The sequence below is a fragment of the Delphinus delphis genome, chromosome 11 (genome assembly GCF_949987515.2).
Source record: "Delphinus delphis chromosome 11, mDelDel1.2, whole genome shotgun sequence".
Lineage (NCBI taxonomy): Eukaryota > Metazoa > Chordata > Mammalia > Artiodactyla > Delphinidae > Delphinus > Delphinus delphis.
In genome coordinates, this window is record NC_082693.1 from 69,046,276 (window position 1) to 69,118,364 (window position 72,089).

Sequence of the window (72,089 nt, forward strand, 5' to 3'; positions counted from 1 at the left end):
TAAACAAATAATTTCTATTTTTCTGAGAGTCATCATTAAAGTATCAAACATAAAATGTTAAAAAAAATAGATTTCTCATGACTGTTCAAGGTTAATCAGTATCTATAGACTATTTCCAAAGAAGACAAAAACCTCCCCTGCTCCCTGTTCCCTAAGACCTGCCACCCATTGCCATGCAGAGATCATCTATAAATTGGTTAATTTTAAAAATATAATGTCACAACTATTACTTTGACATATACTGGTCATTTGCTACTTTCATTGCTCCCGACTACTCCTTGTGTGGAGTGTATATTATTTATAACTGATAAACTCAAATGTGCATAAATGTAAAGTTTTTTATAACTAGATTCATTTTTTATTTTAAGTCACCCATTCTAAGCAAGGTAAGAAATAATATAGTCACTTCCAGGTAAACTTGGTCAAATAAAATTTTTGAATTTTTTCTGCTTCTTTCTTTTCTGACTTAAATATTAATAGCTGGGTGGTTCCAAAGATTTCTGCATCAAACTGTAAACTACTGAATAAAAATTAAGTTACTGTTGCTAAAATAATAACTACTAAAGTAACGACATGGAGGTATATTATTTCTATTTTTTCCCATTCACTTGTCAACTATGAAGTAGAAATATATTTCATATTGATTTTTATTCTTTATGAAGAAACCTGTTTGTTTTTTTCTTCAGCAATTCATTAAAAATAAATGCTGAGTATTGCAACATGCATTATTACTCTGTAAGACATGGTTGCAACTTTCAAAATGCTTAGAATAAATATAGTTAGTAAGATAAGAGATAAGACCGAAAAGTTAATAAATAGTGGCTTAAGTAATAGTGTAGAATATCAATGAAAAAAATCCATATGAACACAGATTACTTACTGTCACAGAGCATGGACTATTAGTGAAGTTCAAAAGCAGGAAAGACCATTTCCTCCCAGAGAATAAAGACTGCTGGAAGCAAAATCTAACTGTACATTGAAATACAGTAAGTAGAGGACAGAAGGTCTTTCTATGTGGATGCATTGTAAAAGTAAAGGGATAGAAAACAGTTCAGAGACAGAAAGTAATCCTCCATAATTTCCAGTGTAAAATTATCTTTTAAAGTGATACCTTTCTAAATTTAGAGGTAGATAATTATGCATAGCTCTCCTTTGAGACACTTAGTGTCAACCTGACTGCTCCAGTCAGGCTAAAGCACAGCGGGTATTTCAAAATCATCTATTAATAGGTATCCAAAATTGCAGTACAGTAAAGTTGCGTTTAGTTTAGGGTGATGCTGTTGTGAGAGAGGTGTAACAGAGTTGTGCTTGAGACTAAATCATAGGAAAATAAATGGACCCCTGCTACTCTACCAACTGACTATGAATTTCAAAGGCTGCATGCACATTGAGTTTTAGACTTTTTGCACTAAAGTTAATGGAATCAACATCTTAAATCCCCAAGTTGAAAACCTCCTACTGAATTTCATATACCAAACAATACTTTTCCAAAAGCGTTTTCCTGATAGAAACATCTTTGGAAAAAATAATGTTTCTTACTTACAATATGTACCATCACGCAGCCTAATTAATAATAAAATGGTAGAGAAAAGAAACAAAAGAATTATGACTATCTAATGCCATTTATATCTCATTTAAAAGATTTAACCATCACACTTCATTGGAATAAAAACAATTAGTGGAAGAGGAGACAAATACTGATGAAAATTTGAATACTAAATATGGGAAATAAAGGACCATGCTTATTGGTGCAGAAATGGAATAGAATGTATGCTTTCGTTGTAACAACAAATTAAAACTTCTTTAATGTTTAAGGGAGATGAAACAGCCAGATATGCAGCAAAGGTGGCACTTGCTACTTCCTAGTTACGTCAAGCACTTCTATTTACCTAACAAATATTATGTTAACCTTCTGTAATAGAAGTTACTAATTACTAATCTGGTTACAAATATAAATGACTAATCTGGTTACAAATTACTAATTTGGTTACAAATATAAAACCACAGAAAAATTGATTTACTTTTGTGAGTAATTTTGGAAGTAATTTAGAAGTAATAACTATTAAAATTAAAAATTAATATATGAAACATTGCAAAAAGCTAATGAGTTCATATTAGGCCATCAAAATGGTTGGAAATGAAGTAGTAATTTCAGTCCTCTGAGTCCATTTATTTGACAAATATTTGAATAGCTGAAGAGAGAGGTCTTTAAGACAGCATTATCTAACCTAAAAAAAACAAATGATCTTCAAAATGGAGAAGGAAGTGACAGATGATAATATGGGTACTTAGTAGTCTTACTCAACACTGATCTATTTTAAAGCAAAATGGTATTTTTTTCACTTTGAAAATCCATTACAATTCTTATAGATTTATTGTTTACCATTTTTTTCTCTAGATTAGTCCTTTAAATTTAATAATACTTAGTATTTTTTCCAAAACATGCAATGGACAAACAGGAAAGTTAGTGCAAATGTGTGAGATTTTTGCATTTGCTTACTCTAGCTAAGAAAGGTAAATCTATATATTGAAACTAATATGTTGATCAAAAGAAGTAAATGTCAATTTTTCAGCTCTTGATATAATCTATATTTATTTTCAGAAGAAGAGCTGCATTTCACGTATATTTAGTACTTCGAAGCACTGGCTTCCTATTGTGCTTAAGGTGTACAAGTTACAGTTGGTATTTTGACTAGCCTTGATAATATACATCAGCTAAAAGGATGAATCCTGTAGTGGGCAGAATGGTGGTCCCAAAGAGATGTCCACATTCTAATCTCTGGAACTTGGGAACATTACTTTATATGGTAAAAGACTGATTAAGTTAAGGATCTTGAAAAGGGAAGTTTATCATGAATTACCAGGTGGGTCCTAAATGCAATCACATGTATTCTTTTAAGAGAGAGGTTGAGTGAGTTTTAAAACAAGCACACAGATGAGAACACAGCACAGACAGAAGAGGAAAAGGCACTGTAACCGCACAGGCAGAGACTGGAGTAATACAACCGCAGTCAAGGAATGCCAACAACTATGGGAAGCTGGAATGGGCAAAGAACGGATTCTCTCCTAGAGTTTCTATAGGAAATGTGACCTCGCTGGTGACTTGATTTTGAACTTCTGGCCTCCAGAACTGTGAGGAGAATAAATTTATATAAATTTCTATTGTTTTTAAGCCACCAAGTTTGTAGTAATTTGTTATAGCAGCCACAGACACTAATTTAGATCTTTTTTTTTTGGTCTATCTAAAATAACATCCCTTTGTGCCCTGTTTTGAATGTGAGCTGCCATCTTCTTATAGACCAAAGATGGGACAAGGAGGCAACACATGACCCAGGCTGTGCCATTAATATCTTTTCCTTCCTCACCCACGTAGCTTTAGTTGATTAGTCAGGCTACAAACCTGCTGAAACCTGAGATAATTAGAATATTTCTCTGAGAGGCTTCTTTTTCCCTTCTTAATTTAGAACATTTTGGTGTCATCCTCTCCTGGTGGCAAATGTTGTAAATGTGAGTCTGGGAGCTTCTGGTGACTATATGTTTAGATTTAATTCATGGATGAGTCCAGGTGAATAGACTACAATAGTGGATACCTGCAGTGCCTGGATCAGAGAGCCTCCAGTACAAATTCTTAAATTATTCATCTTTGATTCATCTCTGCATCTTGAGAACGTAGTCATGTCAATCATATAGTAGGTATTTAATAAATATTTGACGAGCAAACTGTCTGTTTAAATCAGTTTTTCTTCCATGTGAATGCTAACTTTGCCTGATTACTGGAAAGCCTTTAAAAAGACTTGAAAATTCTAGCAGCAGACAGATATTTAGGGCAATCCCAAGTAAAGAGGTCAGACTTTTTTTTCTGGGAACTATTTTTTATCAATTTTTTTGGACAAAGCAGGAGCCACTAATCTAAATTTGGAAGTTGGGATAGGACACATTTCAAAAAATTTTTTTATTATAATTTTTAATATTATTTTCCTAAAAGTCTCAAGTAAGTTGATTTGTGAGGAGCTGGAGATGGTTAAGAGAAGTAAGAAATAACAAGCTAGAAGACAAAGGTAGCTTTTGTTTTCAATCTTAGAACCTCCAGTGTTTAGTTCTCCAATACCCTCACACTTAGATATCCATGTTTACCCTTTTGCAATACTAAATTGTAATGTTTTAGAAAACTGAAATGAGCCATAAGTGTTTGTTGAATGGGAGTTCATATGATAATGAAGTATGTTTTCTGAACTGAAAACAATCCTGCCATTGAGGCAGATTTTTTGTTTTAAAAATATGGACATTGGTTACAAAAATACACAATGTGTTAAATTCAAAATTACCTGGACAACCTGATATTTCTTACAGCTCTTAAGTGTTTCTGGGTTGATCCCAACTTAATGGAAATTATTCTAACCTGACTCAGAGTTAGACAGTGATGTATCCCCTCATCTCATCTATCGTTGCTACTTATATATCATTGACAGAAATAGAAGAATAGAGATGGACTCCATTACCAAGGGTCTTGACATGTTATTTTAATTTACATTCCCTTCTCATGAAAAATTCCTATATAAATGCAGACAAAGTGTGCTGTACTGAAAACATCACATTAAGGCAAATGCTTAAGTAACATCAATCTTGAGGGATAATGGTTTGCACTGACTGGATAATTTTATTTCTAAAATCTGTGTTTTTCCCAAGAATTCCATGTTTGACTTAAAGTAGATTGTTTTATATATTAGATGAGTGATATTTTGTATATTTGGAAAATTTTTTCTTTCTCGAATAAGATTTAACTTTATAAACTCTGGTAGAGTTTTCCTAATAGCAGAGAATATCTTAAAGAACAAAGCATCCCAACAACAAAACCGAAAACAGCAAAGAGCTTCCAAAATCATATTCAGTATATGATTGTATAGGAAAAGCATTATATGCATGATTTTTCAACTTTCACGTAGACCTCATTAGCATACATATTATTGGAAACAATAAATCAATGAGTAACATTTTCTACTCCAAATAACATATATTGACTGAGTCACATACATAATAAAGCATCTATCTGACATTTGCTATTAAGGAGGGAGGAGAAGGAAATCAAGAGAAATACCAGTTAGAGACATATTAGAAAACATACACAGTCCTAACTTTATTTCCTATTAATACAAATAAAAAGAAAGGAAAAATTGTTAGCCACATACAACTCATGTTTTTATCCTCCATATTAGCGACTATTTATTATTTAATTCAATAAGCAAACTTTAGTGAATATTTACTATATATAGTAATAATATATTTCTACTGTGCCAGGAGAATGGTTGGCAGATCATGTAAAATACGGTAGAATATTCTTTCAACATAAGAATCCTGCCCAAACAGTTCACCAAAATAATTAATTGTGTACTTAGTTTGCAAATATGTTTTCTCATTAATTTTAAAAATATTTATTGAGAGCCTATATTGCAGTGGGTTCGGGGAAGTGACAAAAAAAGTACTCTGAATCTAAGTGGAAAATGATAGCTGTAGTCTCTAACATCATTTCCAGAAAACTTTTTTAGTATTACATTCTTTCTAGTTTTTTTTTCAATATGCATTGGCAATTTTTAATGTTTCACTTGTGCAGAGCTGAAATTTGCATTTAAAGGCATGGAAGGAAGGAAAGGCAGTTATCACAGCATGAATTCACAGATAAAAGATGCTGGATAAAATCATAGGACTGTTCCTCTTTAGCCTTAGGAAAATAAATAATGCGGTACTAAACTAGATGTCTATTATTATTATATTTCCATGAAAGACATCACCCAAATATCAGCTGAGCAAAAGACTTTCTGCCCAGATACCAAGCATGCACAGTTGATCCCACTTTGGAATAAATGCCCAGAAGGTACACAGCACCAGTGGGTGGGAGCTCTAGGCACAAAGTTGGGTCTCATTCAGAAAGTGGACAGAGATTTGAATCAGTCAAACATGCAGCTTCAAAAACTGGAAATCTTTCATGACATTTGTTTTGAAAATAAATACAGGCTTTCTGTAGTGAGATTTTTTTTTTAATCCACACCCTCTTTAAGTTTAAAGATACTAAAGATAGTTATTTTTCGTGTATTTGAAATGCAATATTTTTATTTCATTTAAAAATATTAGCATCATAACACTTTGCTTTAAGAAATACAAATTTATTCTATAAATATGATAAAATGTCAGAGTAACTGCTATAATTTTTAAACTATAGAAAGTTACTGTCATTTTAGGGAGACTGATTTTCTCCATGTATGAAAAGGAAACTTTATTATGCAGGTATAAAAATATAATGTATCCGTATACTAACCTAGAAGTTAATGGCATTAGGACTGAAGAAAATGAGGACAGAAATCTTTAGAAAGTCTATCAAACATTTGTCAGGATTCTGTAATCATATAAGAAAGGTTGTTATTTGTGGCTCTGCAATTGAAATCAAATCTCATTCTTCTTGTGTATTTGCAAAATAATATCAGTGTTAATCTGTATATGCAGCACAAGACTCTAGAACAAGAATTTGGCCCTTTACATTTGAAGATATAGAAACTCAGATTTAATTTCTAGATTTTCCACAGAGATGACAAATGCTTTTTAACACTCTTCTATTTAATTATTTTAGAAAGAGGGATTTTCGAAAATCTTTGAACCAAAACAACTGAAGATTACTCTTCCTTCTATATATGTGTCTAATTCCTTTAAGATTAGTGGGAGTTATGTGTGCACATTAAGAAAAGACTATAACCTAAGCCTCAATTTCAGACATTTCCTTAAAACACTTTTTGAGAGCTTAGCTAGAGTGGCTACATATTTTTCACATACACTTATGCGCAAACACTTCCAAAGGAACTGCACTTACTTTAAAAACCTAAAATCACAGAAGCATGTTACATTAACCAAGTTCAATAAAAGACAACCACAAATGGAATGCAAAATATCTTTTCAATCTTTCTGTAATCACTTATAAATGGGAAACAGAGCCACCTGGGGCTGAAAGTGTATTACCAGTCATTTTAGTAATTCAATTATTTGAAAAATACAACTACTGGAAAAATGCTGTAGACACAAAATACCAAATATATATACTGTACAAGTATACATATGCATATAAATAGAATTCACACTTTCAAGCATATTGTCTAAATACAAAAGAATAGATGAAGACTGCAGTGCATATCATCTACATATTATTCACATATGGAAAATCTTGTAATTAGGGCTAAAAGTGTAGTGAGCTTCAGGTTTACAGCAACATTTAGTTCTCTAGCTAAAATCTCTATCACCTTGATAGTGTAGATGACATTTCAGTATTCCCTAAGTGGTGCTATGTAATCTTTCCTCTCCTCGTTCTTCCTAATTTCCAGTGTTTTATTGTTTTTGTTACATTTAAGGCTATTGGTGTACTTAATGTCCTTGTAGAGTCAATTTTTCTCTATAGGAATAGTTAAAAAACACCGTGACCATCTTGAGAAAGGTCAGCAGTGACAGTGCTATCCCTGTCCTTGCGCACATTTGCAGGGAAGAATGAAATTGATTAGTTAGCCAAAACTTATTTCTTAAACATCTATTGATGCCTCCTGCTGTGTTAACCACTGAAGACAATACACACAAAAAGATAGCTTTTATTACATGGTTTCTGCTATATACTGTTTATTCATAGCAAATGAACATACATGAAATAAAGATCAACTAAGGATTAAAGCTGAGTCATAAAGACGATAAAAGCAACAGAAGTTTAACAATTAGGGAGATGACTGTGGGCTATAGTAGCCATTAAATAATTCATGAACTAGATAGGGCTCCCCAAATGGGAGGAAACAGAGTAATGGTGTGAGAAAGCAATGAACACGGCATGTGTGAGTGAAAATAGATGAATCTTTCTGGAACAAAGCATTTATTATGCAACGTCATATGGTGATATATAAAGAAAAAGGTAAAGATAGAAATGATTACGAAGGGGTTTGAAATGCAGAGGTATCGGGGAGGAAATAAGGAGCCAATGGAAACACATTACATTTTGTTTTATAGTCATTCATCCAGGTGTATAAGAACAAATAGAATTGAGTAGGATGAGGCTGGAAACAAGAAAATTAAGACCATTGTAGTAATATGGATGTGATACAGTCAGATCCTGGCCTCGGGTGAAATTAATGGTAATTGCCAAAGTGTGGTAAATATATACCCTTGATTATCTGCTAACCAAATTTTTTACCTACTTATTTAGGTATTATTCAGTAAAATAAACTAATTAAAATTTTTTTAATTTAAATTCAGAAACATGGTAAAGTAAATTCCTAAGAGTTTTCAAAAGAAGTCTCAAGAAAGAACTCTTAAGGGTTATCATTATTCTAGAGTGACTTAAGCAATATTGACGTAGAGGTAACATTGCCACAAACTCTAGGCACTGTGCAATATTTCCTTTGCTGTCTGAGTTGATTACTAATCACAAGTACTCAAAAGAAAGTTGTTCTTTTGACTAGAGGAGACTTGTAGGCTTATAGGCTTTTATTTTCCACCCTAATATTTACACTTGAGGATAGGAACTCTTTAGTTAAGATGGAAGAAATAATATGGAAAAAAAGTATAAAAGTGAAAAAGGGAACTCAAAACTAAAACAATGAGAGTAGAGCAGGAAAGCCAAGAGAGCAATGGAGATTCCACCTAGGTCTGGAGGCTCTGGGTATTGTGAAAAGATAAAGGAGGCAAGAAGATAGATAGAGCAGAAAGAACACTGAACTAGAACTGAAACCAAGTTTCAGGTTTCATCTTGTTTGTGTCCAGAGGTAAAAGCAACTGCTCATCGTAAACTAAGAAACCTAGATTAGCTGATTTCTAATTGTCCTGTTTTTATTAAGATCTATCTATCACACTTCAAGAAACAGAAATGCATCCATGTTATTTCAGATAATGGGTTAAAAAAATGCCCAGGGAAGTAAGAGGCACGTGAACAATCTCAGCAAACTCATAGCTGAATCTCAAGAGAAAATGAAAAAGCATTCCTCCATTCAAAATACAACAGGAATTTTAGTAGTCCAAAGCCTGCTCTTGACTCTTAAACATGCCTGTGGGTTGCTAAGCTTGTGAGTTAGATTTTCCCTATCGGCTCTATGTCTACTTGGTTTTCTCCAAGGCTTTTTTCGAGGTGGGGAGCTCTGCCTAATTACGTCTTCAACTCTCTTTATGGATTCAGTTTCCTCATGATTTATTTTTTACTAATACTTCTTGCTGTGCCTCCCCCTTTCCTGCATCTCAAATTTTTTCAGACACTATGTTAAATGCTTCAAATATATTATCTAGAATTTTCATAGTAATTCCTATCCAGTTTATTTTTGGCATATTAGAAATATAGAAATAATTTGATAATTGTTCTCTTAGGTGCCCAAGGCAGAAGAGCTGTTATTAGACAGAGCTAAGATTTGAACCCCTATCTTTCTGAACTTAAAGGCCTGCTTTTCAATTTCTCTCTCCTTCCCAGCCCACTTCCTTCTTCACCTTCCTTTATCATGGTTTTAAAGACAGTAGTAGAAGTTATGAAGTCTATTATCTACCCTAAGGGAATATTTTGATGTTGCTGACAAGAAAGCTACCGAGATTTATAAGAGTAGCTGGGGATAACCAGACATTATAAATCTCTTTGAGCCCACTCCAGGAGATAGTAGATAACCTCACAGAATTCATCCATCTTAGCGTTTGCTAACGCTCCTGTTCTATGGAGAAAACGGTATAACCAGAAAAAAAATCAGGAATGTCCATGGTAGCAATCTTAAAGACATGGGGAATAAGTGACATTTCAGTAAAATTTTCTGGATACCAGTATTCAATAGAAGGGTGAGATATAAATTTAGCATGTATCTGCCAAATTTCTAAGATAGTTAAAGACAAGGGAGTTAGTGAATTTACCCGAAAATATACCATAATTAAAAGAGGGAAGGCTGAGAATGGCAACTTAGAGACATCTGTATTTAATGGATAATGAAGCGGTACCATGAGATTAAGAATAATGTGATTCAGGAATGGGAAAAGTGAGAGTAGCAAATTTCAAGAAGAATCATTAATCATTACGTCATATACTACAGATATGGGATAAAATGAAGTTTAGTTTAATGATACAAATATGCCTTGCCTCTAGATATTTAGAATAGTAAAATAGGCTAGAAGAATGTTTGTTTTTAAGTTTGTGAAAATGAAGTGTGTGGAAATAAAATGCTAGGGTTTCAATTGATTATAAAGATCACTAACAGTTGTTTTAAAAAAGGTAAACAAAGCTCTAAGTGTTTAATTAATCTAGGTCACTGTAAAAAGAATAGCTCTGATATTCTCAGTGATAGTCAAGGTCAATTTAGAATAATTCATTTTTAAACTATTATTTCAAACAGGAATGTAAACAAGATGCCAAGACTTCTGGATAGAATGACATTAGAAGGAAGATTAAATTGAAGGTATTTATTTACTATTGGGAAGAAGACAAGTGATATGTTAGAAGGACAGAGCAATGATTTCTAACATGGTATTTATTCAACAATTATTTCTTGCGTACCTGAGTGAGAGGATTTAGTGAACAAGACAAAGTCTTACCCTTGAGGATCTTAGAGTGATTCATAAACACATTAACAACAGCAAAAAAAATTTTTTTAAATTTTATTAACATGTTATCAAAGAAACAGGGTAATGAGAAAATGAGTGACTAGGGTATATGGCTACATTGGCTATTGTACTTAAAGTCTTTCTGAGGAGGTGCTATTTGGGATGACACTAAAATAATGAGAAGGTAGCTGCTAGCTTTCTAGGGCTGCCATAACAAAGTAGAAAAGACTGGGTGGCTTAAACCACAAAATTCTATCTCCTCACAGCTCTGGAGGCTGGAAGTTCAAAAGTAAGATGTCAGTAGGGTTGGCTTCTTTTGAGGCCTCTATTGTTGACTTGTAAATGGCTGTCTTTTCCTTGTGTCCTCACATGGTCTTTCCTCTGTGTCTGTGTCCAGATTTCCCCTAAAAAGGACACCGGTCATACTGGATAAGGTCTACCTCATTAACTTCAATTACCCCTTTAAAGGCCCTATCTTCAAATACAGTCACATTCTGTGGTACTGGGGGATAGGGCTTCAACATATGAATTCTGGAGGGACACATTTCAGCCTATAACAATAACCTATGAAAAACTGGGCAACAATATTCCAAGCATTAAAAACATCTCTGAGAAAGGAACATACTTAATATGCCAAAGGAATTTCAAGAAGGCTGTCATGACCAGAGCATAGCAGGAAGAAGGCAGGTGATGGGACTGAATTGGCAGCCAGGGGCCCAATCACATAGGGTCTTAGAGGGCACGATAAAGAGTTTGCATTTTTACCTTATTTACAGTGGAAAGCAAGTGTAGGAGTAGAAGCAGGACATAATCTGAATTATGCATTAATGTGCCCTCTGGGCTTTTCTGTGAACAGTGGAGTATAGGGCAACCAAAAGGAAGGAGATAATTTAGGAGCTGCTATGGTAAGTAGTCGGGATAAAAGAATACGGTGTCTTGGACTAGGCAACTGTAAACTTTGTGAGAAATTGTCATATTATCCATTTAAAAATTTTTTTGGAGGTAAAGCCAATGGAATATTTGACAGATTAGATGTTGGATTGGAAGAAAATGGAGAAATTAAAAGTAGTCATTCAGTTTTGTCTCAGCTTTTAACTTGAAGACAGAAGTGACATTCTGGATTACTGTAAAAAAAATTAATAAGGAGTGTGAAAACTGTATAGAAGTAGATGTAATACAAGTTTAGGAAAATTTTTTTCAACTAGAATTGTCCAACATCACAATGGGTTGTCTTATAGGAAAATAAGTATCTGTCAGTTGAACTGAGCAAGTGACTAGGGTGGGATATAAGAGGAAATCTACTCCTTTCTGATTTTAAGACTGTATGATTGAAATAAATCTAATGTTACTAGAGATAATATTAGAGATGGCTTATAGGCTTATGGATATAAACATTTGTTGTGATTTAACTATCACAAACTATTGATAACAGTGCTTTGGGGAACAAATTACAATGCGTGAATATCATCAATGCAATTATATTTCAGAAGATCAAAATTTTAATTTCTAAAATATATCATGGAAAACTTTCAATTAAGCCACTATTGAGTAAGTGAATTTGTATATTCTTTCAGTGTAAGGAGAGTAAGTTTATTTATCAAAGTAATGTTAATGGTAGATTATTCATTGAGAACTCTGAGGCTCTATCATTGTCTCACTTTATTCACTATTAAATACTTGCACTGTGCCGTGTATCTGATGCCATTAATTAACGAAGTTGGCTGAGAGACTAAAGCTTCATTGTGGCCCAGAGTGGAATGCTAATTTCATTAGTACCGGAAATTCAAGACTAGATGGGGCTGCTTGGAGCAACCATCATAAAACGACTTCGTAGGACCATAGTGGAGTCTCCTTATCAAGCACAATAGAAATATAGGAAACCCTATAGACGACACCAGGGAGTATTTGAACAGTTAACTTCTCCCTGGGGCATAAAAATAGAAACCCGAAATGCATTTTTTTACTACCTTTTGAGATTTCATTATATTTGGCTCATCAGAAGGTCCCTGTGGAACTCATCCCAGTTACCTAGTGTGGCAGTCAACTTAATAAATGTATCTTTGCACTGGCTTTTCCCCCTCTGTTTTGATCTCCCTAGTGATCATATGGTGCTACTTATCTATCAGATATAGGTGGACTTAATTACCCTAATGGGCATCATGGGCAGAATGGCAATCAAAGTGCTTTGAACTACAGGAATCTATGGTGATGGTTAATAGATCATAATGTTCCTAGTGGGGAGAGGGATAAACAGCTATCTAGAGTGATTTTGACTTATATAACTAAAAATTACAAACTGGCAAGCAGAAGGCAAACTACAGCCACCAGAATGGAAAGTTGCAATCCTTCACCAGGGTAAAATTACCAGGTATACAATGAAGGTGCTACCCTGTGGAATATTCTATAATATGAAATAGACATTATAGCGAACAGGAGGGCATTTTAGAAAAACACCCACTTGTTTTCTTTACAGAAAAGAAGTAGATAAGAGACAGTAGACTACATGTTTGTAACAAGAAAAAAATTATTTGTTAAAAGTAGGTCACATTTTAACCTTCTATGTATCTATAAACAACTGATCCCACTTAATTAATAAAGCCACCTATACCTTTGAAACAGAATTTTCCCTCAAGAGTTATGCAAATTATTAATTTTAACAATATTTTACAAATGTGATTATAAACTTCATGTTCAAAAACAAATGAATAATGCATTGAGGCATGTAAGACACTAAAATGAATATATTATTTTTTAATTCTTTGTTGGCAGATTTTATTGAAATTGCTCAGAAATAATTAAAAATTTGGCAAAATAGCTACAATCTTCAAACTGCAGTTGCTATTATAATTATAAAATGTTGAGGTACCATGTCATTATTCATACCTATTAGAAAATCAATACCATGCTTCACAAGAGGCAATATAGTTGTTGTAATAATTTGGAAACTCAAGTTTATAAGTTATGAATCATAAAGAGTTAATTAAATGCATTCATTTTTTAAATGAATACATTTTATTAGCCAAAATACACATTTTACTGTTTATTTTCATGTAAAAATACAGAAAAACTTAGGAATTTAATCAGGAACGATAGAAATACAATCACTTTTTCTCCTGCCATTTTTCTTTCAATATCCTAAGATGTAAAATTTAATATACTTGTGTCATTACTATCATTGTCCACTATTTTCTATTTTTATAATTACAGCTACGCAAGACGTTTTTATAATAGAAGCGTTTAAAATTTTTATGGCACTTTTCATCTTATCTGAGTTATAACTAATTAAATAAGTAATTAATCCATAACATCTCTAAAGTAGTATGCAAGCACCCCATCTAAGTTAATTACATAAATTAAGAAAGTAAACATTACACTACAGAAATATAAACACTGCAAGCTAATCTAGTCAGATGGAAGTGGTTCCATTAAGCTTCCAATTAATCTGCCAGGAGATGCTATAAAGTGTATAAAAGAGGAATAAACAGAACAATAAACAGGAATAAACAAAAACAGTTGACAGTTCTTTTAGAGTGTGTGTGTGTGTGTGCATGCATGTGCATGTTTTGTGTAAATTTGCACAAAATGATAGTACTCGTATTTTGAAATAATTTCTTCATCATAATTGTAGCACTAAAACAGATATATGTGTCCAGTTACTGAGAAAGTAAGTCACCCAATATGTCAATACTTAGCACGACATAGGTAATGCAACACTGAAAAGAAAGTCAGTCTTCAGCTTATATCTCTCAAACAATAATATATACCCAAAAGTATATATTGTCTTTAGCATCCTCTAAACATTATTCTGTTTGAATGAATTTTGGTAATATTTAATAATGAGAAAACCCTGATTTTTCATCACTGATGTCTTAAAGTACCTGAGGAGATGGCAAAATACCCTGGTATTGAACTTATATTCTCACTTTGTCAGGAGGAAAACGTAGTGACTTTCTGCGAAACTTTTAGATAAAATCAGCCCAAGGTATTCAGACACAATACAGCATCAAAAGTTGTATAATTTGTGTCAACACAATTTTTATTTTTACACATTTCAAGCTAATTGCAAAAAGAAAGTGAGATTCATAATGACTTTATAGTTGCATTAAAATATATTTTGGGGAAAAGTACCCAGTAAGATCTCACTGCTCTTTTTTTTTATAAGATGTTGGGGGTAGGAGTTTATTAATTAATTTATTTTATTTTTTCTGTATTGGGTCTTCGTTTCTGTGTGAGGGCTTTCTCTAGTTGTGGCAAGCGGGGGCCACTCTTCATCGCAGTGCGCGGGCCTCTCACTATCGCGGCCTCTCTTGTTGCGGAGCACAGGCTCCAGATGCGCAGTCTCAGTAGTTGTGGCTCACGGGCCTAGTTGCTCCGCGGCATGTGGGATCCTCCCAGACCAGGGCTCGAACCCGTGTCCCCTGCATTAGCAGGCAGACTGCCAACGACTGCACCACCAGGGAAGCCCTGATCTACTTGCTTTTGATGAGTTTAATATGCAGTCGTATTCAAAGTTCTTCACATTCTTTTCTTGCAATCCAGCACAGGCAGTAAACGCTGGGTCATATTTTAAATAAATTTCACTGATTTGTGAAGATTTTTTATTGTTAAGGAAACCAGGAGAATGACCTAACATTTCTTTCACTTCTGATCATTAAATTGATAAACTAATTTTCTCACTTGGTGTTAGGTGTGGCCATGTAATTGAGTGTACATGGCCCATGAAAGTATCTATGGGCTTCCTCAATTTGCTTTTCTCTTCCTCGTCTAGTTTGTGAAGTTTGATAAGGACTGAATGATGACTCATGCAGCCACAAGATAGAAGGAGCTTAGATCCCTAAATAAAGCTCATAGGACAGCCACTCTGCCTATTTTAATAACCAATCAAACTCCAAAATCTTCTGTAATATTGGGCTAGTACATATTTGGATCTATAATTGTTCCAGGTCCTTGGTATATCCTAAATAGCAAATGAGGTAAAAAGAAACAAAATAATATTCTGACTGATAAAACGCATATGAAATAATATCTGTATTTAGGAATACAGAATTTGAAATTGGAAATAAAATACCACTACATTAAATAAGGCACTAAGTAAAACAGTTATGTGCAATCAGCAAGTGGAGTTTATTCCAGGGTTATTTTTGTATCATATATGTAAATATTTAATTGACAACTCCTCTCATATTTCTGAGTCATCTTAAACTAATAATGTCCATAACAAAACTCTTATTTTTCTCCAAATATCTGCTCCTCTTTCAAGTTTTCCCCTTCTTTGTTGGTTAATCTCCATTCCATCAATTGCTCAAGCAAAAATGACGGTATCATCTTTGACTCTTCTAGTTCCCTCACATCTCATATTTATCAAAAGGTCATGTCTGGTCTACTTGCAAAATGCATCTGAATTCTGACCCTTTCTCATAGCTCTTCAATCACCACTCTGTTCCAAGATACTCCCATATCTCACCCCTATTATTTTTTATTAACTGGCCCTCATGCTTCATCCCTTGCCTCTAGAGCGTGTACAATAGTCAGAATAATCTAAATATAGGTTAGATTGTCATTCGTCAGTTCAATGGTTTCTAACTCATTTAGAATAAAAGCAGAAATTCTCCAGTGGCTCACAAGGACCTATGTGACCTGTACCACTCCATTCCATCTCCCAGACCTCTTCTCCTGCCCCACTCCCTTGCTGAGCACGCTACAGTAATTCTGTTCTCACTTCTGTTTCACTAACAAGCCATGCATGTGCCTTTGTTAGGATATTTCAACTTGCTTCTCTCTCTGTCTTGAATTTTCTTGCACCATGTACCCACATTTCTTACTCCTTCTCTTCATTCATATCTCTAGTCACCTTGTATGAAATAGCTACGATTTTCTTTATATTTCTCTTATTATGCCTTGTTTTTCTCCATAGCAATTATCATCTGGCATATTCATTACTTACTTATATGGCCTCTTCACCACTATGTTGTAAGCTCCATGAGGCCAAGTGCTTTAGGTTGTTCACTTGAATAAGTGAATAAGTAAAAAGATAGCTTAATATTAGGAAACCTATTAACATAACTTATCACAACAATGCATGGATCGATCAAAGGAGAAAAGCCTTATGGGAAGTTTAAAAACTGAAAAGATATTAGAATTAAATTCAGTATTACCAATAAAAACTTAATAAGCTAGAACATAAGAATTCTTCCTTTATGTGATAAAGAACATTAATCTTAAAATAAAAACTACTGTACTGAGGAATACTGACACAGAAGAGGCATCCACTTTAATTTCAGAAGCTAGCTAAAGATGTCCCATTTACCATTAAATTTAACATTTGTCTGAAAACTTCAACCAATGCAGTATGGATCAAGAAACATAAATAAGAGAAAGCACAACCACAATTTTTACACGATACGTTAAACTGGGAAAATCCGAAAGAATTAACTGAAAATATATTAGATATTTGGGAAGGCAGTTGGAGATATCTCTACTTTTTTCTTCCTCTTTTCTGCTGATGAAGATTTTGTCACCATAATTACTTAAACTGCTTGTCAGGGTCACCAATGACACTCACTATTCCAGTTAAATGGCAGTAGTGATTTCAGAACTCACAACCACATTTTTGCCATCTAGAGAGAGAAAGCGTCTCTCCAAAATGATTCCAGAAGTTTTCTACAAATATTGCTTCATCAGCAAGCTCATGAGAGGGTTTCTGGACAAATCCTTGTATCAGATCGGATGGAATGTGCTGCGTGGTTTAAGAAAGATGGAGTCTACTGGTAGAACTGAAAGCACACACGCTATGTTGAAAAAGGGTCAAGCGCTCTGGAATCAGAGTACTTTTTTTTTTGTTTTACAAGAAAGGGGATGTTAAACTGAGGGGTTATGAAAATCAGTGATGTATGCTATATTTAAGTTAAAGCCACTAAGTGACTTTAATCAATTACCTGTAATGACACAATTATAGTTCCCCCAAAGCAGAGAGATCATTAAATTTTATTCCTACAGCCCAGGGGATAGCTGATCTCCTATCGTGTATGTTTCCTTAATGAATAATTATTAGCAAACTTTGTCAAGCACTTAAAATTAGTCTTCAATACGATTTATTTCCTTGACTTTGTTCTGGTGAATAAACATTAGAGACTGTAATAACAAAAATAAAGAAGAAATCCCTACATAAATATATGTTGAATATGAAGTATACAAATGTTGAAAATGATAATTTCCAGGCCAAATATAATAAAATGCTTACTATGAAATTTTACAAGGACAAAACTATATTTTATATTCAAAGATTTATTTTGGAACTCTGTGTTTCTCAGGGCAACTATACAAAAAGTAATATCTCTATATTATAAAAATGGGAAATACAAGACAGTGCATTCCTCATTCAATACAAATTGCTTATTTGAAAATAGTTTCCTGAGATAAGGAAATTCAGTTGCCTTCTTTATTAAGAAAGCTGATAGAAATTCATATATTAAAAAAAGTAAATACAAGACTATCATGTTAATTTAGACTCTAGCAGAAGTAATGCTCTTCATTATTTTTTCTTTGAAATAGATACTGAATTTATAATAATACATGCATTAACTAATATTAAAATTTATATTAATATCTGGATATAATGTTCATTTTAAACTTACAAAACTCCAGGAAAATTGGTCAAAATATTCCCCACGTGAATTAAACTTACCACCGAATAAAACTGCATTTTATTTAATCTGAATACATGTTGACGCATTTTATTTAATCTGAATATATGTATTCATATTTAATCTGAATACATATTAATCTGAATACAATCAGTACTACCTATTATGATTATTTTTACCACCACCGCAACCATACATCTTTACTATTATTGCTATTACTAGTACTACTACTGCTATAATAGTCACTACTTATGCTGCAAGTATTAAAATTGTGGTTATTCACTAAATAATTTATATTTTTCATTAGTATTGCAGTGATTTCTCTCAAGCTTTCCAGATCTCACCATTCATCCTTTTATATATATGGGTGTAGAGGAAAAAGCAGTGTTAGAAACACACAGATTTTGGCCGGTTACTACATATTTAGCTTTGTTTTAGTACTAAATTTTCTCTGAGCCTCCATTTGTTCCTACATATTTAGAATGTAATAATAATATTTATCTTTTAGTTTGGTGAAAAATAGTAGGATAATGTATATGGAATACCTAGATCTATGAAGTGATAATGCTTGAAGATCAATAAATACTAATTTATTTTTTTCTTATCCAGGCAGCTGACTCTTATCTTCCTGTCCCTATTTTAAGATGTTCTTGACATGGTGATTTTCCATTTCTTTCATAATTTTGTATACCCACATTTGGGTATTCTCTAGATCCATTAATTTTCTTGAAACAAAGAATCTGAAAATAGCTGATATGATATATATTCATCAATGGTAGGACATTTTGCAACAATTCAAAGTTATAATTAATTTAGCATTTATTCTTTTGTTATATATAAATCCTCTTTCAATAGAAATCGCTTTAAATATTCTCCAGACAAAATGTGCTGAACTATATATTAGTGAATTTTTATTGGCTTCAGGTCACTAGTCAGATTTTGAGGTTTATCTTCCTAGATTCCTAAATTTTAATGATAATTTACTGATAAGCAAGACTGTAGTACTAAAGTAAAGAGGTGATATGTATAATATAATTGTTTTTTCAGTCTTTACAACACAGCTATTAAGAAAACATTCAATTTAATTAAAAAAGAATAAACAATGTGGGCTGTATATTATATACATAAAATTTTGGATACATTAATATTGTAGCTATAGTTAATAGTATCCTTCAAACATCAACTATCATGTACCCTGTTTAATTCAGTTATAAAAATCAAACCATCTAGTATAATTTCAAGTCAGGATAATACTAAAGGCAGTAAAATTGTATGTGGCACAAATGATTAAAAGGAATAATTCTATGACTTATTTTATTATAAGACATTGATCTCTCTCTGGATAGCTTTCAACACCAAACTATTTCAAGAATTGCCAGTCTGTGTAGGTTCATGAATTTTTTACTGAAATGCTGAAGTTTAAAAAAAGATCTTTCTATCCTGAAACTAACGTCAATGTATTTAATGAGTACTCAATAAATACTTTATGACTGACTGGCTGGAACATCTGAAATCGTTGCTTTATTTGGTGGCAAATATAATAGGTAGCTTTTAATTGGATGGAATGAGCAGCTTCATGCTAAGTAGAATATGAACTTTCCTTTTGTCAATATAAATTGATTCTAAAGTTCAATAATGTTTGGACTTTTTTTTTTCCCAGAAGTTTTCTATTGAACTTTTGTCCTAGAATCACTCTTCTTCCCAGTTCTTCCATAATCCAAGGAAATACATCAAACAATTACACTATTTGCAGAAATTGTTTTGTAGGTAAAACACAAATGAAAAGTTGACAGCATTAACTGCTATTATTTCCACTTTCAAAAGAATTCCAAATTGCTATGTCAAATTAAGTAAAATTATGCATTTATCTCTACTTATAGCACCATTCACTTTTTTTATTATCTTGATAGACTCAGTTTCTTTACTCAGTCTACATATTTTCTTAGTTCTGGAACAAAGTGACTCGTTTTCTACAATTCTCTACTTGGGAAAATTATCTGCTGACTCTTTGAGATTTAAGTATTTTTCTAAGTGTGTAAAAGAACTGCCTTTGTTAATTGTTTGCTCATAGCCATGCTTACACAATTTTGTGTAAAAGACATATAGAAAGACATGAATACTAATTGATTTTTGTTCAGTTATACTTGTGGTAGATAATATTAACAGTGATAAGCTGGGAGAAGCTATTAGACAAAGCATGAATGAATACTAGAATATACAAGGTACTTTTGCAACATAATAGAAATGCAATAGCATTTAGGGATAGAAAATGCAATAGCAAAATGGAAGAAAAGTGTTACTTTGAAATTCACTGAAGGAGAAGCCTGAATGGCTAATAAGCATACAAAGGGATATTCAGTCCACCGATAATGAAACAACTGAGAACTAAAACAATAATACTATACTGATCAAATCTCCAATAATTTAAAAAAATCCAGTACTACCAAATTTTGGTAATGTTTGAAACCAGTTAGCTTCATCAACTGCTGGCTGATATGCATACTGATGTAGTTTTTTTGTATAAAATTTGCTGATCTTTAGTAAAATTACGTATACATACACCTCATGACCAAGAAACCTTCTGTGTGTTCTTCAGAAATGCTTGAGCTTAGGCTCCTGAAGAAGTGTTTATGTAGCAATGTGTGGGGTAGAAGGCACTGGATTAGAGGTAGCTTTGGTGTCCATATATAAGATAACTGATAAATGTTATAAATGCATGCATGCTATGTAGCAAAATTGTTCCTTAAAATCATATCACAGAATTTATTTCTATAAAAATCCCCCAATATGTAAACACATAGAGACACAAATTAAATCAGTGGTTGCTGAGGGCTGGGGGTAGAAATGAGGAGTGACTGTAAATAAGCACACTATTTCTTTGAGGTCTGAAAGAAATGTTCTAAAATTAAATTGTGGTAATGGGTGCATAACTCAATTAATACAATAAAATTCACTGAATTGCACAGTGAGAATAGGTTAATTTTATGGCATGTAATAAGGTTGTAAAATATGGAATTTTAAAGACAAATTATAACACAGTACTATTTGTCTTTGCAAATATACATACAAAGGCAAATATGTACATATATACGAGATTCCAACATATCTAACATATTAGCAACTACTTTTAAGTGGATTCTTAGAAAGAGAAGGAAAATAAAGTATTGGGGTTAGCCCAATAGGACAGCACATGTGTAACACAGTATAGAATAAGGAAGCCTTGCACGTACAAATAATGAAGTGCCTTAAACTCACAAAGATTAACCTAACTCTTGTCCCTGGAAAAAAATTAAATACATAAAGCAGCTATCATATATGGTATTTGATGAAAACCCAGGAGAAGACAAAATTTTTTAACATAACTTTTGAGAATGCAAAGTGCTGTGCTGGTTATTGCAATGCCCAGAAAGGTTTGGAGGAGCAGGTAATGATTGTGTATACACTGAAGATTAGAACAACATAATGAGCTAAGTAGATGGGGCAGACAAGTCCTTTATGTGAAAACTATACATTCTTCATTGTTGTTATCATACTTGTGTGCTCTTTCATAGTTATCAAAAGCCAGGAGGACCCGGAGGTTTACAACTATTTAAATGACATGTCTCTCTTTTTATAACCTCTCAGAAAATAGCCTTTAAACATAAGGCTCATAATGACCACTGCTTCTTAAAAAGTATGTTATGATAGGAAATTTATTTTAAACCTTAGGTTATTGGGCATACTGAAAGAAATAAAAGATGATGCAAACAGATGGAGAGATATACCATATTCTTGGATCGGAAGAATCAATATTGTGAAAATGACTATAATACACAAAGCAATCTACAGATTCAATGCAATCCCTATCAAATTACCAATGACATTTTTCACAGAATTAGAATAAAACATTTTACAATTTGTATGGAAACACAAAAGACCATGAATAGCCAAAGCAAGAAAAATGGAGCTGGAGGAATCAGGCTCTCTGACTTCAGACTATACTACAAAGCTACAGTAATCGAAACAGTAAGGTACTTGCACAAAAACAGAAATATAGATCAAAGGAACAGGATAGAAAGTCCAGAGATAAACCCACACACCTTTGGTTACCTAATCTATGACAAAGGAGGCAAGAATATGTTTGGCATAAACATTAAATTTTTTTACATTACCTGTATATACATTCATGGATGTTATGATAGCTATTCTACACTCTACACTCTTTCAAGGAGATTCACATATTTCAACCATTAACCTATTACTCCATACACTGCATATATCCTCTTTGTTTTTTTCCCATGTAAGTCTGCTAATAATAAAATATATCTCCAGTAGGTTATGATACAAACACAATGCAAAATCTCTTCTACAATTATCATCTATTGGAAAAAATAGCAGACAATGTGCATTTAGAAAATACAGATTGATTGATTTGCTCATTTTTATTTGATTAGATTGCTCTTTAATTGTATCTGAGAGAGTTTAGAGCAGAGAGATTTGGGATATATATTTGGTATTATAGTAGTCTGTCACCCATCAAAATCAAGTCACTTTTTAAACCTCTGGATTTCTTATTTGTAAATGAGGACATTCCTACCTGTTCTGTCTTCTAAATTTTGGAGGCATTTGGAAATAAATGAGTTTATGTGATAGAGTATCTGAAGATCTTTCCCTCATTGGAAAAGTGCAATAGTCTAGATGGACAAATCATATGCTTTTGCATTCTCTAAGCATACTCAGGGCTACTCTAATGGAGTCATAAACAGAATTAAGTCAGTGCTTATTACATTGACTTATTACACTTATTATAATGCAGGTCATTCTGTAACTACTTATGTTGCCTTCTCCCCTTGTAAATGGATTTATGATCCTTTTACGTAAAGATCAAAAAAGAAGCTAGAATTCACAATAAACAACAAAATTTGGGTTTTAATAAATCTTCTTTAGTAAACACTCAGGTAAGTAAAGGAGATGAAGTCTACCTGAGTGGAAAAAACCTGAAAGAAAGTTATTAATGGTATTGCTGTGGCTCTTTTGTAAGATTCATATTCAATTAGGAAAAAAAAAAAAAACAAAGTAAAACATCTTACATGGTGGAGAACTTAATGGTATGCAATTTAGCTCTTAAATCTAGATTTTATTCCAAACTAAACAGATTTTATTCTCAGTTTAATTTTACTACAAAAATCTAAGAGAAACACAAAAAAATTTAAGTGTTGTGTTTGAATTTTCTATTTTTCTTAAATTCAAGAAAACAAAGCAACATATAAACAGGTAAAATAATCCTAATTATGTTATATATGACTCTCTATAACTCTCACACTTGTGATCATTTTTGTTTTCAATTATGATAGCCTCTCATTTAGAGTCAGATAATATTTTGTTTCTTAATATTCTTGCTGAAATTATTCACAAATATTCCAAAATTGTTTTTTTGATTAACTAGTAATTTTTATTCCATATTTTTTCTTGGACAATGCTTTGTCAAGAATATTATGAAAATATATAACTTTGTTAATACTTACACTAACTTCAAAATTTTAGCTAAGATAAATTTAAAGTTTTTAATTTCTTGCAGAATCCCCACAAGATTTAGATGGAAAAAAAATCCTTTTTTGATATGGTGTGTTTTTTGTTGTAATTAATGTTTTATAAATTCAATGACCTTCTCACCTCCAAAAAACTGTTTTATATTTTTTTATCAAAGATTCTTATGTCTGATAAGAGTATAGCTCATTTTTCTATTTTTTCCTTTCTTACCCTCACTAATGAAACTGGTAATAGTTTTAGACCCCATGCCATTTTTTCATGTAGTTACATCTTGTCTTTTTATAAAAGAAAATTAAAAAACCGCTAAGTGTTATAGATATTAATGGTTGTTAGAAAAGTATAATAAAAGACTATCTTTCGAGAGCTTTTATGTCATTATTCATGAATTACTAATGCATTCAAAGGAGTAGAGCGCTGATCTCCAAGGCTAGGATGATGGACAGTGGAAAGGGAAAGAGAGGCTAAAGAAAGCTGTTTGTCATATGTGAAGCTCTAATAACAGGCTTGCCTATAATGAAGTATTTTAGCTGAATTTAGAAAAAGAAACTTTTACTACATGTGAGGTTATCATTCATGGCATCTCGAATCACCAAGGGCAAATCTGCTGGATACCTTTGTATAACTGAATATTTTTAAAGCCCATTAACAATACAAATTCCAGAAAGTAATAAATAGGACTTAGGGGGATTTCCTTGGTGGTCCAGTGGGTAATACTCCGTTTTCCCAACACAGGGGGCCCGGGTTCAATCCCTGGTTAGGGAACCAGATCCCGCATGCATGTCACAACTAAGAGTCTACATGCTGCAACTAAGAAGTCCACACACGCAACTAAAAGATCCCGCATACTGCAGTGAAAATTCCGCAAGCCACAATTAAGACGTGACGTAGCCAAAAAAAAAAAAAAAAAAAAAAAATAGGACTTAGGTAATGCCATGAAACTACACTTTTATTTCCTTCCCACTACCAGATCACATACATGTTACTCAAGTTGTGGGCACTAAAAGAATCATAAATAGGGCTTCTGTATTTGTTGTTGTTCTCTGACTATAAGCAAAGGAAACACGACTCTGGGTTAACAAAACATAACATGAGTTTATTACAAGGACATGGAATAGCTTCCAGAATCCCAGGAAAGACTGAAGATCAAGAAGGACAAGATCCCAAAAAGTTTCTGGTATCATGATGGGAGGAACTAATGGGCAATCTCATCAGTATAACCCCATTGTTCCCGATATTTTTGTTTAAATGTTTTTCAGTTCACAATTCAAGTTCTGGAGAGAGATAGCCATGTGATCATCAGAGGAGAGTGTGCGCATGACCTTATTTGTAAGGTTGCATGAAAAGGTTGACAAGTTTAATTACCCAAGGGGGAATATTGAGATAGTATTGTTTTTTAAAAAAAGGAAATGAATGCTGGGAAGATAAAAAGAAAATTATGAACTATACCTGGACTCTTAACATCCTTCAGGTCTATTTGAGTGTGTGTAATAATTACAAAAGCACACTGACTATTTATATATTGTCCCTAAGCTGGGACAATATGTAAAAATATGCCTCAAAGTAAGACTGATTAGAATTTGGCCCTTATAGAATGTCTGTACTGTCTTTGATCTAGCAGCACCTTAATATCATGGAGAAATATACTAATTTACCACAATAGAGTGAATGATTTTCAGATTGAGATGATGTATCAATAAATTAATCCCAAGCATATCATTGCTAAGCTAAAATGAGCATGGAATCTGGACACAGATTAATTACCAAGTAAATGTTTGAGGAATCATGGCTGTGACTAGCTTGGCTTAGGGATACAGTCTAACTAAAGAAAGATTATAGAAGAAAGCAATTTTGTTCATTGGGACTAAAATAGTAGTTCTGGCTTCTTCAGAATAATTCAAGAGTTTGTATTATAATTGGAGAATCAATTTTGCTTAATTTTTTAAATAGATTTGCAATATACAAAGAGAATTAGATTCTGCAAACAGTATTGCTTAAAATGAAAAGAGTGAACGCCCTGGCGGTCTAGTGGTTAGGACTCGTACTTTCACTGCTGAGGGTGTGGGTTTGATCCCTGGTCACAGAATTAGGATCCTGCAAGCCACAGGGTGCAGCCAAAATAATTAATTAACTAAAAAAGAAAACGAAAATAAGAGTCAATAAAATAATCACCCCTTAAGCCTGTTGTATGTATCAGTCATTCATCTATTCATTTAAGAATGAATGAATCTTTTTCATGTTCCAAGTAATGTTCTAAAACCGGGGGAGGGGCTTCCCTGGATGGCGCAGTGGTTATCCGCCTGCCAATGCAGGGGACACGGGTTCGAGCCCTGGTCTGGGAAGATCCCATATACTGCGACGCAACTAAGCCTGTGCGCCACAACTACTGAGCCTCATGCCGCAACTACAGAAGCCTGTGTGCCTAGAGCCTGTGCTCCACAACAAGAGAAGCCACCGCAATGAGAAGCCCGCACACCGCAACGAGGAGTAGCCCTCACTTGCAGCAACTAGAGAAAGCCCGCGTGCAGCAATGAAGACCCAAGGCAGCCAAAAATAAATAAATAAATAAATAAAAACATGGGGTATATTTGGTAGTGGTAGTGGGAGGGGACTCTTTCTTCATGGAACTTTAATTCTACTGGAGAAGATACAAAATAAATATCCCCATGAATTTATGATATAATGCCAGCTAGTTGCATGTACCATGAAATAAAAAGCAGGTAAGGAGACAGAATAAAACAGGGTTGGAGGTAATGTGGAGGAGAGATATTTTAGATGGAGTGATTAAGAAAGGCATCTCTAACTATCATCTGAATAGAGATGACAATAAAGAGACCAGACAAGCAGTTAAATCACAAAGATATTATCTAACCTGAAAGAGTTGGTCAATTAACATCTAATATGGCTTCCTTATTCTTTAAGCATTCCATTACCCAGGATTCCATTGCCTTATTTCTTTTCTTATCCTACAAACTTTCCCCAGAACTTCTTATCCACTCATATTAACTATGATAACAATGTACAAATTCCTATCTGGTATCCTGATGTTCCTTCCAAACTTCAGACTTTTATATTCAACTGCCTGATAGATAGGCTCAGCAGGAATGTTCCAGAGACACCTGTTATACAACCTATTAATGCTGAAAGGGACTGTTTTCAGCATCCTCATATTCCTCTATTAACTCAGTAACCAAATACAGAAACCTGTAGCCATCCATGACAGTTTTTCGTCATGGAACTATAAGTCTCTATTTACTCTTGAATATTTCTTAAATAAAAAAGCAACTTCTGTCAACTACTACTTTCCCTAAGCCTCTATAATCTCTTACTTGAACTTTTGCAACAGCTTTTAAAATGGTTACCTAGGCTTCAGTTGAACATTCTCAAGTCTGTTCTTACACTGCCCTTATTGAGATAATTATCTATAGGACTTTGTTTTGCTCCTTCTCAAAACCATTCAGTGGCTTCATACTGCCCAAAGGATAAAGTCTAAGCTCCTTATATGACATTTTCATATAATCAAGCCTAATTTTAAGCATGGTCTTGTGACTAAATCTAATAAATACTAGTTTTTCAGAGTTTACCTTAAACTCACAAGAGCTTTTAGGAAAATCTACCACGTCTTGAAACTCTCCTTTTGGATTCTATGTTTTCATATTTAGCAAACACATGTAAGTGCTACACCCAGATTCCTTCTTTTTTTTTTTTTTTTTTTTGTGATACGCGGGCCTCTCACTGTTGTGGCCTCTCCAGTTGCAGAGCACAGGCTCTGGACGCGCAGGCTCAGTGGCCATGGATCACAGGCCCAGCCGCTCCGCGGCATGTGGGATCCTCCCGGACCGGGGCACGAACCCGCGTCCCCTGCATCGGCAGGCGGACTCTCAACCACTGTGCCACCAGGGAAGCCCCCAGATTCCTTTTGATGACTTTTATCATTTCTGTTTACCATCTCTCCTTTCCTATTATTCTTGTTTCTAACTTCCTTCACATGCAATTATAATTTGAGGCCACTTGCAGGCAATTAGGGCTCTTTTGCAAAGAACAGGAAGTACCTGGGAGTTAATGACCTCATGGAACAGAGTTTGGCAAATACCCTGTGGAAGTATAAAAGCCCAACTTATTTGCATTGAGTAGGGAATAATTCTGAGGAACAATTCACCTTCAGATCTTTCCTAAGGATTCAGGCTATAGTGAGACTGCCTGAAATTGTACACTTGGCTCCTACTTCCTCACCAGTTTCTCCAGGATCACTTTTCTAATAAATCACTAGAACATCTTAAGGTCAGCTTCTAAAGATATAACCTAAGACACCACCCTCTCCTATTTTCCCTCATACCTTCTGGCTCCTCTTCACTGCCCTCTGTTGCCAGCTTTTCCTTCTCCCTCCAACATATAAATGCTGAGTTCATCAGCACTTAATCTCAGATGCTTTTCTCACTGTCCCCTCCCTATGCAATTTCATCTATTCTGATGGCTAATGCTAGAAGCAATTTTTTCCCTTTCAACTTAGACTTTCCTCTGAGCTTTAGACAATATATCTAATACTCTCCTCAATATTCCCACTTGGATGTCTCACAGGCAAGTCAAACTCAATATACCTCAGAATGAAAAAAATAATCCATCTCAACTCCCATTCCATGTATCGGGTGATCACACTGTGGAAGAAAACCAACCAAGAATTTTTAGCATAAGAATCTATCAACAAAAATGATAGGTAAGAGAAGGCTTCAAAGGGGCATTCAAACTTGGGGGAAGAGGGTGGAAAGTTGTATTGGGCTACTTTCAGGAATAGATAATCTTTTCATAAGGATTAGCAGCCATTGAACAATCTGGTTTGTATCAAGAAGGGTGAAGAGACAGCAGATAGTTTATGTGGAAGAGGACATGGGAGGAAGAGCTGAAAAATCAAGTATATGCAAAGGTCACAATGGAAAATTCTCAGTTTTTCCATGTCTCACAGCATCCTTCTCCTAGGTCTTCATGACATTCCTTTATCTCATTTGCTTCACCCTAGAGCAATTCACTATATTTTTCCTGATTATTCTAATAATCTTAAAATATGGTCTCTATATACTGTGAACCTAATCTATTTTATAATGTTTTATTAAACATTTAGTAATTATAAGATAATATAAAAGGCTATAAAATATATAAAGCTAAAATACTAAATTGCTCATTTCTCCATCAGCTGGTTTAAGAAAACCTCTATATGCTTTTCCCTGATCCTATTCAATTTTGTCTTTACTCGGCCATGACCACTTACCCAACTTTTAGCTTTAACATTTGTTCTCATGCTGTCCTTAAAAGATCATCATTTCGGTCTTTATCTCTAAAATATATTGTTTATTTTTCCTGTGCTTAAATATAAAATAATACTGTAAGTATTATTCTATGACTTGTCTTTTTCAACTGGCATTATATTCCTGATATGCATATATATTATGTAAAACTGTTATATAATATTCCATTGTATATAAATATAACACAAATTATTTAAAAATTTTAATGTTGGCAGACTTTTGGAGGTTGTCGCTTTTTAAAAATTAATAGATTAATGAATTAATATTTATAAATGTCATTTCAATGAACATTTCTATATATGTCTTCTGATGTACACATTATAAGGGTTTCTTCAAATACTTGAGTTGAAGCACTGTGTCTTTGGAGATATAAGTCTTCTGCTTTACTAAAGGGTGCCAAATATTTTTCCGAAGGATTTGTACCAATTTCATATTTATAATCCTAGCAATAGTGTATAAGAAATTCTCATTTTCTTCAAATTTTAGAGTGTGATCTAATCCATTCCTCATCCTGCAGCTACTATGACCTTTTACAAATGCAAATCTGATTTTATGGTTTAATCCTAAAATCCTTTAATGGTTTCTCATTGATTCTAGAATAAATTCTAAAAGTTTAACATTGTCAAAGGATTCTTTTGCTCTGACCACTCCATCATTTAATATTTTATAACCCTCTATCTCCACACTGGCCTTAAGTTTCTTTTTTCTGCCCCAAGACCTTCATACATGACACTTTTTCCTGGAACTCTTTTTTTTTCTACATCTTTTCCTGATTAATTTGCTCCTTTAGTGTCATTTAAATGTCATTTCCCCAGGAAGCTTGTTTTGACTCCTTAGAGTTTATTAGGTCCTTTCATTAACTGTCATTATATTATATACTCTTTTTTCTAAATACAGCATTTATCACAAAAATAATTAAGAAATGTTACATGTATTTTTTAATGTGCCTGCTAATAACCTTCAATTTCAAATGAGCTCAATTACAGTCTCCTGTTCACAAAATTATTTGGAACAACTAACAAATATTTTCAACAGACAGTGCTCATTATATATGTTGAGTGGGAATGGCTAATCCCTATATACACACACACATGCACGCATTATACTTTATATTATTTTTCATTCCAGAAGTGGTAGGTTATTATTCAGCAAATATTCATGTCCTCCCTACGTTCCCAATTTCCCCAGCTTCTAAATGAGGAGGATATTCTTCTGTGCCATTGATATTCATCTTAGCCATGAACCACTTTGACCAATGGAATGTGGAAGGTATGATGAAAGCTGAAACATGGAATGTGCCTACCCTTTTAGGCATGCCGTCTTGCCTTCTACCATCGCCATGAGAAAGATATGCTTTAGCCAGCTTGCCAGTCCCTTCAGAATATGGGAGTCATATGAGGGAGAACTGAGGCAAGTATAGATCGGCAAATGCCATCTGATCCATAGACTGGGATATAAGTGATTCTTTTCGTAAGCTTTTTGAGATTTGGTGGTTAATTGCAGGTAGCAAAAGGTAACAGGCACACTAAATTCTTAAAAGAGATGAAACTATTTTTTTTGCGGTACGCGGGCCTCTCACTGTTGTGGCCTCTCCCATTGCGAAGCACAGGCTCCAGACGTGCAGGCTCAGCGGCCACGGCTCACGGGCCTACCCGCTCCGCGGCATGTGGGATCTTCCCGGACCGGGGCACGAACCCGTGTCCCCTGCATCGGCAGGCAGGCAGACTCTCAACCACTGCGCCACCAGGGAAGCCCAAGAGGTGAATCTTTTAAAAAGACGCTGTATGGTCAGGCCAACCAAGATGGTTGTTCTCTTGTTCTCTGTACATCCTCTGACCAGTGCCTACTTAGCACCTACACGTTACTCACCTGACTGACCTTCTTACATAGTTGCCCCAGGACCCAGCTAATGATTGGTATAACTTTAGCCACCTAGATAGCTTATCACAGGGGCAGTGAGGGATGTGCCCATCTGCTGGTTTCCCCGGTAACCGATGAGCCAACCTGACATCAATTCCCCCTATAACTGGTAACTTTCCCTCCCCCAGCATGAAAACTGCCACCCTGTCCTTCACTGCGGTCAGCCACACACAGTGGGGTGTCCCTCCAGGACCTTGCTGCAGACAAGTAAGCTGCCCCTATCCATTAAACCATTGATGTCTCTCTTGCTGACTCCGGGCTCTTTCTTCAGTCTTGAAGCTGGGCAAGTACGGGCCTTGTAGGCTTGTGAGGTGCAGCCCAACAGACACAAAATTAACAGAGTTAAGTTTTCTCAAATAATTATCAATAACATAAAATGAATCCAATTTAGTTTGAAATATAAATAGCTGCTCAGATACTTTTTCAAAATAACTTAGATGAGAATAAAATATAAATTTAAACACTGGAAACTTTAAGTGGTGGACTTCTTTATTTTAGACTCTGATTATAAGCCTTTTACTTCATAAATCCTTTTATGTGTCTTCAGTAAGGGCCATGGCCATTATGAGCTATCACTGACAATTTCTCTTAACATTTTAAGGGCCAGCTTTAAACTGAACATTTTCCATTAGATGTATAGAAAAGGTTTTATAATCCTTTTCTGTGATGACCCCTACTTTTCAAAGCTGAGATATAAAATACTCTTAACCAATTACCCCGTATTCCTAATGTCCAAGTTTAGCTTTTTCGTCATAAAGAAAAAGAGCCATTTAAGTTTCAGAGGTAGTGAGTATATGATAACTAAAAGCATATTATTTAAGTCATGCAGATAACACAATTCAAGTGCAAGATATATCTGCTAGTTAAAGTAGCTTCTGCAATCTGGAAGTTATCTCCAAACTCCTAGACCAGCGAGAGTGAAACTAGAAAAAAAGTCTTTCTACTATAGCACAATATAAGGTTTATACCAGAATTTGCCTTCTTTATCGTGAGAGTCAGCATCTCCGTTTTACAGGGTGGTGGTCTTGTGCTAGGATCCAAACAACACTCACATGCAGAAGGAGGGATTCTAAGGAAACCTCATAAACGTTATGACCTGTCTCCCTGGCTATAGTCAGTCCTTCTAGGGATAAACTTCTGACTCACGCCAGGCTGATTCTCTCTCTGAAAATTTAGGATTAGAATTCAGGGTTAATAATTAGATCTACTGTCTACACCTAGAAGTCAAATGATATGAACATGAGCACTTTACAGTGGCCACGTGGATGCTGAAGCCAGGAAACAAGGCCATGTGCATAGAAGAAAAGCAAGCCAATACAGCAGATACGCAGAGATTGCAGATGGAGCTTCTCATCTGGTTTCCAAAGAGCTTTTCAGTTCCATTTACCCCTTTATCAAGAGGCCTATGTACACATATTTCTTTTCAAGTACCTGTAAGGAGGAAAGACTCCAATTCTAGGTTGTCCATTTGCCTGTCAAACTTACCTGTGATCGAATGAGATAGTTCACATCAAAATCTAACTTCTGTAATCTCAACAACAGTCTGGTAGAAAATGCCTCCACATATTCCAATTTTGCTTTCTCTTTTCTCCAAGCTGAGGTTCCCATGCAAAATCTAACCTTTCTCAGCTGAATGTATGCTAGGAGACTGTATATATTGATGGTTGTAACTATGTTAGCAGTGATGGAGGGAAACATTGTAGTACACTCTGTTTGTCTGTGTGGGAGCAGGGGGTGTTGAGATTATTAAAATTTAAGTTGTTTTTTTCTTTTTTATAACCAAAGGATATTGCTACGGACTGAATTGTGTCCTTCTACCCACGCAATTCATGTATTGAAGCTCTAACCCCTGAAGTAACTGTGTTTGGAAACAGAGCCTATCGGGAGGTAATCAAGGAGATAGGATCTATAGGAGAACATATGGGCAGGGCACTGATCCCAGAGAATTAGTGTCCTTATAACAAAAGACACCAGAAAGCTCTCTCTCTCTCTCCACATACCCACAGAGGAAAGGCCGTGTGAAGACACAAGCAAGAAGGTGACTGTCTAAAAGCCAGGAAGCCAGCTCTCTCATCAGAAACCAAATTTGCAGTCTCCTTGATTATGGACATTCCAACCGCCAGAATAGTGAGAAAATAAATTTCTGTCGTTTAAGTCACCCAGTCTATGGTATTTCATTGTGGCATTCCAAGCTGACTGATACAGATATTTAACAAATTCCATGTGTTAAGGGGGCCTATGTCTACCTGCGAGTCCCAGAATTCACAGTGAAGCTGGATAACAGAGCAACTTGTAAGTTTCTATAATTTATGGCATCCAGGTGAGACCATTAGGGGAATGTAAATAGGAACAACCTTGCATGTACTTTAGACTTTCTACATAGTATTGATGACCGGGTCCATATTATGCTTAGAATTCAAATTTTTCATTTCAGGTTTAATATACGATCATTGTAGGGCATGCTAATGAATGTTCTTCTACTTCAGCAAGTGAAATATTTCTTTTACCAGGAAAGCTATATGCAGTGAAAATGTTGATAGCTTCCTCTAATTGAAACTACATTGCTGGTTATATACCCTCAAGTACAAGTCTTATATCTACTTTTTTCTACAGTGCTAAGAATCATGACACTATTATTAAATAGAGACAAAATATTCTTCAGGTCAGAAAAAAATTGGCGTATGTGACCAAGAAGGTTATGTATTACATATCATCACAGAGTTGTCACTCTTGTGATATACTGTAGAGTACTAAAAGCTATTGTTCCCATGAATTATAACCCCAAATACCTTCACTCTGAAGATTCATTTTATCAGGGAACTCGGTATTATAGCTCACCACTGTAATGTGTAACATATTTTCAGTGACATATCTTTATGGGATGCTATAGGCTAAAGTAGAGTAATTATCATAGGAAGGTTTTTACAACAGATTTTATGTTTTAATTTCTATGTTCAAAGTTATCTAAGTTGTCTCCGTAACAAGAATGTTAAAAATCCTCTTAGGTTATATTGTAAAGTCAGTCCTTAGGGATTTAAAATTATTTTCAATTTTTAAGAGGTCTTTTATGAGAAAAGAAATCATCAATAAAACAGAAAAAACCTTCAAAGCATGCTCTTCATTTTACATTGCTTCAGCTTGTGACAAGTGGCTGTTTAACAGGAAAACAAAGGAAAGAAAAATCTTATTTTCTCCATTTTGCTCCACTAAGGTAACCATAAGCAAATGCAGAAACAAAGCTGTTTAAATGCAAAAGTCTTGCTAAATCCTCTGTTAGGCCTTACAACATTTAAATGTTGTCTAAATATTTTAAACATAATAAGAAATCGCTATCTATAACTTATATGGATACCCACCTCTAGCTTCTGAGTTAATGTCTGGCCTGGCTAGCCATTAGTGGTTAATTAGAAGTGACATGAGAGATCCAACATTCAACACAGACTTGATTTTTCTGGTTTAAGAGCCTAGTTACTTTATGCAAATTGGCAGGAGACCATTATCAAGCAGCCCTGGCAATCAGTGTTTAATTTGTTGATAGCCTTGACAGTCATGGCCAAAGTATAATTGGCATGGGCCCTGGTGCAAAAAAATAAATAAATTGCATTGTGCACAAAACTAAATAACATAATTATCAACAATTAGACATTAATTAGGGGGTAGCAGATTCCCAAACCCTTCTGAATTTGGCCAAATCTAGACCTAATTATATTTTGATGTTGTGAAAATATCCATGTTGCTGAGATAATCAAGTGTTCAGAAGGTGCTTCCTATAGATTTTGTATTTCATAACGGATTATCATGTCAGGAAATTAAATATGTTTATATTTGGCAATGATCTAATAATTACAGAAAAATTAGTGAGGTGGGATTCATGTTAATTTAGTAGTAATTTATCTACATTACCTATTTTTATTTGATCACAGGAAAAGACTGGTACACAAAGAAATGTATATAAAACAAAGTCTCATTGGTGAATATATTAAAGAGACAGGAACAGCAAGAGACAGGAGAAAAAGTTCAATAAGTACCTTCCACTATAACAAAGAAGCTCCATCTTAGACCGCAGGGGAGAACTGTCACAGCACACTGCCAGCCACAGCCTTGATAATAGGTTTGTGCTATCAGGTGGGGCATGATAAAGTATTCATATGAAAAATATTTTAGCACAAGAAATATTTCATTATAATTATTAATGAAAAAAGTTCACAGCATCACTTTGAGACATGAGAATATGTTACAGATGTTCCTTCTGATCAGAAACATAGCTGAAGAATATATGCAAATTTCAACAGCTTAGCAATATTTGAATAAACATTTCCTTATCCTATTCCTATGATCTGAAGACCTGAGACAGTGATCTCTGGGTTCTCCTACCAGCTAGTCACGGTACAATCCACCTGTTCTACTTGTGTATATTCTAACTACTTGTGACTACAGGTTATTCTGTGCAGAAGACCACAGGTAAAATGAACATCCATGCTTGCTTGAAGGAACCCACCTGTTCTATCTTATTTCTCACTTCAATGCATATCAATTTGTTCAATTACCTAGGGAGTGTGGACTCTATTCTCTGAGGGAAACAAGACACAAATTTTTTGTTGTTGTTTTTACATGAGTCCTCTTGATTTCTACACCTCACCTCACACACACTCTTCTGTATTGATAATTAGAAGTTCTATCTATCTATCATCTATTTGTTTATTTATTGAAACTATTTTTAAAGTATTTTAAGTAGAATATTATTTTAGGACTTCTGCTGCACGTTCTCTTACTCTGTTTAAATGTCTCATAGAACTTGCAAGTTATACAACCTAATGTCACCTTGTGAGTTCTCATCCTAGACAATATAGCATTGGGTATTTGTTAGCATTTCCTATTCCGTGAAAGCTTCTCTTCCCATGAATTCCACAACACTATTTTATTCATTGGATAAAAATTTGGTGGCTTATCAATAGTTATCAGCATAACTTAAACGTTATTATCATTGAGATTCAGAGCCTTTAAATTTGACAACAATCTACCTTACTTGATACTGCCTTTGCACATTCTAATCTTATTTTTTCCAGATTGTAGCATTCGCTTATTTATTTATTTATTTTTTGCGGTACGCGGGCCTCTCACTGTTGTGGCCTCTCCCATTGCGGAGCACAGGCTCCGGACGCGCAGGCTCAGCGGCCATGGCTCGCAGGCCCAGCCGCTCCGCGGCATGTGGGATCCTCCCGGACCGGGGCACGAACCCGCGTCCCCTGTATCGGCAGGCGGACTCTCAACCACTGCGCCACCAGGGAAGCTCAGCATGCACTTTTATATCCATTTGCCTTTATCCCTGCTGTTTCTACACCTGGTGATACCTTAAACTTTACCTGCTCTGTAAAATCTACTACATACCTACTGCACAACACTCAGCAGACAGACTAAGCCATTGGCCCATCTAAACAACAGGGGATGGAATCTTTGTCCTTATTGTGCCTAGGAAAAAAGGTTTTGGCATATTGGGAATTATGAAATGTGTGTGTTTGTGTAATTTTTATTGATTTGTTTTCAACTTGAAGTCCATATGTGTCTTGGATCCAGAGAATGGTGGGTCTAAGTATCGAGGTGTCTGAGGCTAGGTGAAGTGAAGGTGAAGAGAAGAAGCAAGATGGAAGAAATACACAAAAAAATTTTAAATACTACAATTTTTCCTACGGTTTAGGATAGTGTTTTTCTCCTAAATGCCATATACCTGCATTAAGTATGTCTCTCTCTCTCTTTTTTTTTTTTTTTTTTTTTTTTTGTGCGGTACACGGGCCTCTCACTGTTGTGTCCTCTCCCGTTGCGGAGCACAGGCTCCGGACGCGCAGGCTCAGCGGCCATGGCTCACGGGCCCAGCTGCTCCGCGGCGTGTGGAATCTTTCCGGACCGGGGCACGAACCCGTGTCCCCTGCATCGGCAGGCAGACTCAACCACTGTGCCACCAGGGAAGCCCCTACTGTCTTTTTTATTCATCACATTTTTACTGTTACTGTTTTTGTTTATAGTTAAACAACTGTGGCAGAAATTTCCCTCCCAGACTGCTCTCCCTAATCAGAAATGTCTGTTCATTTTCATTGTGGTGATTAGTTAAGACAATTGCTGCCTTTCACTAGATCTGGATCCAGAGAGAAACACACGTAAAACTCTCGTTTCAAAATCATTAATTTAATAATAAGATGCTTACATTAATATTGAGACTAGCTTGTCACTTCTTTGCTAGTTATGTTCTGAGCTCTTTTTTTTTCTTTTTACAGCCAGATTGTCTTGCAACAATGTCTAAGTTATCTGATTCATAGATCCCTATTTATTCCTGACCAATACCAATGAATTCTGCTCTCGCCTTTGTGATCTCACCTCTGTTATGAACCTGCTCTCTGATTTTTCTCCTGAACCCTTAGTCTGACCTGCTTCCTTGTTACTTGCTTTATCCCATCCAGTATTCTTCACAACCTAGGATTATATTTGTTTCTATACTGAAGGCTGCATTGACAGTCCCTTAAAACTTACCCTGGCTCAGCAGCAGTAGCTACCCAATTCTGGCAATGATACTTACATCAATATAAGGTTTGAAGGAGAGATAGAGTTATGGTAATACTTTGTGATGGGGAATGACAATTCTTGGACAAAACAGATAAGCAGTCAATTAGCACATTAGACTACAGTAGTACCCCCTTATCCCTTTTTTTGGTTTCAGTTACCCACGCTCAACCACTGTCTACTTTGACCCTAGACATTGTGTCTTCTTGCCTTCCAACTACAAAGGAAATGTCATTTCTCAGGACTGCAGGCTTGAAGATATTAAAAGTGGGTTATTTATCTAAGTTGCACCTAAGTAAGAATATTTTACACAACTTGAGAATGGGGCATCTCCAGAAATCCCAAGATATTCTTGAATTAGGAGAAAATTACCTTGAAAAATAAAATGGCAATTTGATCTGATGGTTCCCAAATGAGACAACCAGTGCATTCACATCCAAAGTGCACTGCAGTGTGAGATGAGGCATATGCCCTGCTGAGATAAGGACCTGTTGGGCCTTTGCCTGTCTTAAAAGTACATTTCTTCCAGTGAGCAGAGATTGGATTTCTCTTTTCAGCTGCAACTTTTCTGCTAAAGTTATGCTGGAGAAGTATTTTTCAGAGAGAAACATGAAACAACTAAACAGAATGATGATGAGAAATCAATGATTGAAAATTCCAGTGATTTTAGGGGAATGGAGTTTATGTTGGCCACTCAAGCATAGTGATGATTTTCTAGTGGGAAAAAGAGGACTGGAAATTGCATACACTGTGATAGTTTGGTGGCAGAATACAAAAGAAATTCTTTGCAACAGCATTTAAAATTCTCTCGGGAGTATAAACATTATATCTTCCTTGCTTATGGGCAGCAGGGAACATACATACAATATGAGGACATACAATATGAGGACATACATACAATATGGAACATACATACAATATGAGGAAAAACTGCCAAACAGAAGAAACTTGCTTATTTCCTCTTTGTGATCCCAATTCAGTCTATAGATTCTTAGGCACTATTCCCACCCTAGACAAGCTGGAGATAGACCTAGGAGGCACAAACATATGCCTTAGAGGAATACCCCCAGAAAAATCTGAAAGTTCAAAAGAAATAAGAAACTATGTAACCTCTAATTCTACAGAGAAGGAAAACTAATTCTCTCCATAATTTGTTTTAGATACAGCATTTGGGAAGTTTGAAATAATTGGTTTGTGCATTGTAGTTTATAGTTATGTCCTATGGGGAATTAATTAACTAATATAGTTTTAAAATTATAAAAGAGCAAGGGACACCAAAGACTTTACATTCACTTGAATTTACTGAATGAAAAAAAGTCACTAAAACTTCATTATAATGAAATTATTTAATGAATATTGAATATAATAATAGTTATTACATTCTAAATTTTAAATAAATAATATAAATAAGTAAATTTATAAATAAATAGTAGCTTTTAGGTAAATTTTAAAGAATATGATTTAAAAGAAGTTAAGTTAGGGTGATTGGACTGGATTTGATAGGTTTTATGTGGAAATAGACGAATGTATTTTAGAAACCAGTGACTTACTCTTTAAACTTCAGTCCAGTAATGATTCTGGTTTTTCCCCTTTTTGATTAAGAATCATATCCTTCTATTTCTAGAATTAGGGATGATTTTAGCTACCTTTTCTATTTAGAAATTAACACTCCAAAGAGAACTTCCAACTCTTCAACCCATTTTAGAGAGGAGAATAGGTATGGCAAAATTGTTTGGTTTCTCATAAAATTATTTTTTACATTTTGTTACTGTTGGAATCTCATTAAGCACATTTAAAATATAAATAATGTATTAAGTTAACTGAAATTTCCAAGAGTGTAATATATTTATTTCCAGCCTGCAGCTTTTCATATGCAATAATAACATATTACAGTAGCCACCGACCTGAAAAAATATCACAATAAGCTCTACAAAAAGGACAAAGAAAAGTTTGTATTATTGAACAAGGAATATCAGGAAAAACAAGAAATCAAAAGATGCTCAAAAATATTATAATGTATTTTTTTAATTTAAAGATTTTCCTCTTTTTAGCACTTCTTAGCATAGGTAGAAATTAAAGTCACTGATTTCTTGTTAAAAAGTAAGGAGAATAGTCTTTTCTAAGAGCTCCTGCCAAATGAAAAATTTTTTATTTCTTGAAAACTCATCACGCTTCAAAACACCTTCATATGCAAACATGTAAATCCCACATACTTTTAAAATTGAGACATTCTCTCTGTCTTTGGTTTTTAGCAATGTCAGGTTTTATTTGTATATATTCTACTTGAGGTACATAGCTTTTCTTAACTCTGGAGTTTCTCTTTTCATTCATTTGGGGAAATTCTCAGCCATTGTAGCTTTTTCTTGTTTCTTTTCTTCTCTTCTCTTCCCTCATATTGCCTCATTTCACCTCACCTGACCTCATATTTTCTTACCTCCTTTCTCTCAATCTCTCTCCTTTCATTCTGAGGATCTGGAAGATATGCTAAAATTTTTCATTATAAATGCATCTTATATGCTCTTTACTGTATTTTCAATACATCTTTCTCTCTGTGGTTCAGTCTATTTCCTAATGACCTGTCTTCCTACTCACTAACCCCTACTCCAGCTATATCTTAAACGTGTTCTTAATGTTAGTTTTAGAATTACTACAAGATTCATTTTATAAATTCCAATTTTCTGCTGACATTCTCTAACTTAAAATATTTTCTTGTGCATATTAATCATTGTTATTTAAATACCCACATGTAATAATTCCAATGATGATTGCCATTTAACCTCTTGGTTTTCAACATTTAGTTCTGCTTCCTATGAATTTGCTAATTTTTGATAGAATGTTGAACACTGTGTATGCAAAATTATATAATTTGAAGTTCTGCATGTGGTTATTTTCAGTAAGAGAAAATTTTTTTGTTTGTTTTAAATTTCTGGCAGGCAGTACAGTACAGTAAGGGAAGACCAATTTAATCAGTCTGGGATAGAACTGATTCAAAGCTGGTTTCTGCCTTTAGGAGAGGATTTATTTGGGTCTGCTCTGACCCCAACTGAAGCTGAAGTATTTACCAGAGCCCATCTTTTTTGGCAGGTCCTGAACTAAATGCTTGTCTCCCCTGCTGTGAAATTGGCAAACGCTCTCTTCAGCTTCCTCAAATTTTGGCTAAAGTTTAAAAATCAGATGCTTAGGAAGGTGCCAAGTATTAGGCTTCCCTCTCTGTATTTCTCTTTTCTTTCTGTGGTCTTGGGCCTCAAGTTCTCACTGCCCTGGGAGACATCAATCCTGATTTTCACTTTACTAGTCTCAAGAGACTGTACAAAGCTCTGATCAATTTCTCAGCACCTTGATTTTTGCACAAATCATTAAGGAAAAAGTGGCACAGGAATTTGGTCTCTGCTCAGTACAGTTCCCTTTTCTGCAGGATCTTAGTTTAAGTGCTGGCTGCCAACAGAGTTCTCCAATATTTTAAAATATACGTAGAGATTTTATTTAAAAATTAGCTTTCATAGTTGTTCTTTATAATCTGTTCTCATGTAAGATAGTTTTTCCTTATTATATTATAATGATTGTATTAGGATATTTATAAAGCAAAGTGTTTTATAAAGGTAATATTGGACACTATAAATTATAAAAGAAACTCTTGAGTAATCTCTTATGGGTTAATATATTTCAGTTCTTAGCTCAATAATCATCTTATAATATGATAATATGTATTCAAAAAATGAAAATACTAAAATATTTAAGATTTATTGGTTCTATCTTCTGAAAAGATATCTATTCTACCATACATAGATATAAGTATCTATCTTCATTGATATATGAGAAAGTTGACAAAAATAACAGAAAACAAATATCTGAAACTGCCGTAATTTTTGTCTAATGCTTACAGGAATTAGAAAGCTATTTTACTATATCTAGGTGCAAATCTTTTTCTATTTCACCTGCCTTCTATCTCTCACTCATCTCTCTCTGTCTCTCTGTCTATCTATATATATACACATACACACATATACAAATATCCATATATAACAATAGCATGTGTGTGTATACCAACTATACACACACACACAAATACACATACACACATACCAACAAGGAACATATAAAGGATAAAAAAGCAGTTGCTTGCAACAAACTTTTTCATCTGAATAAAGAACATTTTTGTAATGGCTCCTCAAACCAATATTGCCTGTTCTTTTTCTGCTTAATTTGAGGAATTTTTCTTTGAGTGCCTAACGCCAGGTTCTTATACTTTGTGTTTTGATATTGTACATTGATTTTACCTGTATCATAAAGCACCCTAATTTCATTTATTTAAATGGCTTTATTGTTAACTCTATTTCTATGACCTAAAATATTCTATAAGCTAAGGGAAGCCAAAAGATAAAAATGAAATTCTGAGAATATATTTGGAAATAAATAACATTTTCAAATATATGGGCTTTTGGGAAGATACCAAAATAGTTTTAGATGTTTAAATAAATAGTTTTGCCATGCAAATCTGATCATATGTCTTTATTGACCATGATCTTGTCTAACACAGGAATTGGAAGAAATCTGAAGATAACATATTGACTAAGTTATATACATTTCAGTGAAAAGTGCAGTGACAAAGTCTACCAATTATTTTATTAGGCAAGTGGTCTGACAGATTATGGACAGTTTCTGATAAATTAATTGTTCTATCCATGCAATTGTTTCTAATTATTTCAATTCATTGAACATTTGGTTGATTTTTAACATAATGACTCAAGATGTCCAAACTTTAGCACTTTGTACACATGAATGTTTAGTAAAAAGCAAAATAATAAATGAGGATTTGAATAAGCTGTCTAACCAAAAATTCAATAAGGTAGCTTTAAAGAGTTTTGTCAGTACAAACTGCTGTTTAAATTAAGGAAATTGTCAATTACGAATGCTGTCATCATTCAAACAACTGTGAACGGATATAACTTGAAACAAAATCTATTACATAGAAAATCAGTGTGTTTAATTCAGTTATTAAGATGATCTAGGACCTAAAGAGTGAATATTTTGTGGGGTTTTTTCTAAATTTTAAAGTTGTGACTTGTACCTTTCACCAATAGTGACAATAATCTTTCTTCGGTAACTGAAAGTTTTATGTGAAGTCAGCCAAATTATTCTGAGATACAACGTTCTATGTATCACACAAACACACACACACTCATAAAAAGCACCCCGTATTTTTAATTAATTGTACAAAGATGTGTATACTACATATAGATATGTAGATATCTACATATCTACATATAGATATGTAGATAATTGTATTATATTTGTTATTAATTTACAACTCTTTACTTTGCAAAGGGCAAGAGTGGTTTTCTTTCCCAAGATATATAATGTATATATATTCACAATACCTATATAAATATAAAATATACTTTGGATGGGATTTTTATAGTAGTTTATAAACTTTTCTCTTTTTTTAAAGTAGAGGTTACAGTTAGATAGATAGAAAAATAGATGATATTACATTTTTAAGTGGAAATACTGTAATCTATTTTGACTGACAAAAGATGATGGAGTCTTAGAATTACTGTTAAGTGTAGACAGGACACCTTGCTGTATCAACTGAAATGTCTAAGTGTAAGAGTGAAATCTGATAAACATTAAAAATAATTTATTGTTTGAGAAATATACACTTTTTATTGCTTGGCAGTTGACCAGAAACAAAGGCCAAAAATAGGTAAATTTAAATATGTTAGAATAAGTGGTTCAGTAAATGGGAATTGTGAAGCTCAGAGCATGGATCCATGTTTGGCATTTCATTCAAATAGAGTCAGAATTTTATAGGAAACTATATTTCAAATGATGCATATTCAAAACAGTAGCTAATGCAATTAAGTTTAGTAAAATATTTTAAACATGAAGTTCCCAACATATTGTCACCGTGATACATTCAAAACCAATCAACAAGCATTTAATTGGATTATACAGTCTAAGTGGATGTATAAATACATAACCGATCATGAAATTCTGCAACCAAAGTTGCTTCCTTTTGTCAGTAGGGTCTAAAGGCCATTGGGATACTTTTTTTTTCCAATCTCTATTTTATTATAAAACCCCAAATGAATATTTTCCATGATCTAATTTTCTGTTTACAATGATTATGGTGTTTGACATTCTGATCTTTTTCATTATTTTTGTTATAACCTTCTCTACAGTTATAAAGCATTATGTCTTTTTAGATGAGTTTATTATGAAAATTATTTTGATGAGTTTGTATGATGTAGTTTTCTCACATTTTCATTGTTGATGTGCACAGAAGTTTCTTCCTATTCTATCAAGTCTTCTCATTTTACTATGATATTTTAGAGGCAGTTTGAGTAGTAGTTTATAAACTTTTCTTTATATTAATTGTGAAACTCTTGTGGGTAGAATTTATTCTTTTGACTATGAATGGTGGTTCGCAATGGACTGATGCTTTTATGGTGCTCTTATAGTTATGGTTTGAGAGCATTTCTCTGAGTATTAGCTTTAACTCCACCCATTTGTCCCTCTGTAATGCTCAAGCTTCAGCACATCTCCATTCTCAGGCTGAAATTTCCTGTTTCCAAGGCATCATGGGTATACAACAGAGTATGCCACAAAGAATATTGGACTTTTGTAAGCTTGGCTATCACAAATGTGTAGCAAATTCTCTATTCTGTGCCAGAATCTGCTCATTTTACTTCACTGGGACTTTCAAAGAACAAATGCCATCTGTGTGAAATAAAGCACTATTGAAGGATTTAATAGCATAATTCGTAATGGTTATATCTTGATGATCATTCCAAATTGATCTGTTCCAAAATTTACTCAGGCTTAAAACATCCTGATAGACTACTGCTGTTGCTGCATTTCCAGATTTTTCTTCATGTGGCTATTACTTTTGATATGCCAATAGAAACTGTATTGTTAACAGAAGAGTTTGAACGCTCATGAGAACCTCAGGGATAAAGGAGCAGTGAGTAGAAGTTGGAGCATCAAGGCTTATGACAGAGGCAGGAGGTAGTGGAAGCAGAGAGAAAAAGGAAGGATCAGTGGTAGAGATGATGGTGTTAAGAGACAATTTAGGAGAGGAAGTTGGAATTTATGCCTTTTATAAGCTGCATGCTCTGAATTCAGTGCAGAGGTCACTATAATTTTGTAAAAAGGTTTTTTAAAAAATATTTTCCAAGTCATATTTCATCATTCATTCTGTCATTCATTCAGTATATAGTTAACATGTATTTAAATATTATGTTACCTGGGTCTGTTGTAGACATTAGAGATACATTGGTAAAAACAAAATGTATTTAAAACAAATATCTTTCTTTATGGAGTTTGCATTCTGGTCTGTAAATTGGTATGTGATAGATTCAGTTTTGTCATAATTATTAATATGATGCATGCAAAATACTCAGTAAAATGCAAAACATGTAAATGTTTATTTCTAAATAAATGTAACGTTATTTTTGGAGAATGGGTACCATTAGTACTACATCAGAAAGCTACAAACTTAAACACACAACCACCTGATAAAACTTTCCACTTAATATTTTTAAAATTGTTTTAAAATTGAAGTTAAAGTTTACACACAATAGCAAATGTGGAGAAGAAGGAACCCTCATACACTGTTGATGGGAGTGTAAATTGGTGCAGCCATTGTGGAAAACGGCAGAAAGGTTTCTCAAAAAACTGAAAATAGAACTACTATATGACCCAGCAATTCCACTCCTGGGCATATAGCCAAAAAAACCAAAAACACTAATTTGAAAAGATACATGTATCCCAATGTTCATAGCAGCATTAATTACAACTGCCAAGGTATGGAAGCGACCTAAGTGTCCATCAGCTGATGACACTGTATGTCTACACACACACACCCCACCACACACACAGTGGTATACTACTCAGCCATAAAAAAGAACAGAATTTTGCCACTTGCATCAACATGGATGAACTTGGAGAGCATTATGCTAAGTGAAATAAGTCAGAGAAAGACAAATACTGTATGATATCACTTATACGTAGAACCTAAAAATTACAACAAACTATAAATAAAACAGAAAGAAGCAGACTCACAGATATAGAGAACAAACTAGTGATTACCAGTGGGGAGAGGGAAGGGGGGGAGGAACAATATAGGGGTAGGGGGAAAAATGAGTTATTATGGGATTATATGAAATCATGTGTGTCAAACTTTGAAAATTGTAAAGTACTATAGAATTTAAAGAATCATTTAATTTAAAAGTTTATATAAAATAAAATGTATAGCTCTTAAATGTTTATTAAGATGCATTTTGGCACATGTATACACCATGCAACTAATCACCAAATCAGGACACAGAAAATTTCCATCACCAGAGAGTTTCCTTATGACCCCTTCCTATCTAACTCTTCTTTGCATAGGTAATCTACGTTTTTATTTCTGTCTCATAAATCAATCTGGCCTGTTTCTTAACCTCATAAAAATGGTATTATATAGTATATACTCTTTTGTGTCTGGCTTCCTATGCTCACTGTAATATTATTGAGATCCACCCATGTTGTCAATGTATCCATAGTTCATTGCTATATGTACTACGGTGTTAAATTTCATGAATATATTACAATTTATCAATTATCCTGTTAATGGGCATTTGGTAGTTTCCAGTCTTTGGTTGTTAACTATAAAGCTCTCTGAACATCCTTGTACAAGTAAATTTATGCACATCTTTTTCATTTCTCTTTGGTAAAAATCTAGCTACATCATGGTGTAGGTGTATGGCTTACTTTATAAGAAACTACTAAATGCTTTACTAAAATGGTTGAAAATATTTTATGCCACCAATAAATTATGAGAGTTCCTATCTACAGTTTTGCCTGTTGTCAGTCACTTCAATTTTAGACATGCTGGTAGACATAATGTCATATCTCATTGTCAGTTTAATTTTAATTTTCTGGTGACTGAAAAAGTTGAGCATCTTTCCATGTTCTTATTCAATATTTCTGTAGCATTTGCCCATTTTCACCACATTTGACTTTTCTTTATGAATTTTAGATACAATCCTCTTTGTCAGAGAGATGCATATCAAATATTTTCTCCTAGGTGTGGCTTGTATTTTCAAGGAGGTAAAGCTATTTTTTCTATGTGTTTTTCCAACTTTATGATTTTAAAAGCTTTAAACTTACATATAATTCATCTTAAAATAATTTTTGTATGTGAAGTAAGAATTTATGTGTCCCATTAAACTGTGTTGGTGCCTTTGTTGAAAAAAATTGACTAAAAATGTGTGTATCTACTATAGTCTACTATGTGTAGACTTGACTCTGTTCCATTGTTTTATTTGCTAATCCTTATGTCAATAACATGCTGTCTTGATTAATAAAGGCATATAAAAATCATGAAATCAGACAGTGTATGTCATCCAAATTTATGATTGCTTTTAGCATTGTTCTGACTATTCTAGGTCATTTCTAATTCTGGAGTAATTTGAGAATCGGTCAGTCAAATGTATCAAAGTGGCTGTTGGGATTTTTATAAAGGTTGCTTTGAATCTGTAGAATAATTTCAGAAGAACAAACATTTGAACAATATTGATCTTCCAAACCATGAACATGATTTATCTTGCCATAGATTTTCCTTAATTTCTCTCAGAAATGTTTTAATTTTCAGTGCAGATATATTGCATTTATGATTTTAATGTTATTGAAGATGGTATTTTGTTTTAATTTAATATTCTAATTGCTTGTTACTATTATGTACAATTGCTTTGTTATATATTGGCTGTGTATACTGTGAACTTTAAATATTTAATATTTATCATATTTTTTATACATCTTTCAGGATTTTTCACATATCCAATTATGTCATGTGTGAATAAAGAATGTTTTACTCCTTTCTTTTCAGTTATTGTATTGAATTTTCCCTTTATATTCTTGCCTGATTACACTGGAAAGACCTCTAGTACAATGTTAAATACAATCATGAGAGCTCACATCCATGTCGTGTTTCAAATCTTAGAGGAAAAGCATCAATATTTTGTCATTAAGTATGATGTTAGTTATAGGTTTTTCAGAAATATACTTCATCAGATTGAGTTTTTCATCTATTTTCATTTTATTGTGAGTTATTAATATTTATTACATAGGTATTAAAGATTGCTGAGTGATATATTCATAAAGACTGTATTCCTATGATATTTTTCCTATATCAATGTCGCAACTTAGATTAATTACTCTTTAAATAATAAACCAACCCTGCATTCCATGGATAAGATCCAATTAGTCATGATGAATTATGCTTTTTAATTATTACTGAATTCAATTTGCTAACATTTTCTCAGAATTTTTAAAAATCTTTGCTTGTGTTTCACTGAATTTCTAGATATACAGGTTAATATATTTCACAAAAGCTGTCAAATTTTGATCCAGTTTTTTCTTTGAATGTTTTTTGCCCTGTTTTTTTCTCTCCTCTCTTTCAAGACCACAATTACTTAGTTATCTTACTTGATATTTTCCCACATATCACTGAATCTCCATTTAATTTTTTAATTTTTTTTAAAAAGTCTTCAATTTAGATAATTTCTATTGATCTGTCATTAATTTTACTGACTGCTTTTTCTCCCATGTCGAAAATGCCATTTAGCCATCTAATGAATTTTCTTCATATATTGCATTTCTGTTTCAGTATTTGTTTGCTTTTTTAATACCTATTTCTTTGCAGTTTCACCAACTGTTCCTTAATATAGCTATATTTTAACTCCTTAAACATATTGTAATAGTTGTACTAAAATCACTTTTGCTAATTCAAAACCTATCTCATCTAGCAATCTGTTTTTAAACACTGCTTTTGCTGCTAACTATGTAATACAAGTTTCTGTTTTCTTACAGAGCTAGGATTTTTCTTTTTAATGCTCTGTATTGTGAATGTTACTTTGACTGGAGAGATCTTGTTTTTTTTTTTCTTTCAATGGCACTGATTTTTCTTCCCTGATAGGCAGTAACATTTCTGGCAGATCTTCCTAACTTCATTAGGCTTCTTTTTTAAAAACCACTTTATTGAGGTATGATTGACATACAAAAAGCTATACATGTTTAATGTATACAACTTGATGAATTTGGAGATAAATACACATCTATGAAACCATCACCACAATCTATGCTTAGTTAGGATGGGTGTATTTCTGTTGTCTCCTTAATTCAGGGTTATGTTCTGATTAAAGTGATGTCCTTATTCCAACAGAATATTCTGGGTTCTCCAGCGAGTTCCCAAGACTAAGCTGGAACTCCAGTGACATCAGTACTGTATGACCTCTAGTATTTCCTTTCAGATCTGAGCTGACCAGAAGCTACTCTCTTCTAGGTCTAGCAGAGAATCACCATGAACATATGAAGCCCAGTTCTCAGTTGAAGACTCTCAAATACCTCTATGCAGAATTTTGGTGTCCTTTCTTTGCAGAGTTATGTCCCCTCTATTACTCTGATCAAATTCTAGCTGCTTCAGCAGTTCCAAACTCTGATTTCTGCCTCAACATCTCTGCAAACCAGTAGTCAGGCAGAATGCTAGGTTGAATAAGGAACTTGCCTTTAGTTTACTTCTTTCAAGACTATTGTCCAAACTAGAAGGAATACATATAAACAAATTCCTTAATGCATTACAGTTAACCTCTAGACTAACAGAGATAAAGATCATAGAATCAAAAAGACAGAGAGACAAACAATTCAAAGGACCAAGACATAGTAGCATACGTCTGAACAAAAATATATTTCAAGAAATAGATTCAAATAAAAAATATCTTAACAAACAAAAACAGAAATTTTTTTCCACCTGCAGACCCTCACTACAGGAAATTTTGATACAATGAGGTATTTAGTCAGAAGGAAAATTTTACTAGAAAGGCTGAGAGAAAAAAAACGAAAAAAGAATGACAAAAGAGAGTGATATGTGAGTAAATTTAAATAAATATTGATGATACAATATTTATATGGAATTACAAGAAAACCTGTGCATGGTAAGAATAGTATTATTCAAGTTAAAAAAGTATATTCTCAATTGATACCTAAAAAAAAATTGAACTACCTAAAATCAAATCAATGACGCAGTTCATTCTGAGCTTTTCCTACAGATCTTATACTTGACCAAGATGACCGTAATGTTTCCCTCAGTTTGATGAAACTTTTAGAAAGGCTTTTTTTTGTTTCTTACTTGACCTCTCTCTCTCTCTCTCCCACCCTAACAGAATCCATGTGGCTTAAATACAGAGGTCTTCTCTTTTCTTAGGGAATTTACTTTAGAAAATTTGTAGTTAAAAAGTTTTTCTCTGCCCTTTTGAGATGTAAATCTTTTTTAAAAGCCTCTTGCCAAGTTTATACCCTAAGATTGATCTCTCAAGGACCTGGGAGGCATCCCTTTGATATGGAATCAAGAAGATGGGCTCCTAACCAACCCCCAGTCTCTGGGAAGGTAAGAGCTGAATGGACTTCATTGGGCCAGAGCCTCACTCCAAAATGTGAAACTACCTTCTGTCATGAAGATAGGAAAAAGTTTACTTTTCTTTCGGGAAGGGCCAATTAGCAAACACAGTTGGTCTTTATCCCCTGCATCTCTTAAAATTCTCTAGCCTTTTATTTCAGCAGAGTTGAATTCAGACTGCTGTCAGAACTCTATCCCCCATTATAATAGCCTAAAATAAAGTCTTCCTTACCTATTTAACTTTACCAGTGCAATTTTTGCTTTGGCATAATTATAAACCCTCAAACTCTGAAGGTAGTAACATTTTGGAGACTAAACCTCTAGATTCAATTTAATCCAAAATCCAAATTTCAACTATGTAGTTAATGCTCTTGAGTAGCAGATTATCACCAAACTAGGTCTATTCATGTGGCTAAAAAGAGGCTATGCAAATAGAAATAAATTTGGTAAGAACCTATAAATTCACTATTTGCTTCTTTAACAACTTGATGTTTTAACCTCAAAAATTACTTTCCATTTTTCATTTATATATACCTTTTTAATCTAAATCTTGCATTAAAATGACATTACATTATTCCAATGAGAGTACTACTATCAGTATGCCTAAAAACTTTGCATTAATAGATTTTTTAGTAGACCCTACCTATAATTAAAGAAAATAGCTTAACAAAAGCTGATGATATTCGTAATTCTTAGATGAGTTCATATTTCATACCCCCCGATATTGTACAATATTAACAGCATATATATTATTTTTTTCTCTGAATATAGATAACATTTAATGGAAGTTTCAAGAATTATATAATTAAAAATTAAAGTATGTTAAGGTCAGGTATCCTTCAGAAAAAAACAAATCTGTAAAGCTTAATGAAGATAAATCTACATTGTGATTTATTAGTAGAAATGCTATCAAAGCCATAAACTTATCATATTCCTTAGCCATTGGAATTATTTTCTTCTAAGGAAAATATTAAGGGATATTATAACTTCTGACCGTTTTTCATATGACTGTTATATTTAGTTCTAAATTGCAGTAACTGGGCTTCCCTGGTGGCACAGTGGTTGAGATTCCGCCTGCCGATGCAGGGGACACGGGTTCATGCCCCGGTCTGGGAAGATCCCACATGCCGCGGGGCGGCTGGGCCCGTGAGCCATGGCCGCTGAGCCTGTGCGTCCGGAGCCCGTGCTCCGCAACGGGAGAGGCCACAGCACTAAGAGGCCCGCGTACCACAAAAAAACAAAACAAAACAAAACCAAAGCTCCCTAAATTGCAATAATTTTAGCAACTTTCAACATTCTTAATATGCTTAGAATCAGCATCAAGGTTTAATTTAATCGATCTTAAGCAAATCAATATTTCTCAGTTTGATTGTAATAAAAACAGTCTATATTTTCCATCTTCCTGTGGACAGACAAGTCAAAAGAAGGCTAGACATTAGAAGGAAGAGAGGCATGAGAATAAGGAATCTAACTTGACACAAATGAGAAGATGAATCTTGTTTTTCACTGTTCCATAGCTCCCGCCAGTTCTCAGTTCTCTATCCCATAGTCACCAAAGATGACGGTGAGAAACAGCTTTATTATTCTATAAACAACACAAAAATCCTCTTGGGTAAAAATTTTAGAATATCATTTCTGTGCTAAGATAGAAATTCTAATACCCTCACTCATCTGCCTTCTACCTTGCCTTTTAATAGTAACACAGATCATGATTCTGTTATTCTCTCAAAGATGAGGCCTGAAAGCTTAGGCTCAACTTTCTCACTTTCCTTTTTCTTGAAACTCTTTTTGCTCCCCACTTACCTGCCCATTAATCACCGTGTCCTATACATTTCAGAATATTCTATCTGAATCAAGGATTTTATACACAGATAAATACACTCAGATAAGTATAGCAGTTGGTTTAACTTAGGTGTCTCTACTTTTCTTCAATGGATACTTCCTAATGAAGTTGTGATGCTAATCTTTACCTTCAATATAAGTCTCTTCTAAATGTCTGGATTCACCTTGGGGCAAGCGCTGATTTGCAGGTTGGATGTTCAGCAATTCTCCTTAGCGCTTTCCCTGGCAACAACGTTCAGAACCGCAGTAAACAGAACTGTCAGTAATAAATCAATTAACTCTAAAGAACTGTGATGTGAGATTATCAGGCTCTGTCTTGTTTCCCAATGTTGGCAGCTTTCCTATCCTGAGAGTGGCATCTTCTGACACTCACCTATAAACTCAGCTTTAAGCCAGGTCCAGGAACACTCCAGACCTTGGATTTCATGGATTTCTTGAGTTCTAGCTCACTAGCGTCCAGCTAGGAATCAATACAGTTACCTAGAAGCATTAATGAACTATTTCCAATATTTCAAAATACCTAATGCAAAATTATCATTGGTCTATAAAGCATCATTTACATATAGGCTAAATAGTGTCAAATGTCTTTGCATTTAATTGGAATTATATCGATTGTGTGTACTTCCGTATTGTCTCAGAGTTTACTCTAGAGTAATACTTTACTTTGGTTTTGGATGTTTACTTGATTACTTTGTCTCTCTCAAGATCATATAGTCTTGAACCTGGCTCATTCATTTGACAGACAGTTGATAAACAGTATATTCCAGATCTTGTGCTAGGCACTGAGGATAAAGAAATAAGAGACTTCATGCTGCTTTCAGTCTATTGCTAATGTGACTGGAGAGGGAGGTAAGCCAATAATACAATGTGAAGTGATAAGTTTATCAACATAGCTTTATTAGAACACAGAGAACAGACACGACTCAGACTGAGCAGAGACTGGAATTAACATGTGGCACTATGCCTCTTTGCTTTCATTGTCTTTGCAAGAAAAAGTTTCGTAGCTATTTCTGATCTTAACTTGGTCTTTAACTGCTTGTCTCTTCAACGTTTTTCCCACTCCTTCTACTAATATCTTTTGCTATTCATACCCTCCCTCCAGAGGAGCTGACAAGAGTTTCTTCTCTTATTACGTGACTTTATTTTTGCACCTGCTATAGGGAGTCCTGTTGATGTGATCTCAGCCATTTTCTTTGTCTACTAAGGTGGAATTCTTTCAGGGATTATCTCCAGATCCATATTTATCCTTGAACTTTTGAACTGCTGTGACTTAGGTGTTAATAATCCAGGTACCCTTTCAGAGCTTTGGTGTTCTCAAAAGAGGAAAAAATCTTATGCTATGTTCTAACATTTCCATCAAAGAAAGATGCTAACTGCCTTTATAAATTTAAAGATTGTAGCCCTAGAATTCTCATTCCTTTATGGCTATTCTGGAGGTGAGAAAAATAAAAGGAAGACTAGTTATCTCATTTGCATATCCACTGAATCATCCTTTTCTGATAAGTACAGATTTTCCTCTAATGAAATACTGTTTCATCAAACTACCTATGAAATAACTGTACAAACATTCTAATGTACTCTACCCAAGGATAGAGGGTATTATGTTAAATTTCTTACAAAATAGTTCTTTTGTTATCACAGTTTTTGAATACAGAGGATATATATGTTTGAACAAAACAGAACCATTGAAAAGCAAGTATAGCCATTCTCTGACAGAAGGAAAAAAATCACTGTGACATTATTTTACCAGAACCAAGATTTTTAAAAATGGGTACAGCAGAAATTTTAATGATTATATTTGCTTGTTGGGTTTTTAATTTCATCACCTAATTGATTGTCACCTAATTTAGTATCAACTCATACTGCAGATAGTTATATGAAAGCTTTAAATAGTTACAAATAAAGAAAAACAGGGCTTCCCTGGTGGCGCAGTGGTTGAGAGTCCGCCTGCCGATGCAGGGGACACGGGTTCGTGGCCCGGCCCGAGAGGATCCCACATGCCGTGGAGCGGCTGGGCCCGTGAGCCATGGCCGCTGAGCCTGCGCGTCCGGAGCCTGTGCTCCGCAATGGGAGAGGCCACAACAGTGGGAGGCCTGTGTACCGCAAAAAATAATAATAAATAAAATAAAAGTAAGCAATATGTTCTGTGGATTCAGCTTGACATGGTTCCCCCTGGACTTCAGGGGTTGACATCTCCTTTACCAGCTCAATGGCTGAATTCCTGGAATATTAGCTTTGTGTGCTGAAGGAGAAGAGAATTTGTGGCTGGAGGATAGCTTTCTAATTTACTCGAGATTTTCTGATAACTTTGCCTTTCTGGTTTTTGGCATCAGTGATCTAAATTGACAGATTAATTGGGGGCAGAAACATGCACTTGTCAGGTTCCTTCCAAAAGTGAGTCTGAGACCTAATGCTGCTTCCCAAGAACAGCTGCTGCTCTGCCTATTCGAGGCCACCCCTACTGGAAATCGCTGCAATAGACTGATGGGTTCAGATGCAGACAAAATGACTGCTTAGTGGTAAAGTCACGGCAGTACCATATGGTAAGTCAAGGAAATAAATAGAATTGTGTTACTTAATAGAATAGTTTTAAATCTCACAGTGAATAGAAATGGTGGATATTACCACACTGTGTTAGTTCACTGTTATATGTAACAGTTATGTCATCTTCTCCAAACTCAAAAGAACAACCATCATAAGAGTTTATGTTTAATGGCCCTCCAGCACAGATTAATTAAAAGAAACTAGCATAACAATCTGAAAATGCACTGAGACACTAACCATTTCTTATTCAAAAATTACATGCATCCAATATTCACATATTCCATATATGGAATTGGATTGTATAGTATGTGCTTGACAAGGGCTTTTGCCCATCCAAACCAAAGTTAAAAGTGAAGGTGACAGACCCACCAAAGCAGTTCGAAAATGAGAGAAATAAGATTATGTTGTGATAAAGAAAATTTTTAGAGAAGTTTCAGGTTTCTTCATCTCTATGTGACTGCCTAAGATCAAATTTCCATCACCTCGTTACTGGACTACTCTAAGTAGTTTTTCTGCTTTCATTATGTGCCCATGTAATCCATTCCCCTCCTGTGGGTCTGAGTGATCTTTGCAAAAATTAATCAGGCTACGTTGCATCCCTTCTTAAGTTCCGGTTGCATTCTACAGAGTATCGCACTCTTGCATAGGCTCCCAGCTCTACATCATCTTCTCTTGGTCCCCACCTCTGTGATGCCATTTCTGACTACTCTTCCAATTACTCTTTATAATTCAGATATACTGAATTTCTCTCTGTTTCTGTAACTGTTCAAGCTGTCTCTCATTTCTGTGTCTTTACATTTCCTGTATTCTTTGCCATAGACCCTTTCCCTTCTGGACTGTTTTTCATTCTCTGTTAAGATCAAATCACCAGAGAGGCCTTCCCCCAGCAACCCCCATTTAGGTCTCCTAGGTTAATCAGTTCTTATTATATTACCCTGTTTTATTTTCTTCAGAATACTTATTACTATCTGATTTTTATTTCTAGTCCACCTCCACCCACCTTTTGAATGTTTCATGAGGGTGGAAACATTGTCTGTCTTATTCATTGCTTTATTCCCAGTGTCTAGAACAATATTTGAAACATAGTATATGCACAATGAATATTTGCTGAATGATAAATATTAAGTTTCTTTCATTTGGACCCAATAGTCTGACTCTAACTTTAGGTCAAATTGCATCATATTGATAGAGGTAGAGTAGGATAATCAAATAGTTCAGAAATCCCACTAGGGCACTGTAGATAGAGAGGGAACTTTAAGGGGCTTTGGGAAACCGCAGTAAGTTAATGATCACTCAAGAAAGCAATGGGAAAATCCTGAAACAATGTGGGCTTACTTGACTCATAAAGCAGAGCAAGCCACTTAGCATCAAAGCCAGACAGGCTTGCTTAATAACAAAACCAAGCTAACTTGCTCAGCAGCAAAACCATGCAATGGAGCCACGAGGCATGCCTCAAGACAATAAAAACAACAGCGGAAAAATAAAGCCTACATCCTGCTCAGTGATGTTAACAAGTTAATGACCACTGGGACATGCTCTCTGTACAAAATCAATAATTTAGGGAAAGGTGACATTTCAAAGTGAAAGACCCTCATTATACTGAGACCTGAAATAATTTTTTCAGAGTGCCATGACAGTCCCGGATGCGCCAATATAGGGTCAAAAACTCCCCTGCCCGACATGTAGGAGGAGTTAATGATGGAAGACTGGAAGAATGAGGAAGAAAGTGGTCTTCTCTTCCCTCCCTCTTTTCCTTTGATTATAAAAATGTAACCCACTAAGTACCTGGGGCAGTGCAACACTCTACTGCCCACTTGTAAACCTCACAAGTATCCTATTCTAATAAATCACTTCTTATCCTAATAAATCACTTCCATCACTTTGCCTCTCACTGAATTCTTTTCTGTGCTGAGACATAAAGAACTGGAACCCCTCGGGGTCCCTGAAACCTCACCTAGCAGTTTCAATATCAGTTTCTTGTGGACTCTATTCTCAGATTCTGTGACCTCAGAGGGTTTTCATGATTTACCTTTATTTCCTAAGCCTGGAAGAACTCCACACTAGATTTTATTATGGAGTAGGGATTGTTTTCTATGAGAATGCTATGATTTACAAGATCCCCCCACAATGCATTCTGGAGTAAGTTAGGGTATAGATGTATTTCAAATTAAAAGTAGATATATGGATGCCATTCCTGGCATCCCTTTTCCCATAAGCTGTGCGTTTTGTATATGTAAGTTTGTATGACTTAATTTCTAGGTTTCTTTTTTTATCAGTTTCTGGCACTTTCTATGGTTGTATCATAATGAAAAAAGCAAGATCCTTCAACAATAAATGGGGTATCTTTGCATCCTCCATCCTGTTCAACAATATACACATACACACACATAAGTCAGAAATAGGAATTTTCAAAGAAACTGCTCTCATACAAATCACACAGGTATAATCCACAGTATAAAAACCAAAGATATAAGCTGTCTGAGAAAGGAAAATAAGACACCTAAAACACATTTCTCCTTTTAAAAAGAGAATCAGCTTTAATTTAAGTAAAACTGTAATGCAGATCATAGAGAACTGAAAATATATTTAAAAATCAGGTGTGGTACTTCAAATGTATCCCTTTATGCAGATAAGACAGCCAAATTTATAAGCTTTTAAACTAAACAATGAGCATTGGTTAACTGCAAATCAAATTGAAACAAAGTTCTCAAGTAGAACTAAATTTAATTACACTCTGTTCTCCATCAAAAGTGACAGATTTTTCTATTATATTTTCCTGACATTGAATAAAATAAGAAAAAAATGGCTTTTATGGTCGCATTGTTCTATTGCAAAGCCTCTTTCTATCCATCTAAATTATACCTTTATATTTGTATGGAAGTCAAAGTTTGAATAACATGTTTGAGTTAATTATGGAAAACTATAAAAAAAACTCAGCTAGCTAGAAGATGAATTATACTTAATTTTAATTTCTTCAGAGGTAATTAAACCCAAAATGCACTTTTAAGATTTTGGAATTATGTTAACATTATTACTCCTTTTTACCTCCTACCTTCTGTTGTTATTATTGTTGCTGTTGTTTTCTAAAATCTACACATACCACGGTGGAGATTTGCATTTTGGAATTGGCTATTTCAACTTGCAGTCTCCTTTGTGCAGATGAAGGTGAAATAAAAGTGCTTCTAATAGTTTCCAATTTTAAATACAACATATAATTCTAAATATAAATTTACTATGCAAATTTGTAGGTACTCACTGAATTAAATTTTGGTGTGAGGGAGAAAATAAAAAAAAAACAAAATCACCTGCATGTAATAACAGATCTATGTAATTTTACAATGCGCAATATTTTCTGCATAGCTACTGGAGATGTAATACCATCATATGAGGAAATCACAGTCTGTTGGCAGAAAGGAAAGAAGTACATGATATGATAAGGGCTATGGTAGGAGCAAGTTTAAGGTTTGTACTAGGAGGACTTGCTGGAATTTAAATTGAAGTTTAAAGAATGGTTAAAAGTTATATAGTTCTTGGGACTTCCCTGGCGGTCCAGTGGTTAAGACTCCGTGCTCCCAGTGCAGGGGGCATGGGTTCAATCCCTGGTCGGGAAACAGATTCTGAAAGCTGCACGGCACAACCAAAAAAACCCCCCAAAAAACAAAATAATAATAATAAATGACAATTTAAAAGGTATATAGTTCTCATATCAGAACAACAGAACTTTCAAAGACCTCAATGTGAGGTATACCTGAAGAGTAAGAAAAAATTCCATATGATTGGAATAAAGTATGAATAGGCCTTTCTGGGGATCTGTATGTACTGGTGAGGAACTATCAACTCCTTTCCTCATTTCCCTTCCTTCCCAATACCTGGAAATAACTCAATTCTGGTAAAAGTTTTTCTCTATCTCCTTAAGCCTCCAACATTTCCTCTCTCCTCTCAGACTCACCTGATATCTTTGTTATTTCATTGAGAAAATAGGAGAAATCAGACGAGAACTTTTTAGATTACTGCCCTCCCACCTCAATGCAAATCACCAAGTCAACCAACCTACCTACATACTCAACCACATATCTGTCCTTCTTCCTGTTAAAATGAAAGGGTCACGTGCCTAAGACCAATTCCTCTACTTAATGGCCTGGGTTTCAGCCCCTTACACATATTCCTGGACATCCATTTTGCAGATGGCTTCACTCTTTCTCTCTGTGGTGGGTGTTTTTTTTTTCTTCTCTACTGTACTGTTCACAACAGAATATAAATATTATGTGATGTCTCCCACCTCAAAAAAGAACGTCTTCTGACCCCAGAATCCACTCTAATCCACTCTAGTGTTCCATTTGTCTGATCCCATTTACAGACACACACACTTACATACATATACACACACACATACATTATCTCTATATTCATTATTTCACTTCACCTTCTCCCACTCTTTTTAAAACTCTTCCTAAATAAGCTTTGCTCCCATTACTCTGTGAAAATTCTTTTCTCAAAGCCATTAATGGACTCCACGTTGCCAAATTCAATGGTCTTTTATCCAGTCCTTAATAAACTCTTCCGCTTTTGATACATTTCATCACTACCTTCTTCTGGTTTTCTTTACTCAGCATCAAAGATATAATTTTCTTCTTTTTCTTCCTTTCTCAATTAATACTACTTTTTAGTCTCCTTTTCTGGTTCTTCCTCATTTTTCCAACCTCCAAATAATGGAGTGGCCCATTACTGAGTCTTCAGCTAGAATCTGTACCTACGTACTGCATCTAGAATTCAAGTCCTTCACTTCACTTCCATTTCTACAATCTTAGTCCAAACCACCATCACTTCTCACCTGATCTACTACTTTTGCTCTTGCTCTTTTCACTACAACCACAATGGACTTCTTCTATTTCAGCATGTGCCTACTTCCAGGCATTAGCTCTCTGTGTCTAAAATATTCTTACCTTGGTGTTTGGATATCACTTCTTTCACATGTCTGATCAAAAGTCACCATGTTAGAGAGATCATGATATAACATACTACCTAAAATCACAATTTTCTCCCCTCCCCTTTTCCCGCTTTATTTTCTTTCTAGCCCTTGTCTTGACTTGATTTTATTATTTGTTTGTTATTTTCCACCTTTCACTAGATTACAAAGCACCAAAAGAGCAGTCTTGTTTCTGTTTTCTGCTATATTCCCAGCGATTAGAATTCTGCCTAGAACAGAGTTGCCACTCAAAATTTCTTACTAAATTATTATCTAACAAAATCATTGTCTCACAAAATGGGATCTAGGGGAGGAGAAGATAATTTGGTACTCCAAGACAGGTGGGGCAAAAACAGAATAAAACTGAGAATGAAACAGCCTTTTGCATGCAGTTGTGTTTAATATGTTAGGATTCTAATAAGGTATTCAAAATTTCATAGTCTTTAGAAACTATTTTGGATTTACCTATTTTTCTTTTGCCAAACTTAGTTTGTCTTCATTTGCGGTAGGGATGGCAGATGGGACCTTTTTATTTTTGAAAATACATTCCTGATGGTAAAGTGTTTTAGGCATAAAATGTAACATCTTCAATACCTGTTTCCCTAAATCCACATCCTTTCCCCCCAAACACTTATAATCTCACCTTTCTGACATACACACACAGTTGTTTAAAAATGTTCTGAATCCCTTGATGACAAGATTTATGCACTCATGTTAAATCTCCTGAATCTTTACCTTCACCAGACAAGCACTGCTTCCTTTGTATTACAAAGAAAGGGTCGGTTGCATAATTTCATGTGTTTTAAAACAAGTCAAATTATTTCAGCACTTAACGTTTAAAGATTGAAGTTGGAGTGAGCAAATTTAGGATAAATATTAAAAACTAAATCCATTTCCTTAGGCCCAAACAGGGTTGCCACTAATATGCAAAGGTGGCAGGAGAGAGTTCAAAGAAAGGATCTAAGAGAGATATTTATGTTCTGACTGGAGCCCACGGCATATTTAGTTTTTGGATAGAAGCTTGATACCTGACAGTGATCATTTCCCTACCATCAATCAAGAGAATAAATTTATACTTTGTATCTTGAATCTCTTCCAAAGTTCACACTTAGAATTTCAAAGCCATCATGTGTTCAGGAAACATCCTTTGAGACTGAGGATAATGGGATGGAGAGACAAATAAATAGAAATGAGATGCAGAAGTAGTCAGAGCATAAATTATTTGGACCAGGGTACTTCTGACTACCTTCATTGGTTTTTTAAAATATATATATATATAAGCAGGTACATGCAGTTTTTTAAATAACAAAACCAATCAACTACTATACAGAAAATTTGCAAAATAGAAAAAATACATGTAAATTCAGCACCATGACATAAATACAGTTATTGTTTTAGGGTAATTATTCTAAATTTTATTTATTTCCCATGCATTTTAAAAGCTTGTATCATTTATGTTTCTTCTTATCATGCTAACGTCAGAATAATATACGAAAATGCCTTTCCGTGGATCACCTCTGCCTTTTTAGGACCACTAGTCTCCTCAAATCCCTTCCCATCTTGTTTTGTTTTCCCCAGGAAGTGTTTCAAGTGTATGTATGAAATAGTCTTCTTGCTTCCATTTGACTTCTATCATTTTCTTCCTCACCAGTATTGGCTCATGATTTTGATACCTTCTGAGACTGCCTATGCCACTGTTCTTTTCATTCCCATGGCTTCTGAAGCCTGCCTTAGGCACTAATAAGGCTGAGATGCTGCTGTGATGTCCTCTAAAAACACATCCCAGAGGAACGATTCCCTCTCACAGCTCAGAGAGCGTCTATTTCATATTCCAATGAGCAGCAATAGTACCTCTAGGTAGAGACGTAATGTCCTAGTCATCACCACTGCTGACACACTTTTCTAAATGTTAATGTGTCTTATGTTCCCAGTGCCTCACTAGAAGATTTCATAAATATTCCTGCTTTATAATAGCATCTTTCCATTTGGACTCAGGCACAAGCTTCCTCAGGATAAAATAATTGATATTTCAAAGGACTTAGCCCCTCATGTAAATGAATTCTTGATAGGTCCAATATGGCAGTTCTGTTATCATGCATCGGGTTTCAGTATTTTAACATGTAATATAGAATAGATTTTCAAATTTAGGTCCTTGCTAAATATATTTATGATTATAGTATATTAGCCTGGCTGTTTTTACTTAACATTACATAATTAGCATCTTTCATGAGTCTGTATTTTAATGTAATATTCATAATTTTTATAGTTTAGTATATGTGTTTGAGAGAATTCAGTGCAAAAATAGGGGTATCTGATCCAAATAATCCTTTCTCCTTGAGTGTTAACATTATTTTGTGCGTATGGTAGAGGAAAAGAAATAAAATAATAAATGTTTTGGTGTTACTATTCCATAATGGAGTTAAATGATGTAGTAGTACAGCTAGAAACATGAGGCAGAATCTTTCCTTATCTTAATATTAGACTAGAAGTTCATGTTCTAATTTTCTGACTCATGACTTTAATATTCTCCATGTACCTCTCTCTTCAAGTACAATAACATGTTGTTTCAGTAAATCTTACGCATGACCTCCTTGTACAGTTTGTTCATTTCAACAAATATTTATTGAACTACATTATGCGTTGAGCACTGTGTTAGATGTTGCGGGTACAAAGGAACAATAAGATAGGGTTCCTGCTCTGAGCCACGTGGCTCGTTTTCTCCGGAAACTGTATATCCACATCCAACACTCCTATCTACTGACTTTTTTGCAGACAAGGGAAAAAATCTAATAGAAAATGAGAATAAAACCAGAAGGAATCAATTAAATATTCCTCAGGGAAACTTATTAGAATAGAAAAAAGATGAAGATCAAAAACATCAATAGCTTAAAATTTTACCTGAGTGGACCGCTATTTATCAATAGATTATTTTAATTTAAAATGCCTTTTTATGTCTTTTTATACCAAATCTAAAATGCATGCAATAAATGCTTTTTAAAAAAATATCTATTTAAACCAATGGAATAAATATTTTTTACTTGAAGTAAGAAGAGCCTTTTGAACTATCAAAGAGAGTTTCTGGAGCTTTCTATTAATCAGCGGAAGCATTTAAAGCCAGTATTGGTGGAGGCTGTGTCGGAGGGAGACAAGAGTAAGCTCACATTCACAGGATTTGTCTGCACTCTAGTAAAGAGAATACTGAATTTTCCCTTTGAAACAGAAGGAGTAAGGATTTGCATTTTTGACACTGATTCCTCATGCCAATAAACCCTAATGTTTTCTGTTTATGTATGTAAGACTCTTATTTAAAACAACAAAAACATTTAGTCAGCAAGGAACAGTTAGATGTATGTCATTACAACATATATATATAGATATATTCACCACAGCTTGGAGAATTAATTCTCGTTAGGATCAGCAAAGTCAAACTAAACAAACAGAGCCTGTCAACTAACTCCTCAGGGAAGCAATCTCCACTAGATAGTGAATGTTTCAGGGATTATCAAAACCATTGTCGAGAAAGTGTGAACTTGTGCTTTCTTATGTCCAGAGGGATCATGAAATGTATAAAGATTAGGAAAGAGTAAATAATTAGATGATGCCTTTCCTAATTTTGCTTCATATACTATAACTAGTATTATCTATAAATCAATGAGCAACCTGAATATTAATGACCATCGATGTTCAAATATATTAGAAAGCAAATGACAAATAGTTATAAATATTGAATAATTAATTGTAGTTGTAACCTCTCACATAATGATACAGGCACATGTGTTCACAAAATACAATCTAGATGACTATTTCTTAAAACATGAATTATAAGAATAATGAGTAAAAATAAATATTTATATTCATATAAAAATTTATTTTGATTTTTTTTTTCTTCTTGGGGAAAATAGCCTAGTTATAGAAACCAGAAATTATAGTTTTGTGCCTAACGTATTGGGAGAATATGGGGAGCATGAAGATTATTTCAGTGGATGTAAACACATGTAATTCAAAATTACATCAAAATTCAAATTGGGAATTAGAGACTAAGAATGGAGAATACTATGTGTGCATTTGTGTGTTCTTTGTTCTAATTCTTAATTTAGGTTGGTTATATTTCAAATTAATACAGCAAATATTTTTCAGTGGGAGCCATGATGTGGGTTAGGTCTCAGGGATAATGGAATGACTACCACATAGTTTTTGCCTGTAAGTAGCTTGCAGTCTAGTAATGGTACAAAGAAGCACATAATCATATACAGTTATCTCTTGGTATCTAGTATCTGAGGGGGACTGGTTCTAGGTACTCCCCCGCAACACCTCCACAGATACCAAAATCTGCCAATGCTAAAATCCTTTATATAAAATGGTGTAGTATTTGCGTATGAGTTACGCACATCCTCCTGTATACTTTAAATCATCTCTAGATTACTTATAATACCTAATACAATGTAAATGTTATGTAAATATATGCTGGTGAATGGCAAATCCAAGTTTTGCTTTTTGTAACTTTCTGTAATTTGTTTTCCAAATATCTTTGATCTGTAGTTGATTGAATCATGGAGGATGCTGAAACAGAATAGAAAGGTCTGACTGCAAAAGTAAAAACAAAATGAGCATCATAAAAGATTTTTAAAAAGAGTTGCGTTTTCCAGGGTAGAGCGGAATAGACTTCTGTCAGGAACAGTCAGGAAAAGCTTCATGGTGAAAGTGATGAAGGACAATTTAGTTTATACAGTAGGAAACAGTATTAGACTTAACTTCTATAAGCGAATTATCAGCTTATATATAATTTATAAGAAAGCACAGTACTAAAAAAGTGTAATATGGTGTGTAGAAGTATTTTCAAGATGAACAATACAAAATATTGTCCTTATTAAAGAGAGGAGAGAATACTTCCACTCTTTTACCTCCATCTCTGCCTATCCATGCCCTGGCAAGTTCCCATGGGGAGAGAAGATGTTAATCTTATTGATCAGAATGTAAGACAGTTTACTTGCTCCTCATTAGAATGAAAGCTCCTGATGAAGGCAGGGATTTTTGTAGGTTGTATTTACTGATATGTCTTTAAACCCTAGAACAGTGCCTGGTATATAATAGGTACTTATAAATATGTACTGAATGAATGAAAAGGCACTAACAATGGTGGCTATGATGCACTTTTAAGTGGTTGTTTACATCTATCACACTGTGTGCTTTTTGAAGGTAGGAACTACTTCTTAATTGACTTTTATAAACATATAGATGTGTTGAGAAATGTTTAATGCTTTGGAATGATTGGATGTCAGAAAAAAATATTAATGAGGAGCCCCACAAGCTACATGAAAAGGGCAAATGTCTTGGCATTTCAAATAGAATAAATTTAAGTCAACAAGCTATCAAACATTTAAAGGAAGTCAAACAGGTTTTGACCTTTTCAATTTCATCCATCCTTTAACCCAAAGGCATTATTAGACTTAAATTACAATGCTTGTATAAATGAATTTCAGTTGAACTAGCTATCTTTGTGAGAAAACAAAATGTATCCAGTGTCAGTTGATCTAACTATGTGGTAGAAAATAAGAATTTGTCACAAAGGAGAAGCTGATGATGCCAACTTATTGCTTTTGCTATTGCACGAAAAGACTTGAAAACACAGTAAGTTGCACTTCCATGTGTTTATTTGGGAACACTGCAAAAGAAAAAAATCTAAGCAACACAAAAGGAATTTCACCTTTGCCATTTACAGGATGAAGCAAAGGATTTTGAAGAATTTCTTCCCCCAGATTTGTAGCAAAGATGTCTCTGGAAATTTGACCTTTAACAGATGACTATCCACTTCAATCACTCTCCTTTTCTTACTTTCTTCTGAATTTACTCGCCAAGCAGGAAAAGTAATTTCCATTACATTATGAACTGGTCATCCCCTCCCTTACTGCGTTTTCTCAGGGTCAACACAATCTTGAGCAGCAATGGATGCCTACTACAGTTGAGGTGGTAGAAGGACCTGCTCAAATTGAAATAAAACTCTATCTTAAAATTTATGCCTGAAGTTTAGTATCATTGATGGTTCTGGTAATCACATATAATGTGGTAGAAAGCTATACAGATTACAAATCAGATATTTCCCACTAATAGAAATTTTCTAAAACATCCCCTTTAGCCAAATTATTTGCATAATAAGTGGCAAGATAATATTTTCATGCTACGTGGCTTGCACGATCTTGGTTCATGGGCCAGGGGTGAGGCCTGAGCTCCTGTGGTGGGAGCACTGAGTCTGAACCACTGGACTAACAGAGAACCTCAGACCCCAGGGAATATTATCAGAATGAAGTCTCCTGGAGGTTCTCATCTCAGCACCAAGACCCAGCTCTACCCAACTGCATGCAAACTCCAGTGCTGAAAGCCTCAGGCGAAACAACCAGTAAGACAGGAACTCAGTCCCACCCATCAAAAAAAAAAAAAAAAAAAAAGAGATGACAAAAAATGTGTTACAGATGAAGAAGCAAGGTAAAAAACTACAAGACAAAATAAATGAAGAGAAAATAGGCAATCTACCTGAAAAAGAATTCAGAGTAACGACAGTAAAGATGATCCAAAATCTCAGAAATAGAATGGAGGCACGGATCAAGAAAATACAGGAAATGTTTCACAAAGACCTAGAAGAACTAAAGAACAAACAAACAGAGATGAAGAACAATAACTGAAATGAAAAATACACTAGAAGGAATCAATAGCAGAATAACTGAGGCAGAAGAACGAATAAGCGAGCTGGAAGATACAATGGTGGAAATAACTGCCAAGGAGCAGAATAAGAAAAAAGAATGAAAAGAATTGAGGACAGTCTCAGAGACATCTGGGACAACATTAAATGCACCAACATTTGAATTATAGGGGTCCCAGAAGAAGAAGGGAAAAAGAAAGGGTCTGAGAAAATATTCAAAGAGATTATAGTCGAAAACTTCCCTAACATGGGAAAGGAAATAACCATCCAAGTCCAGGAAGCACAGAGAATACCATACAGGATAAACCCTAGGAGAAACACACCAAAACACATATTAATCAAACTGACAAAAATTAACTTCAAATAAAAAATATTAAAAGCAGCAAGGGAAAAGCAACAAATAACATACAAGGAATCCCCATAAGGTTATCAGCTGATTTCTCAGCAGAACTCTGCAGGCCAGAAGGGAGTGGCAGGACATATTTAAAGTGATGAAAAGGAAAAACCTACAATCGAGATTACTCTACCAGCAAGGATCTCGTTCAGATTTGACAGAGAAATACAAAGCTTTACAGACAAGCAAAAGCTAAGAGAATTCAGCAGCACCAGACCAGACCAGCTTTGCAACAAATGCTAACGAATTTCTTTAGGCAGGAAACACAAGAGAAGAAAAACACCTACAAAAACAAACCCAAAACAATTAACAAAATGGTAATAGGAACATACATATTGATAACTACCTTAAATGTAAATGGATTAAATGTTCCAACCAAAAGACACAGGCTCGTTGAATGGATACAAAAAGAAGACCCGTATATATGCTGTCTACAAGAGACCCACTTCAGACCTAGGGACACATACAGACTGAAAGTGAGGGGATGGAAAAAGATATTCCATGCAAATGGAAATCAAAAGAAAGCTGGAGTAGCAACACTAATACCAGATAAAATAGACTTTAAAATAAAGACTGTTACTAGAGATAAGGAAGGACACTACATAATGATCAAGGGATCAATCCAAGAAGAAGATATAACAATTATAAAGATATATGCACCCAACATAGTAGCACCTCAGTACATAAGGCAAATGCTAGCAGCCATAAAAGGGGAAATAGAGGGAGGGAGGGAGGTCCAAGAGGGAGGGGATATATGTATACATACAGTTGATTCACAACATTGTAAAGCAATTATACTCCAATTAAAAAAAAATAATGCCTTTATGTTACTAAGTTACTGAAAAACCTCAGAATCTATATATTTGACTTCTGAACATGTGATACATGATTGAAAGTGTATTTATATATTTCTTATTTGAAATTCTATTGGATTTTCCCAACTCACATAAACTGTGGAATTTGTTATTTTCCTTTTAGTAACATTATAATAGTATTATTTTGCATTTGTGGGAATTTTAGTTGACAGTGAATATACACATCAATTATATTATTTAAGCCCAAACAAAAACATTCTAACAAAGACAAAAGTTATAGGAAGTTAGGAAATTAAAGCTTAAAGGGGGTAAGTGACTTGCTAAAGTTTGCCAGTTTCAACAAGATGGTCTTACCTCTCTGATTATTTCTCTTTGCGGAAAAATTTAAAGTCAAGAATTCTACATGTTTATTTAACAAATCAATATTAGCTCAATATTCATTCTTTTTCTGGTGCGTGACTAAGACAAAATTCACAAATAGGTACAAAAAGTTTCTTCTCAAATAAATTAAACATAAGTTAACATAAGATGTATCACCAAATGCCTTACTCATGGTCAGATCTGGAAAGAAAGGCAGTAAGGCAGAGTATTTGAGCACACAGAGTCTGAGTCTTGGTTTGAACCCTGACTAGGCTACTGACTGTATGTCCTTGGACTATTTATTTTCTCTGCTCTTCAGGTTTTTTTCTTCATATGAATATGGTAAAAATTACACTTATTTCCAGGGGCTGTGGTGTGAACGAATGTAGTAAAACATGTACAAAGTTTAGAAGAGTGCCTACCTATTTGATATTTTAATCTAGTGAAAAGCCAAATAAAGAGTAGTCCCCTACTTATGGTATTCAGTCAGTGAATATGTGTGTACATATTTATGTCTATCAAGGAGAAAAAACAGAATTAATAATTGGCATCTGGATAAAGGGAGACAATGAGTTTCAATGTGAGAAGGTGAGAATTTTTTGGACTGTCACCATTCACTAATACAGAACACCTATGACTGACTCCTGTGGGATGTTCTTTGATGTTATGTAGAGAAACACTCCCTGATGCTACACAGCAGTCCATACGTGGCATTACCTATAATGATGGATAAATATCTAATAAAGCTAGAAAAATAGCTGTAATCTGCCAGCAGTGGAGTAGGGACTCAGTGATACAATTGAGGGATCTCGGTTATTCTTTCTTACATTTTTAGATCTAGATTTACTCTGTTGTATCATAGGTAGTGTAATCTTAGGAATTTTGCAAAACGAATGCCTTTGATGCTCAATGTGAATTAAACATGTTTTAGAAAGAAAGCGCTATGTTGCAGGAAACAGTTTTCTCTGTAAGCCACTTATATGCAAGTCTGTTTTCAAAGAGCTAAGTTTTTCTGATAACGTTTCAGTGCTTGCACCGTAAGCAGCTAGGAATCTGGAAGCAAGCCAGGTGGTTAGTACTCAACACATTTAAAGCAAAACCAATATTGTAGGCTGGCAGACACTTTGATGTTAATGGCACATTAGATTACTCCTCAGACTTTTATTACAAGGACTCCAAAGGTGCAGCCTTTGATAGCTGACAGTCTTGCTGTGTTTCAAGGAGTGCAACCTTTAATCTCCCTCTGAGCTGTTAGGTTTCACAGTTGTATCACCACGCCCTTGAAGGTTTGTTGGTGAATTCCAGGACAATTTCTTTGTGCTATGACTAGAACGAAGGGTGAATTAAGCATCTTGATAATGGCAAAGCAGAAGAATTGCAATTTCATTTATTTTATAGTTTCTTCTTTTTATTATGATTAGAAATTCCCTTTCTAAGCATGTATGGTATGAGCATCTAACAATATTCATAAATTTTGTTTAAATGACTCAAAAAATAACTGATTTTTTTCCTTTGGAACTATATATAATCTTTCATAACAAGTTTTCTCTATGAAATGAAATTATAGTAAGTATATGTATAAATTATATTTCTAGCATTTTTTTACTATCAAAATCAGTTAAAGACAACTCAGCTATGTTCTTTTTATTCCATTATGACTTCAAGAGTTTATGATTTGTTTTCTAATATATATAGGTTTATCAGAAGTATTTTGTAATTCATTAAGCCCTCTTATCTGAAACTGGATATGCTACTGTCACTTGATACTGAATAATCATTTATTTGCTGTATTAAAAGTAATCATCATGGTAGGAATCGTAAAAACAATACAATGGCATGAATGTCGACTAAGATAAAAATTTCTTATATAATACATACAATTCACTTTGAAAAATCATCTAGTTTAGTTTGTTATAAAAATCTGTACAGTTATGAATTATGTACCTATGAAACATGTACATATATGTATATATATGAATTCTAAAGATAATCTGAAAATAATATATTTAAATAGAATTATTTTAAATAGAAAGTGATATAACCTCATCCTACTGGTGGGTGAGGTAATCAACAGGATGTGTCTGCTGGTTGACCCATGAGCTGGACCCAGACAATCAGAGGTTCCTCACCCCCACCCCTGTCCCTGGAATGAGTGTTCTTGCATTCCCTGTACTAGAAACTGCCCAAGGACATAGCCTTGAGATAGCAATGTGGTTTTGAGACCACCTGGATGGTATACATGACTGAACCCAGTTAGGGCCTCTATATAAACTTATAACTTTCTGGTGGGTGGCCGTGGAGATCTATTCATCTTGGGGCTGCCCAAGATAAGCCTTGCAAGTAAGTTGCCTTGTTTATTAAAACTGCCACCTACCAATCTAGAATTGTTTGCCTCTTTCTTCAGTCTCTCCATGCCCTCTGTTTACAGGGGCAATTTGCAAACCAACAATCATCGAGCTGCCCAGGAGAACAAAGGAATGAGTATTGGGAAAGAGGCAGCCACAGGGGAAATCTTGAGTTGGCCACTGACCTCTCTGTTATGAGGGGTGGCCCATACACTAGATGCTTGTGGACCACTGCATGAGTACGGATGCCCCCGAAACTAGCTGCTTTAATGTGTTTGCTTGACAAACTGTACATTGTGCACTGTGGCAAAAAAGGAAAACTAATGACTGTTGCAGGGGTTGGCCTTCACTGCATGTAGTTCGGCCAGCTACCAATGCCCAACTAGAGGCTGAAGCTTGAATTGGAAAGTTGGAATAAAAACTGAAGTTATAGAAGGACATGCAGGTGTCCTCTACTCTGTTAGCTTCAGGGCTAGCGGGCAAGATAGGAGAGCAGAATAATAAGTTGGAGACCTGGAAATTTACACACTGTTGAAGTTTAAGATTCAAGCACTTATGACCAAAGTAGGACATTAAAATGTAGAATCCCTGGGGAAGTAAGGAGAGGGAAGGGGAGGAGGTTGTGGTGATTGATAATGAAATAAACAGAATGGCCCATTCCATCCAACACTTAATACAAAGAAAAATTTTAAACTGTGATTACCCTAGATTTCTGATAATAAAAAAATATACCCCAAAACTCCAACAAGAAAACTTTCATTCTTTCTCTGTCTCTTGAAGTTGTAGATCTTATCATATCTGTGAATTGTAAACACTGCCTACTTGAGATTGAAAAAAAAGGGCAGGGGGGGATAGGTTTTTTAAAATACAGACTGTTATAAAATTCTGTGTTTTGTCAAAATAATTTCCTATGTTTCATGTTGTCTTTATCAGGTCTTTGATTACTTAAGAAAACAGTCTTCTCTAGTTAAAAGAGCTAAGCTTTTTTTACAACTATATAACTCTCTGTTTGCCTTTAAAGTCTTCAATTGTCTTTTTGGTTAAATGGATAACTAAATAGTGTTTCCTAATAATCTATGATCTCATTTAATCAAGTATTTTAAATCATTTGATCTTTTTAACAAACTTCCCCAAAATAAGATTCTAAATGAAGTCTTACTGATCTTGAACTAACTTTGGGATTTTGCAGCAGGCCCCTGGAGCATCTCAAAAGATGTGTTCTCTCTCCTTATAAAAGAGAGATTATCAAACTAAGTAGGCTTATTTAATATGTTAAATTACATGGTAAACATTGCCAAATAAGAATAATGCCAAACTTTCTTTATAATATATTTATAGGACATTCCAAAAAATCTAGTCTGTCCTGGCATAACGTTATCAGTCATAATTTTAAAGTGTAGGTCATAGAAATAACCAAATTTCCTTGTCAACTGCATTATAATGAACTCTCATGAGATCTTTAACCATGGCTATTTTTAAGTCTTTTATCATTTACAGACAATTATTGTTTTACTCTGATAATGTGTTCCTACAAGAGTGCTTCATCTTTGAGAAGATTCCTGGAAAAGACCCTGATAAGTTTCTAAAAACTAAGATCACGTGAAAGGGGCAACATTGGACCTTTCAATTGCTTCCCCAGGGCTACCTACAATATGTCGTGGGATGGTTACTCAAGATCTGTCCTTGTTCTCCCTCCCCACATCAATAAAATAGGCTCGGGACATTGATGATATAATGCTAACAAGTGAAGACTTGCCTCTGCAGCAGGTCACTTTGCAGACTTTGCTAAAACATCTGAGAGGGAGAGGATGGGTGGTGAACCCACAGAAAATTCAAGGCCCAGGCATAGCCAGAAGTTTTGGGAGTTGTTTAGTTGGATAAGACACACTGTGTCCCAGAATCTGTAATTGATAAGATTCAAGTCTATCCAACCCCTAAATATGTGACAGAGGTACAAGAGTTTGTAGAGATTTTGGGGTTTTGAAGGACTTTTATTTTCCACTTGGCACAGTGCCTCCATTCCTTACACCAACTGGTAAAGAAAGGGCACATATGGGACTGGGGATCAAAACAAGCTGCCTCTGAGAAGGCAAAAATACTAGTGAAGCTCTGAGCATCTCCCATGCAGCACTACCATTTGAATTAGGTATGTCCGTGACTCCAGATGGCAT